Source organism: Heterodontus francisci, chromosome 17 (genome assembly GCF_036365525.1).
Source record: "Heterodontus francisci isolate sHetFra1 chromosome 17, sHetFra1.hap1, whole genome shotgun sequence".
NCBI classification, from domain to species: domain Eukaryota; kingdom Metazoa; phylum Chordata; class Chondrichthyes; order Heterodontiformes; family Heterodontidae; genus Heterodontus; species Heterodontus francisci.
In genome coordinates, this window is record NC_090387.1 from 76,615,064 (window position 1) to 76,687,152 (window position 72,089).

General features: G+C 43.1%; 1 protein-coding gene and 1 pseudogene across 2 annotated transcripts; one reads left to right on the plus strand and one right to left on the minus strand.

Moving 5' to 3' along the window:
• The first annotated feature begins 2,607 nt into the window (after positions 1-2,607).
• Positions 2,608-21,792, plus strand: LOC137379081 (CD276 antigen homolog). Of its 2 annotated transcripts, XM_068049724.1 has the most exons (5): positions 2,617-3,205; positions 3,517-3,819; positions 11,991-12,287; positions 15,407-15,517; positions 20,785-21,790. In XM_068049724.1, the coding sequence occupies exons 1-5, from the start codon at positions 3,151-3,153 to the stop codon at positions 20,982-20,984; spliced, it is 966 nt and encodes a 321-aa protein (XP_067905825.1). In that variant the 5' UTR covers positions 2,617-3,150; the 3' UTR covers positions 20,985-21,790. The 2 variants fall into 2 exon arrangements, with proteins under 2 accessions (XP_067905826.1, XP_067905825.1); XM_068049725.1 differs by lacking the exon at positions 15,407-15,517 and having other exon boundaries at positions 2,608-3,205; positions 20,785-21,792.
• Positions 21,793-39,631: 17,839 nt separating this feature from the next.
• On the minus strand, positions 39,632-39,774 carry LOC137379300 (U2 spliceosomal RNA; annotated as a pseudogene).
• Between the last annotated feature and the right edge of the window lie 32,315 nt (positions 39,775-72,089).

The window sequence follows — 72,089 nt, forward strand, 5'->3', positions numbered from 1 at the left end:
TAGCTTTATTCTGGCTGCAGCAGGTTTTGGAACTCACCCACATATCACAGCTTGCACACACTGCCAGCTATTGAATTATGACAGGCACATCATCCAAAAACACACTTTCATCTCTGTTACAAGACAAGGTGACCCACAACCGCAGGCAGCAGCACCTAATGAGCAGGGACGTCTCCTTGTCCTGATAGGAGTCCATGCTTGCCATCATTGGAACAGCCACACTTGAGCCTGTGGTTAACGGTGGCGCTAAAACCATCGAGGATGATGGTATATTCCAACCTAAAGCTGCTCTCATCCCACTTCCCCCTCATCCCACAATCTCTTCTGATTTAGAAGCTGCAGATGATTTAAGCATGTATCACTTGCTGCCCTCTGTGCCCCTTCCCTCACTACAACTCAACCCATGTACCTGGCAAGGGTTGCCAGATGGCACCTGCCACCTGGCCAGGCAGTGGTGCAGGAGTGTGAAGTGCACGGGGAATAAGAGACTGATGAAGAAACACTGTCACTCTACCTCACGCTTGCAGCCACCAGCTCAGATTCTGGCACTGCATACTTTAGAGGGTAGCATAGAGTGGGATCTGCATGTTGTTACGACCAAGGTGGAAGCAATGCATGGTCAATTCAGTCCCATCACTCCACAGGTCACAGCATATTATTAAAGTTTGCCCACCTAAGTGGAAAAACAGCCAAATTAAACACTCCAGTAACCCCCAGAATAAAACGAACCAAACCAGGTATCTTTAGACAACAACAAATTAACTTTTTATTCAAAAAACTAAATCTTAAACACGATTAAGATAAACCTATGTCTAAAGAGCTTAGAACTTATTTTACCTAACTTCCCCCATTCTCTCACATACAATCAAAAATCAATAGTTAACTAGTTTTAAAAGTGGTTTTTTAAAAGCTGTTTCTTAAGTATAAATAAATATGTAAGTCTTTGTGGGTTATGTTCCTGATGGGCGAGGTGTCCTACTGTAAAAATAATCAAATGCCTCTCGAAGTCTTCACATGGATTTGATGAAACAGTCTGTTCTTGATAGGCATTCAAAGCACTTTGGCTGCAGGAGGCATCAAACAGTTCTTTGAACAAGGTGGGTAGCTAAGGGTCCACTTGGATTTTAAAACCGAGTCTCAGTTTAAAATTTATTTCAGCAATACAAATGATCTCTTCAAACGACCCTGTAGCTCATTGTAGAATTTCTGCTGGAGAAATAGATGGATCTTTTCTTCAGTAGCACGTGTCTGGTGAGTCTCTCAAAACTTTTTTTTCTCTGGTTTTTCCATACAGCTAAATCGTTACATTACACCAGGTGACACCTCCTGCTGTAGCCTCGGAGCAGGTGCAGCTGGCATACTGTGCCTCAGAAATCCAAAACTTCTCTCCCTGTCTTAAAGGTACACTGTTTATAGCAGAATCTTAAAGGCACACTGTTCTAATCCAAGGAGAAAAATAAATACGGTTCCCTGACAATGTGGTTAGTCACTGGAAAAGGTCGTGCAGGTTCCAGCTGCCAGGAGGGCAAGCTTACACATGAGTTCTGCTGCCGAGGACTCAGATGAGGACATCGATGGGGCAGTGCCCAGAAAAAGGCTGATGGCTATGCACAATAAAATGTTTGGTGCAATGGGAAGCCTGCAGTGGCCATAAACTAACAAAAAAAATAAAAAGATAAACTGCAATTGGTAGAAATCTGAAATAAGTATGGACAGTGCAGGAACTAATGGACACTTCTGTGAACACCTGGAAAGGAAAAGTGAATTTAGTGTTTATTCTCTTACCCCTTAGGTTTCAGCTGTTCCCAATAAATGGATTTGCAGACTTCTTAACCTATGACTTGCCTTCCTATAACACGTGTCACTAACCCTGGTTAATTTTACTTTGTAATTTTCTTACTTAGCCCTTTATAGAGATTTCTCTTCTGGCTCATTTCCAGTGGAATTACTTGCCAATTTTCTGATTATTGACAGAAGTCCTGTGTATTTTGAGCAATTTCTGTCCTTGTACCAAACGGTAAGAACTGAGAGGTTATACTTAACAGGAAAAATTAAATGGACTGGGGTTCCTGAGAAGGCTGAAGGGTGACCTGATCGAGGTCTTTAAGATTATGCAAGGGTTTAAAGGGTGGACATAGAGAAGATGTTACTACTTGTAGGGAGACCAAAAGTAGAAGGCATATATTAGTCACTAATAAATCCAAATACGGAGTCCAAAGAAACTGAGCTACCCACAGAGTGGTTAGCGTGCAGAACTCACTGCCACTACGAGTAGTTGAGGCGAATAGCATAGATGTATTTTAGCGGAAGCTGGATAAGCAAATGAGGGAGAAAGTAATAGGTTAGATGAAGAGGCATGGAAGGAGCTTGTATGTAGCATAAATACATGAACGTATTGGGCCTAATGACCTATTTCTGTGCTTTATATTCTATGTAAACTCCCCAACGACCAAAGCTAAGGCACTGATACAGTTAACATGATGACGGTGAGGAATAAATCTGATTAATAGCTGTCCTTGAAAAGTTCCTGTTGCGGGGCGCACTTCTCCTTAAATGAGCAAATCAGATGCAGACCTCCTTTGGCTTGGGATGGTGGGGAGGAAGCTCGCGTGTCCTACGTTGGCTGAAGGCTAAGGGGTGGGGGTGGGTTTGAGGCCGCAGAGAAAGTCCGAGTTAGAGTATTAAGGAAGTGCAAAGGGTGAAGGGGCCTCTTGTGCGTTTTAGCTTTTGCAGAGCTGTGAATGCTACAGCCAACATCTGTGCATGTGTGAGGTGCGGAGACCGCAGAAAACAGGCCTGCAGAGAGGAAACTGATGGACAACTCACCCCCAGCACCCTCCTATCTCCCGGCACTCACCACCTTCCCTCCTCCTCTCGCATGGCGTGACCTTTGATTTCTGCTTCAGATAAAAAAATAATCGCTTGAGTAGATCTCGAGAAACAAAAACAGCGCGATTTATACTTCTAGCGTACATGATGTGCAGATCTTACCTACCCATCACCCAGTATTGAAACCGCAAGATTGCAAGTGTGATATCGAACAATTGCACATCACATTATCTCAAAAAAAGTTTACTCTCCTCTTCCCGCGCCCCGCCCAATCCAGCCCAGGGTCTGGTGCCCAGTCGGTCCTTAGTTCCAAGTGTCAGTATGTCTGGAAGAACCCAACTTCACTCCATACTTATTCTGGTCGTTTCTTGCACAGGTACGTGTCTTCAGTTTAACACCTCCTACATAGTGAAAGCAGTAAATGAAGCTCACAAAAATATTCACAACGTATGTATATTAAATTATATAACTTTATAGCTGAACTTCTTTCATATTGTTCTTTGGAGAGTAACAATTCTTTTGATCGCCATATGTTTAGGAGAGGGGATATTTCTAACTAAGGAATAAAATTTACTCAGCAGTATGCGACTGAAGGGAATGCTATTGTCCCGTTTTCTACTAATTATATCCGCTCACCCTCCTCCTCCCATGAATAAATGTTTGGTGTTTTCTTTATTTTGTTACTAGTTGCTGATGAAGTGCTTCAGTTCCTCGATATAAGGAATGCAATCGCAGGGCAGACCGTGACTTTTCACTGTTCGTTCCCCCTGTTCAAAGATAAAAATAAAATCGTAGTGCACTGGTGGAAAGACGGCGAACGGGAATTCTTAAACTCGAGACCAGATCCCAGGAGACGTTTCCGTGTTGAGAGCAAAGCGAGCGCTATGTTGAGCCTTCTGAACGTGCGTGTCGGAGACTCTGGAGTCTATTATTGCAGAGTGCAAGGGGAATTTACTGGAAATGGGACCGGCAAAATGCTTAATGTAAGCGGTGAGTGATCATTCTCAGCGACTTAGAAATCACAAGTTACATCTGTTTCTAATACTAATCGGGGCCAGTGAGATAGGACAGGGATGGAGTGAGAAAAAGGCTGGGACGGATGAAGCGAATTGTCGTTAATTTATTAGTTACGACTCTCCCATTATGGTACATTTAAAGAATAACCAGAGCACAGCAGATTATTGTGGCCGGGGAGCTAACAGAACTTAGGTGCAGCTGTACCAAACATCAGTCACTGGGCACGGGTGATCGGCGCTTTTGTTGCTCAATCAAGTCTGGTGAAGGTTGACGAAAAAGCCCAATGCTGAGCATTACACAATTGGTCTCACACCTTGACATTCATCTATTGTTCTGGGGGTTACCGCAGGCTCCTGCTTTAGCTGCTATTTCGAAATCATTTACTGCGTAAAATAATTTTTAAAAGTATGTCGTAATCTTCCCAGATAGTTACATTTCACATCGACATCTTCTAACAAGCGTTTCCCATTATCCATAACCTTCCGGCCAGTGAAATCGCTAACTTCCCCTCTCGTCTTGGACTTTTTATGTTAGAATGAAATCCGCTAGTTTGAACCTTTTTATTATTGCCCCTCTTAAAAACAGCTCGTCGGGGTTTTCCGAATGGAAATCGCGGGCTGGGCGGCACAGAAAGGGAAACCTCGGCCATAATAAAAGCAAAATACTGCAGATGCTGGAAATCTGAAATAAAAACAAGAAATGCTGGAACCACTCAGCAAATCTGACAGCATCTGTGGAAAGTGAAGCAGAGTTAACGTTCCGAAGAAGGGTCACTGACCCGAAACTTTCCACAGATGCTGCCAGACCTGCTGAGTGGTTCCAGCATTTCTTGTTTTTATCTCGGCCAAGTCTTTACCGGAATGGCCGCGGACCGAAATTTTTTCAACTCTCACTGGGCAACATCGAATCGTTTTCTGCAAGGAAAACTGCAAATTTTTCTGCAGATTGGTTGCTTAAAAAAATCGGTCCGCTTTGATTTAGTTACAATAACATACAGTGTAAGGCGTTCTGCGGGAGGAAAAAAATCTCGCACTGAGAGTGGAAAGTAGTAATAATTTCCAGGCTCATGTCCAGGATACATTGGGGACACTGTTAGCTGGACTAAACTGAAGAATGACAGGTATGAATAACATGGATACTCCTGTCCACGGGAGAGTGAAGAATGATTCATTTTCAAGGATGCCGGTGTAGGATTTGTTTCTCCCGGTCTGCGTAGACATGCCTGGAGATTTTTTCTGCTTGGGTACCTCGAGCGAAATGGTTGACAATGATGTTTTTACCACTTCGCTCCAGCTAGCAGATTCTCCCAAACTCAGGAGCAGATTCTCCCAAACTCCAGTCGGGGATCAGAAGCATTCTAAAGGGATAGGGGGTTATAACTGAATTATGACATTCCGCCGAGTCCAGTTATTGCATGATTCTTGCCATCAGACGGTGCTGTAAATGAAAGATGAAGACTGTTACCGCGACCTATAATTGACACTGTTTATACTGAATGTATCTGCAGCTCTTTCTGTAATTTGTTTAGAAAAAGTTCTGACCAAACGTAAAACAGGCGGCGGATCCAACATCGTCCATTTTACTCAATGGCACATTTCTAGCCTGACAGGAATGATAGTGAATCGACAGCCCATGTTACATCTCGCCAACCTTTTATTTCCATTGATATCACCCGTTTTACCCTGTTGCACAAAGTCAAAATTACTCCCAGTGGTCCTTAACTATTGTTGCAAACTAAAACAAACTGCAACTCATCGGCTGTCCAAACCCCTGTATTAACGGGTCATTTTGTTATATATATCGGAAGCTCGCGGGCCACGCATAAAGAATCACATTACCAAACACCGAAGTTCCAGGATTAAACATGAGAGAAATGCTTCCGTAAACGAAGTTACAAAAACTGTTTTAAGGTGTGCTGCTGCGGCTTTACTCCGGGAGTAACCTTCAAGAGGACGAGTCTCCCAATGGGGAAAGGTTTCAAGGGCTCGTCCATTGAATCTGGCTCCCCGAGTCTAACATTCCTCTGGTCTAAGTGAAACACATATTGGATTAGTCCAAAATCTAGAAAACAAAATCTCCGACCCCTGAAAAGTAATAGGAAGTAGTATTCAAATCGGAACATTTAGTATTCAAATGTTAAAACCTATAACCAGTCAACTTCGTGACAAATGCATTTTCCTCTCAAATTGTTTAACGGCCAATTCAAACCCAACTATTCACTTACATTAGTGTTTCAAACTTTGACGTGCTCCAGTGAAACAGCTCGAATGAGTAGATGTGCCAACTAATTGGGTAAGAAAATTCAAGGTCTAATTTTGGGACATTGGAACTTTAATTGTCGTTTGAATCAGAACCACATCAGGGACCAAGCCTGGGATTTAATTTGTGATACTGTGTCCTGTAATTTATGATCTTCACTAACAGCCATCATTTCTCACTTCCATTATTAGTTGGGATGTTGGTGTAGTTTGAATATAGTTTCACTGGTCTGATGTTAAACAGTACCCCCACCCCCACCCCGCTGGAAATGCAAAGAAGTTAACGATTTTTGTCCTGTCGTTTTCGTCAAAAGCCGTAACGTTCAGAATATCTGGAGATGCAGAAAATTGACAGACCCAACAGTCAACCCAACAGCCTGTCTTTAGCCCATAGCACCAAGCTATTGTTTAATTAAAGGACGTTTCATATTGCTGAAAGTAAACTATTTGCAACATAAATTTACACAGATATTGTAACGGCCACCTAGTCGGTGTTAACATAAGATAAGAGCATAAGAAATAAGAGTTGGAGTAGACCATTTGGCCCTTCGAGCCAGCTCTGTCACTTAAAAAGATTGTCGCTGATCTTCTACCCCAATTCCACTTTCCTGTATTAGCCCATTTTCCCTTCATTCTCTTTGTTGCTGAAAATACACAGCCCTCTAGGGTACAGAATTCCAAAGATTCACAACCCTTTGAGTGAAGAAAATTCTCCTCATCTAAATCCTAAATGGCCGACCCCTTATTCTGAGACTGTGACCCTGTGTTCCAGATTCCCCAGCCAGGGGAACCTTTTTCTGCCCTGTCAAGCCCCTTAAAAATGTATGTGTTTCAATGAGATTACCTCTCATTCTTCTAAATTGTAGAGAATATAGGATTTGCCTATTCAATCTCTCCCCATTGGACAATCCCCTCATCCCTTTGTGAGCCTTTGTTGCACTTCTCTAGGGCAAGTATCTCCTTCTTTGTGTAAGGAGACCAAAACTGCACAAAGTATTCCAAGTGTTACCTCACCAATGCCCTGTATAATTATAGTAAGACTTCTTACTCTTATACTCCAATCCCTTTGTAACAAAAGCTAACATGCCATTTGACTTCCTAATTACTTGATGTACCTGCATATTAACTTTCTGTGATTCGTGAACAAGAACACCTAGGTTCCTCTGAATGCAAACATTTCCCAGTTTCTCGACATTCAAAAAAGTTTTGCTTTTTTAAAATTTTTCTATCAAAATGGATATCTTTACACTTCACTACATTGTATTCCATCTGCCACATTCTTGTCCACTCATCCAACTTGTCTATACCTCTCTGTAGCTTCTTTGCATTCTCCTAACTGCTTACTTTCCCACCTAACTTTGTATCATCAGAAAGCTTGGATACGTTATACTCAGTCCCCTCATCTAAGGCACTAATATATATTGTAAATAGCTGAGGCCTAAGTACTGATCTTTGCAGAACCCCACCAGTTACACTTTGCCAACTTGAAATTGTCCTGTTTATTCCTGCACTCTGTTTTCTGTCCATTAACCAATCTTCAATGCATGCTACTACCCCCAAATTCTATGAGTCCTAAATTTGTGTAATAAACTCTTGTGTGGCACCTAGTCAAATGATTTTTGAAAATCCAAATACACATCACCTCTATCCATCTCCTTCGTTACTTCCTCAAAAAACCCTTACTGATTTGTTAAACAGAATTTCCCTTTCATAATTCTGTGTTGACTCTGCTTAATCATGTAATGATTTTCTAAGTGCCCTGTTACCACATCCCTGATAATAGATTCTAGCATTTTACCTATGACTGATGTTAGATTAACTGGCCCGTAGTTCCCTATTTTTTCCCTTTTTCCTTTCTTAAATAGCAGGATGCTACATTCCTGTCCCTGGAAACTGTTCTAGAATCTAAGGAATTCTGGAAGATCAAAATCAGTGCATCAACTATCTCTACAGCTACCTCTTTTAAAACCCTAGGATGCAGATTGTCAGGTCCGGGGATTTTTCACCTCTTAGTCCCATTAATTTCTCCAGTACAATTTCTCTACGAATACTGATTTCTTTTAAGTTCCTCATTTTTGCTAAACCCTTGGTTCCCCATTATTTCTCGAATGTTTTTTGTTTCATCTATCGTGAAGACAAATACAAAGTATCTTTTTAATGTCTCTGCGATTTCCTTATTTTCCATTATATCACTTGTCTCTGCCTCGAATGGGCCACATTTACTTTCACTAATCTCTATTTACATATCTATAGAGACATTTACAATCAGTTTTTATGTCTTTTGTTAGTGTGCGCTCATTCTCTTTTCTGTTTCCCTATCAAGTTCTTGGTCCTCCTTTGCTGAATTTTAATGTTGTTCCAATCTTCAGGCTTACTACTCGTTTTGGCAACATTACAAGACTCTTCCTTGATCTAATACTATTTTTAATTCCTCTTGTTATCCATGGTTGGACTACTTTTTGTATGGGGATTTTGGAATTTATATTTGTTGCAAATCATGTATTAATTCTTTAAATACTAACCATTGCATGTCTGCTGTCATATTTTTAATGTAGTTTTGCAATCTACCTTAGCCAACTTGCGCTCATACCTATGTACCTACATTAAGATTTAAGACCCTAGTTTCAGACTTGACTAAATCACTTTTAAACTCAATAGAAAATTCTGTCATATTATGACCACTATTTCCCAAAGTCCCATTTACTACAAGGTTATTAATTAACTCTTTCTCATTGCACAATACAAGATCCAAAGTAGCCTATTCCCTAGTTGGTTCCTTGACATACTGATTTAGAAAACTATTTCTATACATTCCATAAATTTGCTCTCCACACTATTACTGCAAATTTGGTTTGACCAGTCTATAGGAAGGTTAAATTTTGAGATGATTGCTGTATTATCTTTATTACATGTGTCTCTAAGTTCATGATTTATACTCTGCCCGACAATACAACTAATGTTAGGGCTCCTTTAAACAACTCCTACCAATGTTTTCTGCCCTTGCTGTTTCTTAGCTCCAGCCAAACCGATTCTACTTCTTGATTTTCTGAGCTAAGATCCTTTCTCTCTACTGTCTTTTTTCCCATCCTTTATTTAAGGGGCTACACCTCCTTTTCCACTTTATCAACCCCTTCTAAAAGTTAAGTATCTTGAATATTTAGTTCCTAACATTGGTCTCTTTGCAAGTACATCTCTGTAATGGCTATTAGATCAAATCTTTTAATTTCAATCTGTTTTTCTGCCCTTTATCCTAAATCTCTCACATTCAACCATATCTCTATATCCATATCTCTTTTTCCCTTTGGTTCTAGACTAATTTATTATAATTTCATAAATTTGCTTTCATTGTAGATGGTGATGTTCTTAACAGCCATGGTTCAGTGCCAGCATTCTTGCGTGAGAGTTCAAGCAGCACTCCAGGGACTTCAGCACACAATCTAGGCTAAATCTTCAGTACAATAGTGATGGAGTGTTAAACTAAGTGCATGACTGCCCACTTGGGTGGAAGTAAATGTTCTCATGGCACTATTTAAAGAGCAGTATTGTTGTCCCAGTGTCCTGGATGACATTTATCCTTCAACCAATACCATCGAAAAATTACCTCATTACTGCTTGTGGGACTTACTGTGGACAACTAGATTGTTGTGAATTTTGTTGGCAGCAAAGTGTTTTGTAACATTGTGAAAGATGCTAAGAAAATGAAAGTTCAGCTTTGACAGTGATGTGCATTTCATCTGAGAAGGGGAAACATTCAGATGAAAATATTTTAGCAGTTTAGCTCCTGACAAAATATTACATCACAGCCTTCTTTTTGTGATTCTGTATTTTTTTAAAAATGTGCTGATCAAGGTGCTGGAGAATGCAAATCTTCCCATTTAGGCACCCAGTGTTAGTATCAGGCACTTCTAGATCAGGTAAGGCCACTTATTCCCAGTCTTGTGAAGGTGCTTAAATAAAAATGAATTCAATTTTTTTTGTTTAGTTATAGAACCACAGAACTATAGAAAAATTATAACATAGAAGGAGGCCATTCAGCCCATCGTGTCTGTGCCGGCCAAATAAACTAGCCGCCCAATCTAATCCCACCTTCCAGCACCTGGTTGGTAGCCTTGCAAGTCACAGCTTTGCACATCCCCAAGTCACAAGTGATACAAAGCAGAAAGATAAAATTAAGATGAAAAGGTAAAAGCTCAGAAAAACAGTCTGTAGTTGCATTGTAAGTATTAAAATGGGGGAATGAAAATTACTCTAGTCTTTGTGTTGCACATGCCAATATAGTAATAAATATTTCCTCTGATTGGTAATTCTAGGAAAATTGGAAAGAGTACATTTGCAATTATACTAGAAACTCTGACCAAAGAAAATCTTTCCTCTCATGGATGAATCTAGAATTAGTTTCAGAATAAGGGATTGCCCATTTAAGACGGAGAGGAGGAGGAATTTCTTCTCAGAGGGTTGTGAATCTTTGGAATTTTGTACTCCAGAGAGCTGTGGAGGCTGAGTCATTGAATATATTCAAGACTGAGAGACAGATATTTGAACTATAGGGGAGTTGAGTGTTATGGGGAACAAGCTGAAAAGTGGAGTTGAGGCCAAGATCCGATCAGCCATGATCTTATTGAATGGTAGAACAGGCTTGAGGTGCTGTATGGCCTACTCTTGCTCCTATTTCTTATGTTCAGCCATGTTGTACTTTGGGATATTGTGTACATGCTTAATGCATTTATATGAAATAGACTCACACGAATGCACTTCCAGTGTTGCTGCACAGAGCAAACAGCATTCTTCTGCCTGCATGATCTCACAACTACTAAATCTATCAGTGGTTGAAGCAGATAGCATTGACACTTTTAAAGGAAGGGTTGATGCATAAATGAAGATGGGAATAGAAAGATATGGGGCAGGATGGGATGTGGTATTGTGAAGAATAAGCTAGCTTGGCTGAATGACCTGTTTCTGTACTGTAGATTCTAGTCCTGGGTCTTCTATTGCAGCAGCATGCACCAAATGTTGATATTGGCAATTATTATTCTTGTTGAAACAGTATTCTGAATAAAATGTCACAGTTAATTTAAAGTTTTTCTTGATCCCAATTAGAAATAACAATTATAGAATGGTTACAGCACAGGAGGAGGCTATTCAGTCCTTCGTGTCCATGCCGGCTCTCTGCAAGAGTGACTCAGCTTGTACCACAGCCCTGCCCTTACCCCGTAGCCCTGCAAAAAAATTTTGTTGAAAATTTCTACCAATTTAAACAAGCTAAATGCCACATTTTGTACACTAGTAGATTACAGCATTCACCATTATCATTCAGCTGTCCCTCTCTTATCTGTTCAACATCAATAGTGCTTAAACATCCAATGTGTTTGCCTGAACAATGAGTTTCAGGAAACATTACAACGAAGCCTAAATATATCCTGAATGGATATTCTCAGACGCTGCTGGGTGGCAATTTGAAGCATGGGCTAATTTTAATTTTCCCTTCCCAGCTCTGGGATGCTCAGCCAAATTGTAACTATTCAAGATAACACTGGCTAATCCCATATAGACCAGAAATTGAATCAATAAACAATACATTCACCCAATGTGTTCTTGGATAATCTACATTTTTGTATGCCATGTTACTACATGACAATGTATTATGAAGACACCAAGTTTCTGTTGCTTTATTGCTTACGTGAGAATGTTCTGGGCATCCAGGCTCTGAAAATTGATACAACTTAATTCACAATCACACCAGGAAGCAGTTTCTATGAACTGTGGAGCAGTTAAATATTCATAGATAAAGCATGACTACAATTTCGTTAAATGATGCCAAGAGGAATATATCAATATTTTGTATTCAATATAGAAATCAGGAAATTTATTTTTTTTGTTTTTCTATAGCTTCTCCACATCCTCTGAAGATTTTACCAAAGTTTTTTGCAAATGGCTCTCTAACATGTTTATGTAAAACATCTGGGTTCTACCCTGCTGATTACACCATTGCTTGGCAGAAAGATGGTCAAAAGATTGTGGCTGGAGTAACGACATTCAGAGAGAAGAATGCTGATGGACTATTTGAAGTTTCCAGTTATTTGCACGAGACACGGCCTGTTCAGATTGGGACTATTTATATCTGTGAGGTATCTCACTCTACCCTCAAGAATCCAACATGGGTTAATTATACTGTCAGTAGTACAGGTAAGCAAAAGACCTATTTAGCTGCAAAATTGTTGTATATCGTGGTTTCAGTGCATTTGGTAGGACAAGTTTTTGCATTGTAATAATGCCAAAAAAGGCGGAGAGTGCAATGCTGGTGATTTTGCAGAATGTGAGTTCAATGGAGGTGTTGAGACTGATGTACCAGCTGCAGCTGCTGAGCTCAGCAGTAGGATTTAACACTACTTCTAAAGCTTACTTTTACTCGATTTTTTTCCCCCTTCTTCTCTCTCTTCCTTTTCTGGGTGCACTGTGTCTTGCTGTTCTTCATATGTGATCAGGATGTGGAGACCACCACAAGCAGTCTACTTTTGTTCTCATCCTAAACACACCCATGTGCACGCTCACACAGTCATTCCAGTAAGTATCACTGGAAATCAATCAGGAATTTATTTTACCCTCCTTGTAGCACATCAACAACTGATCTCTCTGGCTAACCTAGCACAGGCCAGGATTTGAACTTGAAACCTTTTGACTGATTTTTGACTGAACAACTGTAGTGAAAAGAGAGAAGATAAAAAAAGGGCAAAAACAAAATAACACAAACAGAACTGACAATGCATTGTGATTTACAGTCAACAGTGGGTAGATGAACCACAGTCTATTTTATTCATTTACTGGATGTGGGCATCACTAGCAATACTTATATCCATCCTAAATTGCCCTTGAAAGGATGGTGATGAGCCGCATGCTTGAATACATCTGAATGGTTTGCTAGGCGATAATAAGACAGTTAAGAGTCAGCCACATTGCTGTGGGTCTTGAATCACATAAATATCAGACCAGGGAAGTATGGCAGATTTCCTTTCCTAAAGGAAATTAGTGAACCAGATAGGTTTTTATGATAATCAGGTAGTTGCTTGGTTACCACTACTGATGCTAGCTTTTTGTTCCAGATTAAATTAACTAATTGAATTTAAATTCCCCATCTGCCATAGTGGTATTTGAACTCATGTCTCCAGTTTATTAGTCCAGGCCTATGGCTTACTAGATCAGTAACATAACCGCTATCCTGTCATCACTTATTGCCTCAGCCTGCCTGCTTGAGTAATTGAATTACAGATCTCAGATGATGAGTGCTGAGAGCCACAAGACAGAAATAACATGGCAATCTGTAGATAGTAATTATGAAAGATTATATTTAGTGTGAGAGTAACTGGGAAACACAGTTGTCTCACTATTCCATCAATTGTTTTCAAGCCATAAGAAAGTTACTTGTTAGTTGGTCAGTGAATGTTGTTCCTTTATGAGCTTAAGTGTGTACGCAGAGCTCTGTGTTCCACACTCTACATTGACCCTGAGCAAGCGGTGAAAACACGCTGACAAGTGGTTTCACTATTTGATATGCAGCAATTGTTGCAGGACAAAGGGGTCTTAAAGCAGATAATATTCCCAAAGTTAGAATGAATTCCCATTGGCAGTCGCCTCATGTTTTGTGTACTTATATGTTTTTTGCCCTAATGTCACCCCTTCCCCCACCACCTCTTTTCAAGACAATGACATTTGCCTCACCCCCAGTACTTCATCCACATGTGAGTTTAGACAGTGTCTGTCACCAATTTTTAACCATGGGAGCTATGCAACTCAACATGTACTGTCAGGTGTTCATAAGAGATTCCTTTGCACTTTTCAGAGAAGAGCAGGGTAGGTCTCCCTGTGTCCTGGTCAACATTTATCCATCACCTAACATTATAAAGAGATGAACTGGTCATTTATTTCATTTGTGTTTGTGGGATCTTGCTGTGCACAAATTGCCTGCCATGTTTCCAATATTATTACAGTGACTACAATTTCTAAAAAGTAATTAATTGGCTGTAAAACACTTTGAGATGTCCCAAGGTTGTGACAGATGCTTGTATAAATGCAAGTTCTTTCATTAAACAGGACAGACAGAAAAAAAAGGATGCCAATAATCCAAATTAGCCATGTGATTTCAATTAAATGTTAATTCAACGTTTTATGACTGTAATATGTGAAAATCAAGATATTGTGTTGTTGGACTAAAACACACTGTAGTAAGAGTTCAAGGAACAAAAGCATTTTTAAAGATTTACCGTATTTAGCATTTCTCGTGTAATTGTTGTGTTCTTTACCAGCGTATTTACAATTTCTTTAGAAATTGCAACAACAGTTTCCACAAATACACTTATAAAGTTGTTGCTACGTTATAGCAAATGGAAAATTTCCCTCTCTCAATGTATCGATGCTTCAATTTACAATGTTTTATTACTGTTTTATCTTGGAAATATTTTTTAAATGTATGTGTTTGGGGGAGTTTAATTTCAAGCTCAACCAAGGTGAGTGGGTAAGATGCAGAGTAAAACATCCTTAACTCCATGCTTAGAAGAGCACCATCAACTATACGTACGCCAATTTTCCATTCCTATTAGCCAACCTTGTGGATTGTTTGACTGATATAACCTATAAACTACTTATTGCTAATCTGGACTGAATTTTGAACAGTTTTGACCCACGTCATCCAGGAACTGGATGAGATTCTCAAAGTCATTACACCTAAGGTAAAGCCTGGCTCGAGTATAAAATGAAAACCCGACTGGGCCTGACCCAACCACAGCCAGCTCGAACCCGACCGGGCCTGAGTCCTTCAATTTTTTTTCATGCCTGACCCAACCCAAAAATATCAAACATGTTATTAATACAGAAAAATAAAACACATCAAAACGTAGATTAAAAAGGTATCAATACAAAACAAAACCTGACCACAGCCAACCTGAACCTGACCCGAGCCGAGCCCGAATGCTGGACACTGAATATGGACCCGAACCCGACACACATAGTTGGGCTTGGTCAGGTTCGGGTTGGGTAGCCAGGTTTTAACCTAAGGGTCACGAGGTGTAATTTTATGCATTTGGTAGTTCTGGCACAAACTTTTATGGCCCAGGCACAGTAATTGAAATATTGGGTGTGAAGGGTGGCATACTGTTTTTGTGCAGGGAGCTTAAATTCATCATATATATCTAGAGCCATCAGAATGAGTTGGTGTCTTAGAAAGTGAAGTAAGAACCTGCTAACCTACTGTACCATCGTTTTCCTTCTGAAAGTGAATTACTTTATTTTTCTGATTTGTATGTGCCTTGCAGGCGATGGTTTCAGTGCCTCCTTTCCTTGGTGGATCTATCTCTGTGGAGCAATATCTCTACTACTTCTGATTATTTTGCTGGTACTTTGTTGTAAATTCTGTAAATGTAAAGGTAAGGGAGCCATCTCATTTCATTCATGGTTGGATTTCTAAACTTAATCATCATCAATTGTACCAACACAAAAATGACAAGCTGAAAGGATATTGTGAACTAATCATATTAATCAGAAATAATGACTTTAGGATCAAAAAATATGACTCCTTTTTTTAGATGTTTTGTGCAATTTATTTTTGAGCTCATCAAGGTGAAGGATGTTAGTGTTACAATTGGAACACTTCCATTCTAGTCACTAAGAACTTCCAGATTATGTATAGCACATTAAAAGACCGGGTAAAGTTTCTCCTATTCTCCCCAGAAATTTGGTACAATTCAGAAAATCCCCTACTGTGCCAGTGTGACATTTTCCCAGTTGTCACGTCCTGGTATGAGATTGTCAGTTAGTTATTATTTAGGCACAGTTTGTGCTGTGGTACCTCACAACTATGAGGAACTGAAATGAAAGTGCCCGAACCCATTATTTTTAAAATCCTTACAATCAACTGACAGAGAACACTTTCATCCCACCAGTCTAGGTTTAATTCGAACCCAGGTTCCAGAGGTCAAAGGCCACTGTCTAACCCCTGCATCACTCAGTCACATTTTGTGTCTAGTATAAATTATTTTCTTCTATATTCCATGCTGCATTCAACGATGAGATTAGTTACCCACTCCCAGGCATTTGCAAATACCAGTCAAGGCAGATCTTGAGAATGGCACAAATTGAATAACATTATTTTCCCAGCTCCTTAGGGTTAAACCACTTGCCCTCCTCTGTCTGCCTTCTGATTTGAAGGCATATCTGAGATTCAGAACTCTGTGTGGGGAACCTTGGATCCTGGCTCATGTTTCTTAATATAATGCGGCCAACTTTCATCTTCCTTATGGCCCTAAAAACTGGAGCAAAGGAGAGCTAACTTGGGTGAAAATCAACTCTGCACAAGTTTTTCTTCAGGTTTGGAGTGTGTGAAAGAAGTTCCATTTGAAACAGGTATGAGCTTAATTAGCATTTTAAAATGGGGGTGTGAAAGTGCCCTATTTAATTTTCTTCTTTGATGGTGGACTTGCTGAGCACTGAGTCCAACCCACATCCAAGAAAACCAAGCACACGTCATTCTGTGGGTGAACCTTTCAGACATATAAAGGGCATGAAATGTTGTTAGACCATTTCTGGGTCATTTGGGGAAATACCTTTTTTTTTCTCTGTTGGGCTCATGAAAGTGCAAGTACCATTCTGCTACTTCTCTTAATTTAGTTTTTATCCTGCACACTTTTTTTTGAATCAATGAGTTTTCCAATGGGAATCTTCCAGGCAAGCATGTTTGGCAGAAAATAAATACCTCTTGAGGGTTGTTGAGCAGGTCAGGCTGCCCAACAGGTGCCTAAATCCATCCCACCAACACCCATATCTGTAGGGAGAGGTGAATTTACTTTACTTTGGTAGATATAATGCTGATGGAGGATCCAGTTCCCAAAGAAAACTGTGCCACAGACGATGTCACATCTATATGCTGACAACTGTTACGCTGGATGATATGTCATACTTTATGTAGTACTACACGAAAGAATGACTGGCAGTATGATCAAGACTTAGCATTGGCTGCGCCTGCCAAATTGCCAGCAACATTGTTGCAGGCCATGGTTCACATGATTGGCAAAGACAATGGGAGCCAGTCTTCTTAAGGTCTGGACCTAAAGAGAGGTGGATGCAGAGCTGTGACATCATCCACAAAGGCAAGCATCTTAAAACTGCCACACACACTGATAATGACAATTAGTTTTGGCTTGAAACTTGGCTGAACCTCTTTGCAGGTCTGCTGCAATGCTGGCTTATGGAAATATGATACTATGGAGTGGTACATGAACATCTCATGCAGCACTAAGATAAATTACACAGCTTTCATACCATTGGTTGGGTGTTAGTTTTGCCACCATTTGCATGCAGACTCATGCATACCCCTAGGGTTCCAGTTCCCTTAATTTTGCAGAATATTTCTTAATCCCCTCTCCCTTCAGCCTTAGCAAAGATTGTTAAGGGCCTGAAATGGCTTTTGAGTTATCCAAAGGCTTTCTGAATTTTCTGAACTTTCTGACTCTGTCCTTAATTGTTCTCATCCATTTAAATCTGATTTACACACAAGTTTCCTCTCCCACCATTACTGTCCTTTCTAGACCTGTTTGACTCTGTATCTTTCCCTATAAAGAATTAGGCAAACAAGTTTACAACAGAGCATTCAGTGCAATAAAATCTCAGTTCCTTTCAACTTTTTTAAAGACACATTTTTATGTTGCTTGCAAATAAACCAACAACTCACCTTATCTTTTGTTCAATCTTTAGTCCTTCATCTACTGAATTATTTGTCTTTGTTAACTTTCATTATCTCAACTGAAACTCCTATATTTCCACCAGTAACTGTTGCCTACAAGAAGTTGACTTGAAATTTACATTCATCAATTCTTTATCTTTATCAAAACTTAAATTCTGTTATATTAAGAGAGGCTCTCCTATGACTAATCTCATAGTCATATCTCTTAGGACATCCTTCTCTCCCTTCTTGCCTCCAACTCCTCTCTCTCCTTTGCACCTTTTCTCACCTGTTTTACTTTCAAAGATGCTGCAATGGTTATTTATCTCTTGAATTTTCCTCTCTTGCCTAAGTTCCAAATAAGTCATCATACACATTGTACTTCCTTCTTGCAACCTCACTTTGTAAAATGAAGACTCATAGCACTGTCTCTACCTCATTCGTTCCCAAAACCTCAAACTGCAGAAGTCCTTGCCGCCAACCATCTTCACTTCCTGTACAAACACAGGCATTTGAAACCCAAGCTTGGCATTGACTAGTTACTACTTCCTGAATTGGATTGTTTCTCTTTTACTCTCTTCAACTTTAGTTGTATCCTGCACTGAATTTTGGTCTGTAATTTAGTTTTCTCAATTTATAAAGAAGTCTGTCTACTCTCAAAATGTCGTTATGAATTTTATTTTATGTTCTTTCAAATTGTGAAACAAAAATTGCTTTAAGTGAACATTTCTTTGAACAGAGTAAAAATGAAAACCAGATTCCATATGTTTGTCTGTCATTGCAACTGAATTATTTCAGCTGTAAATTCACTTTCAGTCAGCATCTGGTCGAATCACAAAATATCAGACGCTCCATGTGTCTTTGACCCATAGCTCAACTGTCTTAATTTAATTAGGAAGCTCTGATTTTGATTTTGCGAGTCATTTTTGCATTTAATTTTTCTCCTGAGTCTATTGCAACTTCCAAGATTTCTTTTTGGAGTTAAGGAAGTTGCTGGATGAAGAAAGTATGGTATGTTCGAAACTGTAATTCTCATCAAAGGATTAATATTCTATTATATTTCGGTAGTGTATTGTTAAAGTCTTAAACTAAGTGCTACCAATATAAGTTTAGGCGGGGGGTGGGGGGGGGGGGGGGGGGCGTGGGGGGGGCAGATTTTTGCACAATTTCTTCCACTTGCAGCTATAGCTTCCATGCAAATACAACGGAAACACTGTTTAAAAATGTGTTTACAACATTTTTACAGGGTTCCCACGACTCTTTTTCCGAAGTTACAGTGGACAAGTGGGAGGGCATGCTCCATGCTTTTCAAACTGGGTGGCCACTTTGGGCATTCTGTCGTCTTGATGACATTAGCTGGCAAATTCTCAATGAACTAGCACACATAGAGAGACTGCATGTAGGTTGTCATCAGAGGTCCCTGGTTTGACCTCCCTCATAGCACTCAAAAGAATCTGCACTGGGAATAGATGATGCAGCCACCTGCTCCATAGGTGGAAGATGAGGGACGACCCGAAGTGCAATTGTGGCCATGAGTCCTGGACCATGGAACACATCACATCAACCTGCCCATGAAGATCTGTTACAGGAGGCACCTCATTTCCCCACCTGGCATCTCAGAAGGCCATCAAATGGATACCCTAACTTGACAACCCATTATGAGCTTTTCCCATCTTATACAGTTGTAGTAGGAGAACCTTGGGAAATTTAACCCCATCATATCCTTGATTGGTATTTATAGGAAACTTAGTGCTTTAAAAATGCATTAGAAGCAAATAGTACAACCATTTCAATAAAAGGTTATTTAAGTATACATCATGTTACATATAGTGAAATAAAAATGTTACTCCCTTTTAGAGCCTAAAGTATTGATTTCTGGTTTGTAGTTTAAGGTATGCATTGGCTAGATTTTCTAGTTAACAATATGCTGTATCAGATTATTGCGGTATTACTGAATCTCTCCTGCAATGCTATTTCAAATTCATATTCTGCATCAATTATCCTTCATTGGAAAGGGTAATTCCTGTAACTTGTGGCTCTATGAGAAGTCAGAAGTTATATGCTGTACAATAATTACAAGAAAGAGACCTGAGCACAAAATATAGACTGACACTCCAGTGCCATAGCATACAAGGCTTCAGGCCAAGTGCTGGAAAATGGGCTTAGGATAGTTAGATGCTTGATGGCTGGCACAGACAAAATGGGCCAAAGGGCCTGTTTCTGTGCTGTATGACTGTATGACTCAAAGGAGTACTGCACTGTCAGAGGTGCCATCATTTGGGTGGGATGTTGAAGTGAGGCTTCATCGGCCCTTTCAGGTTTATATAAAAGACCCAATGGTGCTATTCTAAGAAGAGTAGAAGAGCTCTCCCTGGTGCCCCAGCTAATATTTATCCCTCTACCAACATCACTTTCACAGATTATCTGGTCATTTTCTCATTGCTGTTCATGGGACAATGCTGTGGGCAAATTGGCTGTTTCCTACATTACAGCGGTGACCACACTTCTAAAAGTACTCCATTTGTTGTGGACTACTTTGGGATGCTGTGAAAAGTATTATATGGATGCGACTACTTCTCCTTAGAAAATGGATTCATTCAAAAATTGACAAAACAAGTACAACTTTAAAGCTTTGCATTGCTGTCAGAAAATCATAGCAAGTCAGCATAATCTTTGCATGCATTTCTTCCAAATGACCATCCTTGATTTGTAAGGCAAGCCTAACTATTAAGCCACGTGAGGCAGCTCCTGATACTGCTGTAACTTAATTTTTCACAAGTGCACCTCATAACAGCAATGGCTGAAGTGGAAATTCTGCTGGATGTTCCCACTTTCTAGTCCACAGGTGCGGAGGTCAATTTTAGTGGCCCTACCAACATCTTGGTGAGATTTGAACATAGATCTTACATGGTTCAATAACACAGCAGGTGTTCCAGCAACTTCTGTCCCTTATATTTCATGCTGTTTCTCTTGCAGCTCGTAAAGACAACATTCAAATGAGGCATTGTGTACGCTGCTCCGAGCCAATAATGGAAAACCCCAAATGCAAAGAACAGGCAGAAAAATTAGACAACGCTGAGATGCCACAAAGGAATCAAAGAGTAGGAAAAGTTAACGACACTGCACCAAAGCTCAAGAAACACCGTAAGAGAGACAAGGACACTACATGTGCCTGATGGCGGAAAAACAAATCTGAAAAGCATTTTATAACAATCATAGATTCTCTTTAAAGAACAACTTCATAGTAAATGCACAGCACTCTCCATAAGTGAATCAACAAGAGAATCCCAGGGAGTCTGCAAGATGATAAGATTACTGCATTTAACTGTATTTGTTAACTCACATTATTTCTGTTCTGTGAACTAATATTTCTGAATTGATAATACTCATCTCTGCTTTTGTTAGTTAAGGCATGGGTCTTCAGAAGGGTGTTCATATTTTACTGGGGACCACTGTGAGGGCATTAATTTTTGAAGGAGTCCCATACATAAGAAAATGTGATAAACATAAATTTAACCCATTTCCAGTGGTCCAGCTACACCCACTATATGGAATTTTCATGCCCATTCATTTGCAGTTTATAGACTAAATTGCTGGATTGACAACCAGTATATAAAATTACAGTTTCCATTTCATACCCCTTGAATGGAATGCAAGACCATATTTGCACCCCCTAGGGGTAATTTGGAATTTATGCATTAGTGTAAAATGGGTGATAGAGAATCGACAGCCCAATTACATCTCTTCCAATTTTTATTTACTCCCACTATTTAGAATTCTACAGTCCATTTCCATCTAGTATAGAGAATTATATTGCCGCCTTCACCTGCAGTGTACAGAATTTAATTGCTTATTGCATAAAATTTCAATGCCCTAGTCACATACACAATGTAGAATTTTAATTAAAAGCAAAATACTGCGGATGCTGGAAATCTGAAACAAAAACAAGAAATGCTGGAATCACTCAGCAGCTCTAGCAGCATCTGTGGAAAGAGAAGCAGAGTTAACGTTTCGGGTCAGTGACCCTTCTTCGGAACTCCGAAGAAGTCCGTTCCGAAGAAGGGTCACTGACCCGAAACGTTAACTCTGCTTCTCTTTCCACAGATGCTGCCAGACCTGCTGAGTGATTCCAGCATTTCTTGTTTTTGTTGTAGAATTTTAATTTCCTTTTTACAATCAATGAATTCCATTTCCCGCTCACAGCATGTGTACAGAATTCCAGTACCCATTCAAATGTGTATAGAATTCTGTACCATTTATTTCTATTGTGCAGGACTTAAAAGCTCCAATTATACCACTTTCAGCTATACCCTTCTGTCTATACTTCAAAATTACACTTTTGAACACATTCTAAATCTACATTTTGCAAATTCTTACAACATTGCTTTAAATCAAGCTATAAAACTATACTAACATAAAAGTAATAACAGTTGTGAGGGATAACATTCTGATTAATATTTATAATTATAAGGGGCTTAGAGTAAATAGGGGTGACCTATTTACTTTAGCAGAGAGATCAAAAACTAGGGGACATGGATGTAAGGTAATTGGTAGAGGGATTAGAGGGGAGATGAGGAACCATGTTTTCACCCAGATGGTGGTAAGGACCTGGAACTCACTGCCTGCAAGGGTGGTAGAGGCAGAATCTCTCACCATATTTAAAAAAAAGTACTTGGTTGTTTACTTAAAGAGCCATGACCTACAGGCTACAGACCAAGTTCAGGAAGGTGGGATTAGGCTGGGTAGCTCTTCCTCGACTGGCATAGACATGATGGACTGAATGGCCTCCTTCTGTGTCGTAAATTTTCTATGATTCTATTCTATGATTTCCATTTTGAGTGAATGTATTAGTAGTAAGTCAGTTATTTATACTGTTATTCTGCACCAAATATCATTTGTTGTAATACACTGTATTCCAAATATTTACTTTTGTCTGATACTGTTAGGGTAATTGAGTTAAAATATAATAAAATATATAACTAGCTCCTTTGTTTTTAAAATATGTAAATGTGAAGTGCAGTCCAGATGTTGCACAAGTTTATTAGTTGCATTAGTTAGCCCCTCAGAGACTTTTACTACTTATTTTGGGATATTGACCAGACACAAAGTCGATGAATAATTTATTAACCTATAATTTGTGCAAAATGGAACGCTCTTTTCATTTTTGAAACATACTTGGTGAAAACCTACTTTAAACTCTACTTTTCATCCACTATTTTCATGTTCTGGTTCATGCTGCAGTAGGGTATGTGGGCGGGGGATACCAAGCATCTGTTATTTTGCCTTAGTGGTGGAATTTTAATCACTATTGTACCATGAGTGGCATCACAGCTGATGTACATAGACACGCACTTTCTAACGCAGGATCCGTATATAGCTTGGTGGAGGAAAAGATACCTTATCTTTTTTTTTTAACCTCTCTGGAACCTGGAAATACTGAGATAAATTGTAGGTGACATTAGCTAATAGAGCACAAACCAGTGATTGAACCTGGGAGTTTTCTGCATGCGTTCCCACCACACAGTATGATTTATAACTGTTAGTTACATTGTTACAAACCAAGACCATTGTTTCTCACTCAACTGCCTTCCTAATTTGTGACAGCTACTCATTTGTTACATGCTCAAGCATTAATTCCTATGCTACTGGTGTTAGTGTAAAAGTGCTTGTGCTTTGTCCATGTGTAGGTGCCCGTTTCTCACATGAAAATTGGGGGAAGCACCTTGGTCACCCCATTGGTGTTCAATGGTCACCTAATATGATTTTCAGGCAGGCGTGTAAATGGGCGCATAGGCGGCCTGAATGCTTTCAGTCGGGGGTTTCGTAAATATGCAAGATCGGGTCCTGAAGCAATCAGAGAATCAGAACTGGTCAGGCTTTGATGAAAGGTCACAGACCTGAAACGTTAACATCTCTCTCCACAGATGTTGCCAGACCTGCTGAGTTTTTCCAGCACTTTCTGTTCTCATCTCCACCTCTTCCCAGGCCCAATGCAGGAGCCGGCCAATTTCGTACTTTATTGTAACTGGAAAGCTATAGCGAGGCGACTGTTTGGTGTCTGCAACTCTCCACTGAGGCCCGAGTCTAAAGATTTTTGCCCCTGTTTTGAGTGGAAGCTGAAAATCACCCCCATTGTATTTTTGCTGACTTAATTGTCACCCAACGCACTTCATCCACCTGTCAGCTACTGCAGATTTTGGTCTTTTTCCATTTTCTAATGCTAACCCCATATCCAGTTTTTTTTCAATAGAGTTGGGTAATAACACACACCAAAAAAATGTTGATTAAAGTCTACTCAATCTCAGGTAACCTAGGCTACTCTTAAGATTTTTTGAGTGGCACAAATTATAAATTTAATAACGTGTACACTTGAAAACATGTCTTGTGTCAAAACTAAACTTCGTATTTGACAGTTGACTGAAGTTGGTTTCATGAGAGCCAGTAGGCCAAGGGCGCGTAGTACTATTCTGCTGGGGTGATGTCCACCACCAGTCACTTAATAACGTGGTGCAGTCTCTTGAGAAGAATGCCCATACTGGCGACCTCAAAGTATGAAGGAGCGCTATCCTGATGTCAGGGTACCTAATTTGGGCCATACAGGTTCAGGCAACGAACTTGTACTACACTGTGCGAACACCAAAAATGTTAAGTCACAATTGGCCCTGTACTGGCATTCCTTAAATGGCGAGGTACCTAAATTGCAGGTAAGGTAATTTCGAAAAATTTATACTATTGCAAAGTGTCTGGAGCACTTTGGAGTTATTTTGGAGGTGTTGTTGGGAGTTCCTGGATTGCCAGACAGTGTTGCTAAATCCTCACGTCATAACAGAGAAGTAGGTGACCAGTCCACACAAAGGTTGCACCAGGTATGAGGGCAGCAGTGGCAGTGCCTCTGGGTTTGCAGCACGACAGGGAGGTGGAGCAGAGGCTGTGTAGAGGACAAGCTCTGCGTGATGCCCTCTCCTAAGTTGGAGATAAACACTACCATACTTCTTGACAGTGACTGAAGGCAGTCTGGCAGGCCAGCCAATGCAGTCAGCGGTGCAGTGTGCAAGCCCATCAACATTCTTCTGTATGCTGCCCCATCAAAGTCCTTATCTGAGTCCTCTGCGGCAGAATCCGTCTGTGACCTCACCGTCTGGTAAGCTGGCAAATAAACCGTCCTTTCCCCCGGCCTGACTGTTGTCCATTCATGTCCAGATGACTCACCACGTGTTGATCTCAACTCTATACATGTCTCCAAATTATGTTCAGTGTTAGTATATTGAGCTGGCGGCTTCGAGTGTCAGATCAAGTAATGGGACTGCCTCATTAGTGCTGTGCTGTTGCTCTCTCTTAATCCTTGGTGGCATGGTTGGGTAGTTGGCAATACTTGGGTGTGTGAAAGCAGGAACTCAGAAGGGGTAGACTGATGTGAGGGAAAGGGGTGGGAAGCAATGGTCCTTGGTTATACCATCATGTAACCTAGGCTACTCAAGTTTTTTTGAGCAGCACAAATTGAAAAGGGCCATAAGACAGGATCCTATCATCATCAATGCTAGTGATTGTGTAACACTGTATTTGAGTGGTGTGCACGCCATAGCTGAATATCTGGTGATATGCGGAGGCAGTGTGAGGTGGGTGTGATGCTGGCAACATCAGTAGATGTGTGAAGGTGAAGTGGGGTATCTGGATGTTAAGCATGAGTTCCGAGTGCTGTTGGGTGAGTGATGAGGCTGCATTGAATTGAGCAGCATGAGAGATTGGTGATGATGTGGGTAGGAGATGTCATGTTATGATGCATTCACTGACCTTTACCACCTGCTAGGTCCTTGAGTCCAGATGCATTGAAATGACCTCCCTGGGCACCTGCTCTCACCCCCTTCTTAGGGTGATCATTGAGGGCCCCGGGGCCCCTTGCAGAGTCATGAGGCTGAATTATGGAGAGGGCAGAAGTCTTGCCGCCAAGCCCAAAAATGGGAGGTGACTCCACCTTGGTGGGCAGTGGGTTCTAGGGCTGCATATTACCAGTGGCACCAATTAAGTGGCTGCTGTTGGGCCACTGTCCCATTTAGGAAAGTGGTCTGCCCTGAAGAGCTGCTGGTCCAGACAGAGGGCTGGCTACTCAGCAGCGCCATTGCTAGTGGTGGCTTTTGCTGAATTTGCAACTGCGGGGAGAAGGCACTTCAATGGTTGGGCACCCTTGACAGGTAAGTGGGATCGGGTGACAATAGGGCCAGGCTGGCAGGCCCCAGAAATTGTTGGGGGGGGCATTGGTGAGAGCCGATGGTGCCATTACTGTGATGGGTGACCAATGCTGCCATGGACGTGTCAATGGGCCATAGCGTGCCTATAAAGGAGGGCGCCCTCCCCAGAATCCACTTGCGAAGCTGTCAGGTTTCACCCACCAGACTTCACATGTGGCAGTGGGCCCTCCCACCATGGGCAAAATGCCCACGGAGCCAGGAAATGGCCCTCAACTGGTCACTTAAGTGGCTCAGTTGGCCGCCTGGTGAGTGGCCGATCTGCCAACATTTCCACTGCTGGCAGAATGGCATGACTGGAAGGCGCCAGGCACCCCTCCTGATGCCCTCTTATACTATTTTGCCAACCTTTCCGCCTCCCACCTTGTCCCCAAGGGCCCAGAAATTCCGGTCATGTTGTCTCTCCTCATGCTCACCTTCACCACTGCATCCATTGCCCTGGAACACTCTTTCTGCTCCAATGTTCCATTTCCTATCTTTTAATTTCCATCAATATTACTCAGTGAAGCTTCCCTTTAAGAGGACAACCTGCCTTTAAGAACAGAGTGTACGTTGCACCACCTGCTCCCAGCGCAATGCTGTTCAGCCCCCTGGTGACTGCAGAGGCAATAAAGTGGAGAGGATACCAGCAGCCAGAAACTTGCTCAGTCCCATGCTACAATCATAGGAATGAGGTGCTGCCCACCTCCAATGGAAGCAGTGTGGTCAGGTAATGAATTATGACCCCCGCACCCAAAACTTGGAGCAGATGAATCTTTAGCCCCATACTGATGAATAATTGGACATAAGGAGATCAAGGTCTTAGTCCCAGTTGGATACATTTTACAAAGCAGATGCTAAATTAGAAATGGTTCTGTGATATTATTCTAGAACATTAACTGCTTTGTCAACAGGGATACTAAACTGTTTACAAAAAGTGTGCTAACAACATTATTCATATAGCAAACACACAAATATGATCTCTTTCATTAGCATATGAAAATTTAAGAGTCGTTGGAAGTCTTTCGTCGTCTCCATGGGGAAAGCTAATATGTGGGAATAAGCTTCCACAGGTCCCTACTACCAGTCATTACCTCATCTAAGTGGTCATTCTTCATGACTGATATTCACCATCCAGCAACTCCATTCTTTGTAGTATCCTGACCAATTCTGATCCTGTTCCCACCTAAACATTTCAGCAGAATGGAAAATACATTGCTGTATTTTATAGGTTGAAACATATTTGTGTTGCTAAAGATTGTGATTATTTCCTGGATCATTGTACTATATACTATTGTAAGACCTTCCTTTTAATCCTGTTGCTAACAAACAGTTGTTTTGAAATGGCTTTCAGTTATTGTGTTGGTATTTTATGTTTTTTTAACTCCTTTGGTGGGGGGGGGGGGAACTTTCAAGTTTAATATCAGAGTTTTGAATGCTGAAAGTTTAGAAAGTCTGATGGCCTGTGTAAGTCTGTAAGATTTATAGATACTCAGTACCTTAAAACATGTGGTAGCACACTTTACTGAATGCATGACCTTGTATGTTGAGAACCTTTTCTGCTGGATATGTATAGTCTGATATAGCTGTGGCTTTTCCTTTTAAACAAAAAGAATTACTTCCTGGATATGGTTGCTGGTTAAAGCATTTTGGACCTAAATATATTTTATTTTTTTTAAAAACATAAATCTGCAATTTGAATGCACAAATTATTATAATACATATAATCTGTAAGAAAGACTTGCATTTATATAGCCTCAGGACATCCCAAAGTGCTTTACAACCAATTAAGTACTTTTGAAGTAAAAACAAGAAATGCTGGAAATACTCAGCAGGTCTGGCAGCATCTATGGAGAGAGAAGCAGAGTTAACGTTTCAGGTCAGTGACCCTTCATCAGACTTTTGAAGTGTAGTCACTGTTGTCTGTAGGAAAAATAGCAGTCAATTTGTGCACAGCAAGCTCCAACAAACAGCAATGTAATAATAAATATTGGCCAGTGCTATTGGGGTCTATTACATCCACCTGAGAAAGTAGATGGGCCTTGGTTTATGGTGGCACAGTGGTTAGCACCGCAGCCTCACAGCTCCAGCGACCTGGGTTTGGTTCTGGCTACTGCCTGTGTGGAGTTTGAAAGTTCTCCCTGTGACCGTGTGGGTTTCCTCCCACATGCCAAAGACTTGCGGGTTGATAGGTAAATTGGCCATTGTAAAAATTGCCCCTAGTATAGGTAGGTGGTAGGAGAATTGAGGTAAAATTGGCTTAATGTAGGATTAGTATAAATGGTTGGTTGATGGTCCGTGCGGACTCGGTAGGCCAAAGGACCTGTTTCGGTGCTGTATCTCTCTATGACTCTATTGTTTAAATGTGATAGCATGAGCGATTGTGCAATTGAAATTGGTATCATAACAGATTGTGCAACTGAACGTTATAGGTCAGGAGATAAAGTTGCTGTTTCCTGCCACTCAAAACCATAGGCTAAACAATGTAAATTCAATAAAGCAGGTTTATAACCCAGAAGAGTGTGCAACAATATTTTGGTCATTATTTTAATGGAGAAACTTGTTAATTGGCCGCCACTGACAAAATGCCAGATAACTTGTATGTTATGTGAATAGGATTGTATTCTTCAAGATTAATAATCTAACTTGTACCATTGGAGTATACATTAGGAGCTGCATAGGATTCCCAATGTATACTCCTAATCTTCCTGGTGAGCTGAAAAATAGCACAACATCAGATCATACATTTCAGGCTGAGTTAGGAGTTGTTTGTTTTGAGATCCAAGTTTATACAGAAGCAAAATAAACTACCAGATAAATAGCAATGGAGTACTGAACTTTCACCCATACATAAGACAATTTTCTGGAGCTAAAATAAGATTTTTTTTTAAATTCTTGATTCTGCAAACTGAACTATAGACGTTCTGGGCTGAATTTTTCCACTGGGCATCAAGTCCCGCTGCCAAGGGCAAAATGGGCGTTGACCCCGTCCTGGCAGGTGCTGGGACCCAGGGACGGCATTTTGCTAGTGGTGGCCAATTAACAGGCTGCCGCCAAGGCCACTATCCAATTGAGGTTGACAATCCGGCCCCCAGAGCTGCCAGCCTAATTAGAAGGCTGGCAGCTCAGCAGGCTTGGCAGTGCCATTGCTCATGGTGGCCAATGCTGAGGCTGCAGCATGAGGGAGAGAGCACCTCAATGCTGAGGCGTCCTCAAAGAGCAGTTGAGTGTTTGTGAGGAACCTGGGGCCAGGCAGGTAGGCCCTGGCAATTAGGGTGGGGTATGGGGTCATGGTGCACCAGCAGCGCTTTCAGTGGGCCATGGGATAGCCAAAAAGGAGGACTCCCACCACCCCGGAAACACACTGGGAGGCTGCCCGGGTTTACCTACTTGTCTCCCCTTCTACTTGGTCCTCCGAAGCAGGCAAAGTGCTGGCGGAGGTGGAAACTGGCCCTTAAGTGGATCAATTGGCCGCCCAGTGGGCGGTCGTGCCGCTGAGGTTCCTGCCACCATGGCAATATGCCAATGCAGCAGGAAGATGTCAGGCTTCTGTCCTGATGCATCACCCTGCCATATTACCAGCCCTCCTGCCTTCCGGCCTGTTTCCAAAGGGCTGGGAAGATTCAGCCCTCTATGTGGAATGTGCCTTTGTCTTCACAGAGTTGGATCTCACTGCAATGATACGGAAGTGCAAGTGAATTGAATGAACTCGAGACTAGAACTGATCTCCCCAGCTATACCTCAGCTGCTTTGAAATACAGGCAGACTCTTTGAAAAATGACCCTGTTCCTGACAAAGAAAAGTACGATGTGTCACAGTCTGTAGACACTTGCCATCTTCTCAGCACAATCCCATTAATGGTCATTGCTGATGACGTTTCTTTCTCCTCTCTGTGGCAAACTCGACTACATTCTCTGAGATATTCGTTGACCAATTGTGATGCAATGGAGGCTGACTGTGGACACTAGACTGAATTTTACATGAAGAATAATGGTGAAGCTAACAGCAGTTACCGCTATGGAGTAAATTGGACAGCAACATCTGGAGTCTGTGGAAATCCAGAAGTAGCTGACCAAGTTTCCTTGCCCTTTCACAAGCTTTGCTTTGTCGATAGACTCACCATTGAAATTCATGCAAGGTTGGAAAGTTGCTGTGCTTACTCAATAGTTACCCCCAAAACACACCAGAAAACGTTAGAGCTGGTGCATTCAAGTGTAACGTATTTACCGTCAAACAACATTGATGGCACTGAAACTTTTATTTTTTAAGTGTGAATCTCACACTCCTTCAGAATGTAATTATAGTTAGAATTGTTAAAAAAATAAAACTTATATTTAATATTTTTACTTTTCCTTTTTGTCTCTTTAAACTCTCCTAATCCCATCTTTCTTTCCTTCACGTTATTTTGCTTTATGTACATGATTTTACAACAAATTAAATATTCTAATTTATGCTTCCTGATCTTAAACTCTGGTTGTTTCAGTGGGGATTCTTCAGTCTGATTAATTGAAGAGCCAGGCTGCTGCTTTCCCTGCTCACACATGTCACAGATCCCTTGTGAAAGATGCCATGCTGGATGAGATACCTGATGACAGCAAGTTGTAATTTAAAAGCCTGCATACAAGTCTATGTGTAGCTGTAAGTATAGTGAATGGTAAGCACTGTTCCTTCTCCACTGACTGCAAAATCCGGACCATAAATTTAAACAAGGTAAATTGTTCTCTTCAATTCTTGAATGTTTAGACAATAGGTGTGGATTAGTTACACTCAGGCCCTCACATCAAGGGGAAAAAGGCATTTTTTTCCCCCAGAAACATCAGGCAGAGGTGCATTTGAAATCAACCAATTGGTCAAGTAACAGGTTTACATGAACAGATTTGTAACATAAAAGTGCTTCATACAAGAATAGATCTCATCCCTTTTTCAGCACTATGGACAACTTCATTCATGAGACACACAAAATAACATACAAATATGTTACATTTTCAAAATAATTTGTAGGCAGTAAGCATCCCCTCCAATTTTCTCTCCTCTCCTTTAGGAGTTGACATATCCAGAAGCAAGTTTCTGCAGGCACCGAATATCTTCCACTGTCTTTGCTAGGTGGTCATTTTTAAGACTTAATATAGCTGGTGAATTTCAACAAAATGTCAAATTGTGGAGGGAACAGCCCTTCTCTTGAGTTCTTATGTAGTAGAATGAATGCTTTCCTGTTGTGATTAATATTTTGAAACATGTCTTACATTAAAACCAAAATGTGCATCTGTTCCTTGTGTAATTGCCTGTATTTGATAGTGTCACATCCAAGTCCAAGGCCACTGAGGCCATTTCTCGCACCTACTTTGTTTGAGATAAGTTAACTCTAAGCATTGAGCTTGGGATCTCTTTATTCCATGTGGTTCAGTTTCAATGGCCAGTTACTAACTGAAACATGGGTAGACTGAGTGAACAAAACCTAAGCTGGTCTCAGTACCAGTGACCATGAGTCATAGAGTCATTTCATAGAATCATAGAATTGTTACAGCACAGAAGAAGGCCATTCAACCCATTGTGTCTGCACTGGCTCTCCAAAGGCGCAATTTACGTACTGCCACTTTTCTACTACCTCCCCACATCCCTGCACATTCCTCCTTTTCAGATATTTAGAATATTTAGAAAATGTAGAAAACATTACAGTACAGAAGAAGGCTACTTTGCCCATTGTGTCTGTGCCAGCCAATAAACGAACCACCCATCCTAATTCCATTTTCCAGCACTTGATCCATATCCCTGGAGGTTATGGAGCTTCAGGTGCATATCCAGACACTTTTTAAATGAGTTGAGGGTTTCTGCCATTACTACCCTTACAGACAGTGAGTTCCAGACCCCTACTACCCTCTGAGTGAACAAAAACTTTCCCTCAGCTCGCCTCTAATCCTTCTACCAATCACTTTAAATCTATGCCCCCTGGTTACGGACCCCTCTGCTAAGGGAAATTGGTACTTTCCATCCACTCTAACCAGGCCCCTCATAGCCTTGTACACCCCAATCAAATCTCCCCCCAACCTCCTCTGTTCCAAGGAAAGCAACCACAGCATTTTCAGTCTTTCCTCCTTGTAAATTTGCTCTGTATCCTCTCTACTGCAATTACATTCTTTTTGTCATGAGGTGATCAGGACTGCACACAGTACTCAAGTTATGGCCTAACTCGCATTTTATACAGTTCCAGCATAACTTCCCTGCTCTTATATTCTATGTTTTGGCTAGTAAAGGAGAGGATTCCATATGCCCTCTTAGCCACCTTATCAACCTGTCCTGCTACTGCAGGGATCTGTGGACATGCACTCCAAGGTCCCTCACTTTCTCTACACCTCTCAATATCCTCCTATTTACTGTGGATTCTTTGCCTTGTTTGACCTCCCCAAATGCATCACCACACACTTCTCTGGATTGAATTCCATTTGCCACTTTTCTGTCCACCTGACCAGTCCATTGATATCTGCCTGCAGTCTACAACTTCCTTTCTCACTATCAACCACACAGCCAATTTTCATGCCGTCTGTAAAAAGCAGGGGACCTAGTGCTGAGCCCTGCAGAACTTCACTGGAAACAGCCTTCCAGTTGCAAAAACACCGGTCAACCATTGTCCTTTGTTTCCTGCCACTGAGCCAATTTTGTATCCCGCTTGCGACATTCCTCTTGATCCCTTAGGATTTTATTTTTTTTAATCAGTCTGCCATGTAGGACCTTGTCATTTATGGTACAGAAGGAGGCCATTTGGCCCATTGAGTTCGTGCCGGCTATCCATAGAGTTATCCAGTCAGTCCTACTTCCCCTGCTTGCCTCCCTTCGTGGAGGCGTTAATAACTGGCCAATGCTGGAAAATGGGGTTAGGATAGGTGCTTGATGGCCAGCAAGGACATGATGGACTATAGGGCCTGTTTCTGTGCTGTATAACTCTATGACTCTAATAAATTGTTTCACTTTAACTGCTGTTCCAGTGAAGAAAGGGTTAAATGTTAAGATATACTTCTTTTTTAGAAACCTATTTACCAAAAAAGGAGCTGCAGTTCCAATATATGTTGTCTGTACTATATTTCAGTGACCTTCTCACTGTTCATAACTATTGTTTCAAGATAATTATCTAAGGATACGAAAGGAAATGATTTTGTGCAGATGGTTCCAATATATGTTGTTTGTAGCATATTTCAGTCAGCTTCTCACTGTTCATAAATATTATTTGAAGATAATTATCTCGGTACAAAAGGAAATGATTTTGCGCAAATGGTCAACTATTTAGGTCACTGTGTTGCAACATAGTGGAAACAAATCACATGCTCAAACATCTTTGCGAGTGTTACCATGCTTCAATATATATATATAACAATTCAGCTGAGCCAACTTAAAGTAAGGATGTCCAATCTTTTGGAGCTAGTCCCCAAATTCTCCTGTCAAATGTGAATAAAGTAAGCCCTGATCATACAGAAAATTCAAATGCCTGTACACAAAGGTTGTTGGATCACACATAAAAATTGGGACCTCCGTGCACACAAAAAGTCAGACTCCCAACTCAAATGAGAAGCGATCCTGCAAAGAAACTCCCAACACAAAAAAATTCTATGTCTCAAATAAAAAAAGCCCCTATCCTGACCCTCCATTGAAACATTAAAATTGGGAAGATTCAGAAACATGCGGCTGGATTTTAAAGGCTCTCCAATGCTGGGAATGGTGGTGGTGGGAGGGAGGGGGGGGATGAAGATCGCAAAGGATGAGGCCCGCCACCAACCCCAAGGCCAGCAGGGCCCGTACCAATCTCGGTGGCAGCGGCAAGGCCTCGTGTCAGTCTCCCTGCTGCTTGGCGATGGGACTTGCATTAAAATATGCAAATAGATACTTATCTTTCATTAACATGCCGGCAGCAGCAATTCTGAGAGCAAGTTCCAATCTGCATTCTGGCAGCTGGCAATGCAGCGCCTTCGGATCCCCATTCGGGAAAAACAAGAGGCAACTGTGGGGAGAGGAGAGGAGGCACTTTTCTCAGTGTGTGTGGGGGTGGGGGGAGCTGGGTCAAACTCCTTGGATTGGTTGGGGGGTGGGGGGAGGTGGGTGATGGGTAGGGGTAAAGGACAAAGGTTCTGAACTTTAGGTGTGTGGGAGGATGGGGAGGTCATATTTTCATGGTAGGTATTGGGGGGGAAGGGCAGGAATAATGTATAATGCCATTGGGGGGGGATAGGTGTGTGTGAGAGGGCATGTAAAGACGTTTTTAGTCATTTATATTAACTGTAACATAACTGGCCCTTTAAAAACTTAACTTGTAATTTAGGGCACTAAGTCCTTATAAAATGGCACCAGTGCCTGTGCATTGGCGCTGGATGCCATTGCCAGGGACGACTCACCTGCCTCCTCCACGTCATCGGGAGGGGTGGGGGTGGCTGCCTTGGCAATGCAAATTTTTTTGTTTTTTATTTCCAAAATATACTTTATTCATAAAAATCTGTAAAACATACATTACCAGTTTCAAACAGCACCAAGTCAAAAATCACGAACAGTGCAAAGGTGATCAGTTTTCTTCTATACAATCCTGAGTTGCCTCACAACCGTTCCATTTCATTTGTCATGCCATATACATTTTTACATTTTACAGCACACAAACTTTTCCGATACAGTTCGAGGGGTTTCCCATGGATCCAACCCTCAGTTCAGCTTTGTGGGGGGACCTTACACTGTGGTCTTTCCCCATTGAGCCTTTGCTGCGGCTGCCCCAAGCTTTAGTGCGTCCCTCAGCACGTAGTCCTGGACCTTGGAATGTGCCAGTCTGCAACATTCGGTCGTGGACAACTCTTTACGCTGGAAGACCAGCAAGTTTCGGGCAGACCAAAGGGCATCTTTCACCAAATTGATAATCCTCCAGCAGCAGTTGATGTTTGTCTCGGTGTGTGTCCCTGGGAACAGCCCGTAGAGCACAGACTCCTGTGTTACAGAGCTGCTTGGGATGAACCTTGACAAAAACCACTGCATCTCTTTCCACACCTGCTTTGCAAAGACACATTCCAGGAGTAGGTCGGCAACCATCTCTTCCCTACCACAGTCACCGCGGGGGCATTGTGCGGAGGGGGCGAGACTTCGGGCGTGCAGGTAGGATCTGATGCGGAGGGCTCTTCTCACCACCAGCCAAGCTACATCTTGGTGCTTGTTTGAAAGTTCTGGTGATGAGGCATTCCGCCAGATGACTTTGGCGGTCTGCTCGGGGAACCATCCGACAGGATCCACCGTCTCCTTTTCCCGTAGGGCCTTGAGGACATTCCGTGAAGACCACTGCCTGATGGATCGGTGGTCAAAGGTGTTTTCCCGCAGAAACTGCTCCACGAAGGATAGGTGGTACGGCACGGTCCAACTGCATGGAGCGTTCCGCGGCAATGTGACCAGGCCCATTCTTCACAACACAGGGGAAAGATAGAACCTCAGCCAGCAGTGACAATTGGAATTTGCGTACTGGAGATCTATACACAGCTTGATGCAGCCGCACACGAAGGTGGTCATCAGGATGAAGGCCACGTTGGGTACATTTTTCCCGCCCTTATCCAGAGGTTTGAACATCGTGTCCCTCTGGACCCGGTCTATTTTGGATCCCCAGATGAAGCAGAAAATGGCTCGGGTGACCGTCACAGCACAGGAGTGGGGTATGGGTCAGACCTGCGCCACATACAGCAACAACGTGAGTGCCTTGCACCTGATGACCAGGTTCTTAACCACAATGGAGAGAGATCGCTGCCCCCACATGCTCAACTTTTGTTGTACCTTGGCTACTCGCTCCTCCCAGGTTTTGGTGCATGCCCCGGCCCTTCCGAACCATATCCCCAGCACCTTCAGGTAGTCTGACCTGATGGTGAAGGGGACGAAGGATCGGTCAACTCAGTTCCCAAAGAACATGGCCTCGCTCTTGCTGTGGTTAACTTTGGCTCCCGAGGCCAGTTCGAACTGGTCACAGATGCTCATTAGTCTGCGCACAGACAGTGGATCTGAGCAGAAGACGGCGACGTCATCCATGTACAGGGAGGTTTTAACCTGAGTGCCTCCACTGCTTGGGATTGTCACCCCTCTTATGCTCGCATCCTTCCTAATGGACTCAGCAAAGGGTTCAATACAGCAAACAAACAAGACCGGGGAGAGAGGACAGCCATGTCGGACTCTAGATTGGATCGGGAAACTTTCCGATTCCCACCCATTGATTGAGACTGCGCTACTGATGTTTGCGTAGAGCAGTTTGATCCAATTGCAGATTCCCTCCCCAAACCCCATTTTGGAAAGCACGTCCATCATGTAGGTGTGCGATATCCTGTCAAAAGCCTTCTCCTGGTCCAGGCTGATGAGGCAGGTGTCCACCCTCCTGTCCCGTACATAGGCGATCATATCCCTGAGTAGCGCGAGACTATCAGAGATCTTCCTGCCGGGTACAGTGTAGGTCTGATCAGGGTGAATCACCAACTCCAGAGCAGACTTGACTCGACTGGCTATGACTTTGAACAGAATCTTGTAGTCAACATTAAGCAGTGAAATGGGCCGCCAATTTCTGATTTCTGCCCTCTCCCCCTTCTGCTTGTAGATGAGGGTGATGATGCCTTTCCTCATGGATTCTGACATGCTGCCGGCCAGGAGCATACCTCGTATACTTCCAGCAGGTCCGGGTCGACCCAGTCCCACAGGGCCGAGTACTACTCGACCGGTAAGCCGTCGCTTCCGGGAGTTTTACTCGTCTCGAAGGACTCAACGGCCTTTGTCAGCTCCTCCAGAGTTAGTGGCTTGTCCAGTCTCTCCCTCGTGCTGTCCTCTAAGACCTCTGTGATAGATGACAGGAAGGACTGGGAGGCTTTGCTGTCTGTGGGCTTCGCATCATACAGCCCAGCATAAAAGGATTTGCTGATCCTTAGTATGTCGGACTGCGAAGACGTCACCGAGCCATCTTCTTCCTTCAGGCTGCTGATAACAGAGTTCTCTGTGTGTACCTTTTGGAAGAAGTAACGCGAGCATGTCTCATCCTGCTCGATGGAGTGGACTCTGGACTGGAAGATGATCTTGGAGGCCTCCGTGGCAAAGAGCGAGGCCTGCTGGCTCTTCACCTCTTGGAGGTCCTCCTTGACCTCAACCCCCATCGACTGCAGCCAGAGCAGATTTTGCATACTTTTCTGGAGTCGGGACATTTCCCTCTGTCTCTCTCTCACCCTCTGAACACCTTTGCGGATAAAGAACCTCTTGATGTTCTCCTTGATCGCTTCCCACCAGTGAACTGGAGACTCAGAGGGGTTTCACGGTCCTCCAATCTTTGTAATCCCTTTTGAGTTCCTCAATGTTCTCTGGGGTCAGTAGTGTAGCATTGAGCTTTCACGTCCCCCTGCCAACCCGCTGGTCGTCCTGTAAGTGACAGTCGGCCAGTAAGAGGCAGTGGTCAGAGAAGAACACCGGCTTGATGTCGGTGGATCTGACCATGACAGCACGGGACACAAACAGGAAGTCAATCCTGGAACGGGCAGACCCGTCCGATCTTGACCATGTGTATCTGCGCTGCGCTCCGTCTGCAGGCTTGCTGAAGATGTCGTGCAGTTTGGCATCTTTAACTATTTCTATTAGGAATCTGGACGTAGCGTCCAGTTTGCTGTCGTCTCTGCCGGATCGTCCAGCCGCATCGATGATGCAGTTGAAGTCACCGCCTAGGATGACCGGCCTGGACATCGCCAGCAGCAGTGGGAGCTGCTGGAAGACGGTCAGCCGCTCGCTGCGTTGTACCGGGGCGTACACGTTGATCAACCGGAGCGGAGCGTTGTTGTACATTACGTCTGGTACGAGGAGGCGACCGCCCACCACCTCCTTAACTTCGGAGATGGTGAAGTTACCTCCCCGCAGCAGAATACCCAGGCCGGAGGAATGGCAATCATTACCCCCCGACCAGATCGATGGCTTGTGGGACCACCATCGCGACCACTGCCTGTAGGTGCTGAGGTGTGGTATTCCACACTCCTGCAGAAACAGTAGGTCGGCTTTGACTTTGGCGAGGTAATCCAAGGTTGAAACACATCGCGTAGTGGATTTAATGCTACACACATTCATGGAAGCAATTCTTACACCCATTTTTTAAAAGTTAGTTGTTGCTTCCCATACCATTTGTCCTTGCTAGTCCCAGTCCTTCAGGATGTTCCTGCATACCCATAGTGCAGGCAAGCTGTTTCACTTTGGTTGGGCTCAGAAACCCCTCCTGGTTTTTCATACAGGGTTTGTTCCGCTGGGGTGACATCGGGGGGGTCTTGTAGGCAGCAAGGATTGGGTTGTCCTCTGCTGCTTCCCTCAGTTCCTCCTCGAAAACATCACTGCTCCCGGCTTCCCGGAGCTGAGATGTGCCAGCCGTGTCTTTGCTCTCGGTATCCCGGAGCTGGGATGCGTTGGCCACGTCATTACGTGTGGCGATTTGGGGTTGGGGCATGCCAGGCCCATCACAGCTTCCCGTGCCCGGGGGGGGCTTTATCTTCCAGCTCCTTGGAGTTCTGCCACCTCTTTTGAAGGAGCTGTCGTTCCAGCATTTCCCTGTCCAGTGAAGAGGAGCTGTTGTAGTCTGTCTCAGAAGGTAGCCTCCTCTTGCCACTGGTTTGGGTGGTGGCCTGTTCCACTTTTGGAGGTTTTTTCTTTGTGGTTTTCCTTTGTACCACTTGCCACTGACCTGTTTGTCCATCTGCTGCCTCCTCCTCCATTGATTCTGGCTGTGGAGGAGGGGTTTCCGGGCACAGGGTAGGTGCTGGGTCGCTGGTTTCAGCTGCCTCCCCTTTCTTCTCCTTCTCAGGTTGAAGTTCCTCACTGCGGAGAAGGTTGCTTGTCTCCTTTCGAACACCGGCTGCCTTCGCCGAACCTTCCCCCGCCTGAGCATAACTGAGGCAGCGTTTGGGGCAGGTTTTGTAGAGATGGCCTGCCGCACCGCACAAGTTGCAACACTTAGTCTGCTTACAGTCCTTGGTCTGATGGCCTTCCTCCTTGCAGTTCTTGCAAACAACCGTGCTGCAGTTGGCTGCCACGTGACCAGATTTGCCACAGGTGCGGCAAACTCTGGGCTGCCCAGCGTAGACCAAGAACCCTCGACTTCCCCCGATAGCGAAGCTGGAGAGAGGGTGGATGATGGCTCCACTGGCATCAACCTTCAAGGTCACCTTGACCTGCCGCTTGCTGGTCCAAATCCCAAAGGGGTCCTTGACATCAGTGCTACTGCCGGCCACCTCGACGTACCTGGCGGGAAAGGTGAGTACATCCACCACCAGAACATGGGGGTTATAAATGTGAATCGTCACCACCCGGTCCCGTTGTGACAGAAGCGTGAAGAGCGGCTCCGCTGTGAGGATCGACAGTGGCTCCCAGTCCCCTTTCTCCTTGAACGCCTTCAGGAACTTGATGCATCCCACCACATTCTTGAACGTCACGTCGAAGTATCCACTGCTGGGGAAATCCTGCAGGCAGAAGATGTCCGTAGCTTGAAATCCGCAGCAATCGATGAGGATTTTCCTGATGAAGAAGGTGCGATCGACCGGTGCATCTCCTTCCTTGTCCTTCACGACCACCCGAACGGTGTTCTGCACTCCCTGGCCTGAAGCTCGAAGATTGATTATAGCCATTTTACTCAAAGCCTATCCAGGATCAAAAGGCAATGATCATGGTCTCTTCTCTGCCAAGTAAGCACTGATAAGAACAGATACTACACTTGATCTTAGCCAAAAGGCCGAGAAGCGATCATGCAAATGAGCCACCGCATTTGGAATCACGGTGGCTCTGCAACGTTCCCGTGGAATTTGCTTCCATCATTCTTTCAGGTAGTGCAGTCCATATCTTAACAACCCTCTGTATCAAAAAATTATTCTAATTTCTCCTTCTCATTCCTTTGCCAGTTATTTTAAATCTGTTACCTCTGATTATGATCCCACTTACCAGAGAAAATTGTTCTTGCCTGCTGTTCTTGCTTGCCTCATACTTTTGAATACCTCTATGAGGTTTTCCCTTAATCTTCTCTGCATTAAGGAGAATAATTCCAGCTTCTCCAATCTATCCACATTACTGAAGTCACTCACCCATGGTGTCATCCTGGTAAACCTCCTCTGTACCCTGTCCAAAGCCTTGACATCCTTCTAAAGCTTGATGCCTAGAATTGTCTCTGTACTCCAGCTGAAGGTTAAGCAGTGATTTGTAAAATTTAGCATGCCTTTCTTATTTTTGTATTAAATGCCCTTATTTATACCAATTGTTCCTTACACTTTAACTGCCTTGTCAATTTGCCCTACCACATTAAAAGATTTGCAAATATTCACCCCTTGTGGATATGTGGCTCACATCCCCAGATAAACCAGTTAATTGTATAAGAATGTAAACTGAACCAAATATAGATGTCTTTCTGCTGCTGTCCACAGGACTGTCACTGGCCTCATCTCCTCCGGAGATCTTCCCTCTACAGCTTCCAACCTCATAGTCCTACAACCCCGGACAGTCCACTTCTACCTCCTTCCTAATATCCACAAACAGGACTGTCCTGGCAGACCCATCGTTTCAGCCTGTTCCTGCCGCACTGAACTTATTTTTTCCTATCTTGACTGTCTTTTCTCAGCTGGTCCAGTCTCTTCACACCTACATCCGTGACTCTTCTGATCCCTAAGTCATTTTGACAATTTTCAGTTTCCTGGCCCTAACCGCCTCCTCTTCACTATGGATGTCACATCTGTCTACACCTCCATCCCCCATCAGGATGGTTTGTGGGCTCTCCGCTTCTTCCTTGAACAGAGGCCCAGCCAGACCCATCTACCACCACTCTCCTCCACCTGGCTGATCCTGTTCTCACATTGAACAACTTCTCCTTCAACTTCTCACTTCCTTCGAGTAAAAGCTGTTGTTATGGGTACCCGCATGGATCCTAGTCATACCTGACTTTTTGTGGGATATGTCGAGCATTCCTTGTTCCAGTCCTACTCAGGCCCCCTCCCCCAATTCTTTTTCTGGTACATTGATGACTGTATCGGTGCCGTTTCCTGTTCCCACCCCGATCTGGAAAACTATCAAATTTGCTTCCATTTTCCACCCTTCTCTCACCATTACATGTTCCATCTCCAACACTTCCCTTCCCATCCTCGACTTCTCTGTCTCCATCTCTGGGGATAGGCTGTCCACTAATAGTCATTATAAACCCACCAACTCCCACAGCTACCTTGACTACACTTCCTCACACCCTGCCTCATGTAAGGACTCCATTACATTCTCTCAGTTTCTCTGTCTCTGACGCATCTGCTCTGATGATGCTACCTTCCACAACATTGCTTCTGATATGTCTTCCTTTTTCCACAAACGAGGACTCCCCCCCACCTCCCCACTGTGGTTGCCTTCAACCGTGTCCGGCCATTTCCTAAACTTCTGCCCTCATGCCTTCCCCTCCCTCCCAGAACTGCGACAGGGTTCCCCTGGCCCTGACTTTCTACACCACCAGACTCCAAATCCAGAGGATCATCTCCGCCATTTCCGCCACCTCCAGTGTGATGCCACCACAAAGCGCATCTTCCCCTCCCCTCCCCTGTCATCATTCTGTAGGGGTCATTCCCTCCGCGACACCCTGGTCCACTCATACATTACCCCGACACCTCGTCCCATTCCCACGGCACTTTCCCATGCAATCACAAAAGATATGATACCTGTCCTTTTACCTCCTCTCACCTCACTATCTAAGGCCCCAAACACTACTTTCAAGTGAAGCAGCAATTTACTTGTACTTCTTTCAATTTAGTATACTGTATTTGCTGCTCACAATGCAGTCTGCTGTTCACTGGGGAGACCAAACGCAGATTGGGTGACTGCTTTGCTAAACATCTTCGCTCAGTCCGAAAGCATGATCATGAGCTTCCAGTAGCTTGCCATTTCAACACTCCCCCCTACTCTCATGCTAACATTTCTGTCTTTGGCCTGCTCCAGTGTTCCAGTGAACATCACGCAAGCTCGTGGAGCAGCACCTGATCTTTCGATTAGGCACTCTCCAGCCTTGCGAACTGAACATCAAGTTCAATAACTTCAGAGCATGACTGGCTTTTTAAAATATTTCATTTTTTTAACCATGTGCCTGCTTTTCATGTAGTCAAAGCTTCTCATCATTCCACTATTAACAGTCTCTCTGGACTAATGCTTTGTCTTTCACCACAAGCATTAACACATGCTTTGCCTTTGTCCCATACAGCTTTGTTATTTAATCTCTCCTGCTCTATCAAAAACCTCCCCTTTTGTTCTCCCCCCAAACCCCCTCCCCTTCACTTGCTTAGAACCTAATTCTTATTGAACCGGTACCAGTTCTAATGTAAAGTCACAGACCTGCAACGTTAACTTTGCTTCTCTCTCCACAGATGCTACCTGACCTGCTGAGTATTTCCGGCACTTTTTGTTTTTGTTTCAGATTACCAGTATTTACAGTATTTTGCTTTTCTTATAGATGTCTTTCTGGTGTCTGTTTTAATAGTGTTGAACTGTTGAAGTAAAGATAGTCTGAGAGCAGGGAATAGGAGAAATGTTCATAGTCTCAAGGCACATATCAGGCATGCTGCATGTTTGGATGGAAAATTGTGAGCACAATATAGGTTAGTGGCAATAGAGGTTCCATGTTAAATTCAAAAAATTAACTCAAAAGTAGAGAGCCCCTCTCATAAAATTGGTTCTAATGTGTATTGATCTCCCCATACAGAATATCAATCCTAATGTGTCTCGTGCTCGTCCACTCACAGAGATGCATCTAATATATAGATCCCCATCATTCAGAAGTCAGTCCTAATGTGTACAGAGCACCCTCACTGAAAGAATTGGTTCTAGTATATACAGAGCTCCCCAGTCAGAAAATCAGAAACTGTGTATAGAGCTCTTCCACTCAGAATCTTTAATTCAATCTTAAAATATGGTCTGTGTGATCCTACTTGGTGTTGATTGTATCTCTTGACATCCAAGAAGCATTCTTACTTTTTACATTTATCTTGATGTAGAGGGCAGCCACAAGATGGAGAGATGTGTTGACTATAGCTGCGAGTCCTCCAACCTCTACCCTCTCATCCCTATGTGGAGAAAACTTAAAAAAACTCCTGACAACCTGCCTTGTGACTTACCTGTCCGACAGAGACAGAGATGGTTTATCTGCAGGGTAAGTGCCAGCAGCAGCTTTATAATCTGCTTCTCTTCACTCTGATGCTATGGCATCATATGTCTCCTGTCAGTAAAACTAGATCATGAATCCTTCACATCTTTGCTTCTACTGGAAAGCACCTTTGAACTCTGCTCTTTAGGAAACAATTATAAACTCTCTGCTCTTCCTTGTCTGCATATCACAGATAAAGAAGAGATAGAGGATTAATACATCCACAGCTGTTCTTCTGGCCCTGTATTACTCCCCCATTCCCTACAAAGCATCAGCCCTAGACATCAACCCAAAGGACATTGGAGAGTAATCCAGAGGGTGATGCTCAGAGCAGCAGGTGGGTGGAGAACAATGTAACTGGTCAAAGGATCTGGAGAAGTCACCTTGGATTAAGAGGCTTGGCACACATATCTCATGGTCTTGTTTTTTTAAAAGAAGGATCCTTGTAAAGCATAAAATATACTTTGAGGCACAATGTTCACAGATTGCGGACCAACTGGAGGAGTCCAGAATATCCAGCTCCAACAACAACAAATTATGTTTATGTAGCACCTTTAACGTAATAAAATGTCTCGAGGCGCTTCATAGAAGCATTATAAAACCAAATATGATGCCAAGCCACAAAAGGAAATTCTAAGTCAGATGACCAAAAGCTTGCTCAAAGAGGTAGGTTTTAAGGAGTACCTTAAAGGAGGAAAGTGAGGTGGAAAGGCGGAGAGATGGCAGGGAGGGTATTCCGGAGCACGGGGCCTAGGCAATTGAAGGTGCAGCCACCAATGGTGGAAGGAGTGATTAAAATTAGGGATCCACAAGAAGCTAGAATTAAATCAGCAAAGATATCTTGGACAGTTGTGGGACTGGAGGAGATTTTAGAGATAGGGAGTGGAGAGGCAATGGAGGGATTTGAAAACAAGTATGAGAATTTTAAAATCAAGATGTTGCTTGACCAGGAGCCAATGTCGGTCAGCGAGCACAGAGGTGATAGGAAAAGGGTACTTGGTGCGAGTTAAGACACGGGCAGCAGAGTTTTGGATGACCTCAAGTTTACAGAGGGTAGAATGTGGGAGACCAGCCAGGAGTGCATTGGAATAGTCAAGTCTAAAGATAATGAAGGCATGAATGAAGGTTTCAGCAGTTGAGGTTGATGTTAGGTGATGTTATGGAGGTGGAAATAGGCAGTCTTAGTGATAGCACGAATATGAGGTTGGAAGCACATCTCAGGGTTAAATGTGATATCAAGGTTGTGATATCAGACTGTTGCCAGGGAGAGGGATAGAGTCAGTAGCTAGGGAATTGAGTTTGGAGCAGGGACTGTAAACAATGGCTTCCGTCTTCCCAGTATTCAATTGGAGGGCCTTTCTGCTCATCCAGTACAGGATGTTGAATAAGTAGACTGATAATTTATCAACAGTTTAGGGGGTGAGAGAAATGATGGTGAGGTAGAGTTGAGTGTCATCAGCATACATGTGAAAAGTAACACTGTGCTTTCGGATGATGTTGCTGAGAGGCAGCATGTAGATTAGAAATTGGAGGGGGCCAAGGACAGATCCTTGGGGAACACCAGAGGTAATGGTGCAGGAGCAGGAAGAACATCCATTCCAAGTGATTCTCTGGCTACAATTAGATAGATAAGGATGGAATCAAGTGAGAGATGTCCCATCCAGTTGGACAATAGTGGAGAGGCTTTGGAGGAGGATGATATGGTGAACCATGTCAAAGGCTGCAGACAGTATGAGGAGGGAAAGTTTACCTTTGGAAATCTCTAGCATCAGATTGTTGGTTTCCTTACACTACAGTCACTCAGAGCATGTGGCAGACCCAGGATAAACTTCAACAGAGTCCCCTATCCTTTAAACAACATCTTAACCTCTATCATAGAAATTCAGACTTCTGGTGTAGAGGCCACAGGTACCACAGTGAAGAGGGCTGTCTCTTCTGGCTTTGAAAATTTTGGCAAAGGATATAGACAGAAATCTTTCAATGCCAAGCTGATGAGATTGGTACCATTAGGTTAAAATTTCCACCAATCAGTTATCATGCAGAGCTGGTTCTTGTACTAATGTATGGTAAGGTACTTTCAAATGATCCTGTTGCCTTTCAGGACCTTGTGTGATGAGACTAATGGACATCCCCAGCATGAGGTGTCATAATGATGCAATTTAATTTATGGGTAGACTTGCTGTTCGCTGCTGGGCCTGTGGAGTGACAGATGTAAGATAGCAATGTGGACACACAGCAATGTGCGGATACCACAGAGTGCATCCCTGAGTAATGTTCTTCCCCTGCCCACTCCAGATACACTGGAAAATTGGGAGGGCTGGGTGGAAGATCCCAACTTGGAATTTTATCCACAACTTAGGTAACACTAATTGGCAATAATTTCACTTCCCCTTTTTTGAACGGAGTGTAATATTTTCTGCCCTCCAATCTTTTGAAACAATTGTTGTTCATTCTTCTGCTATCATCTCCTCAATGTCCTTTCTTATTCTATGACACATAACCTGCCAACCTTTCTACTTTTATTCTTGGTGTTCCTGAAATGCCATGGGGGCTTCTTGGGATTTGCTGACATAACTTTAGAAGGAGATCAGAAGAGTCATAGAATGGTTACAGCACAGAGGAGGCTATTCGGCCCATTGTGTCCATGCCGAAGTCCACATTACTAATTAGCTTATTTCTGCTGGTGTTCTTCCAAATTTTCACTGAAATTAAAGTAGCAGACCAGAACAGCCCCAATGGAATTTTCAGGCTGTTAACTTTTCTTAAATAGAGTTTCCGTTTGAATTTAAAAAAAAATGTTCTTGGGATTTTAGCTTCTCTGGCAAAGTCAGCATTTGTTGCCCATCACTAATTGCACTTGAGAAGGTGGTGGTGAGCCATGCTCTTGAACTGCTGCAGTCCATGTGGTGTAGGTACACCCACAGTGCTGTTGGGAATGAAGTTCCAGGATTTTGACCCAGTGACAGTGAAGGAATGGCATTAATTGTCCCGGGCTCCATATCTGGGTGTTAAACAGGAGCAATGCTTATCCCAGGGATCATCTGGATTTCTTTTCCTGGACCACCTAAATATTCTGAGGACAGATCTGGTGCAGTCCCACTCTCTGGCATGCCATAGGGGCAGGAAAATCAAAGGCAGCTGCAGGTCATGGAGATCGGGACTTTCTGGATTCCAATTGTCCTTTTATTTTTGGGTGTAAAAAAAATTCACCTGCCGTTTTTCAACATTCCTTTGGATACCCATAAATCTTTCAGTTGGTAGGGATTTGTGCTGAGATCATAGGGCCACCTTTTCTGGATGCCCTGTAATGTATACAACAAATATAGAGATTAGGAAATGAGGCAGTTGGCCAAGAACACCCCATCATGTCTCTTTAGAACAAATCTGAAAGGGCTGTCTCTATTCCAAGTGCAGATGATGCTCCACCCCCAAGAAAATCCACAGAATGCCCGAGGTTGTGTTAAATAGGTAGACACCTGGTCATCAAGTTCCCACCCTTTTTCCTGACCCTTGCGCCTGGGGACATAAACTTTCTCCAGGTCAAAGGTAAAGATAATCATCCTTTTATCCCCATTGCTGGCTGCTCCAAATATTCCTCAGATATCCCTATTTTCACATTTCTCTGTAAAAGCTTGTTAAAAATACTTATTAAATATTTGCACCACTCTCTCACTGCCAAGTACAAAATGCATCATTAGTTGTTAAGTAACACATCCCATCTTTAACTATACTTTTACTTATTATAAAAGCACTTGCTATTTCCCTTTATGTTGACCATCAGTCTTTTGTAGTCCCTCATAGCCTTCCTAGGCAGAAATCCAGTAGACGTGGGAAGCTAAGAAAAGCAACAAAGAAAAGGAAAGAAAAAATAAGAGCTGAAGAGAGTTACAAAAAAGCTTGTAGGAAATATCAAAGGTAACTGTAAAAGATTTAAAAAATAATACTGTTGAGGAAGTGAATGTTAAGGAGGAATGCGGTCCCATTAAAGACGCATGCAAGTGAGACTATAATGGATAATAAGAAAATGTGAGACGTTGGGGCACAGTCTCAGGGTAAGGGGCCAATCATTCCGGACTGAGATGTGCAGGAATTACTACAACTCAAAGGGTTGTGAATCTTCGTAATTCTCTACCCCAGAGGGTTGTGGATGCTCCATCATTGATTACATTTAAGGCTGGGATAGATAGATTTTGGAATTGGAGGGAATCAAGGAATACAGGGAGTGGGCAGGAAAGTGGAATTGATGCTGAGGATCAGCCATGATCATATTGAATGGTGGAGCAGGCTTGATGTGCCATATGGTCTACTTCTGCTCTTATTTCTGTGTTCTTGTTAGATCAGCGGTGTCTATCCTTTTCATGTGGGGGGCCACATTACTATTTTTATCCTATGAAGGGGGCCAGTGAGAGAATTTCAGAAAGATAAAGGTATTAACATTTATCTTATTATTAATCAAAACAACAAACATGCATTTTTGTGAAGAAACTTTAAATGAGAAGACTAATTTATTGACTTACTTTCACATCAGTATGTTGAACACTGATTTAGTGACATACCTGGCATTGTTCATGCCTCCATAAGTACTCAATCTCTTCCTGCACACTTGATGTAGTGATGCGCAGTATTCCGGACAGATGTCCGTCTGTCAGGTGTGATCTTGATCTCTTTCTCTCCCTCCCCTCTCTGTGTCTATCTTTCTCCACTTTATCTCTCTGTCTCTTTCTCTCGCTCTCTCTCTGTCTCATTATGAAAGTGATTCTGTTTTGTGTTAAAATGTTTTTTTAAAAAAGAATTTATAGTTAAACTGAATAAATGTTGTACCAGGATTTTTTTCAAAGGAAGCCACCAAGGAGCACATGAAGAAACTGGTGGCAACAATGTTACTGGTTGTCACATGGCTCAAGTTAAAGATAGAACAGAAACCCTGGTAACAGGGACAGAGAAGTGACAAGGGTTCCCTTGATTGGACAAGCCCAGTAGCAGTAGAGCACCTGGGGTGGGTGGAAAACTGACAAGCTTTTTGGTTGTCAGTCAGTGTGTGTGTGTGTGTGTGTACGTGTGTTTTACCTTCTGGAGTGAGATAAAGTCAAGTCTGCTGCAGAAGGAGGGAATTCCAAGGAATAAAAGACCACAATCCAACTTAATTTTCCAGCAAAACATTGAAGACCCTGAAAAGTCCGCTATGTCAATTCATTTTGTTTCCTGTATTTGAAGAAATCCTGCTAAATTATATTTCAATGCCACCTGAAAAAAAACTGTTCTGGAATTCCCAGTGACCTGTCTACATGTACTCAGAAGTTAGACTGCGTGTCAGTTTTGGAACAACATATCTCATCTGCTGTTTTCTTCAAAAATGGGCAAGTAATCAACCCAATAATAAAAGCAAAATACTGCGGATGCTGGAAATCTGAAACAAAAACAAGAAATGCTGGATTCACTCAGCAGGTCTGGCAGCATCTGTGGAAAGAGAAGCAGAGTTAACGTTTCGGGTCAGTGACCCTTCTTCGGAACTGACAAATATTAGAAAAGTCACAGATTATAAACAAGTGAGGTGGGGGTTGGGCAAGAGATAACAAAGGAGAAGGTGCAGATTGGACCAGGCCACATAGCTGACCAAAAGGTCACAGAGCAAAGGCAAACAATATGTTAATGGTGTGTTGAAAGACAAAGCATTAGTACAGATTAGGTGTGAATATACTGAATATAGAACATCAGCAAGTGCAAACCTGAAGAAAAACAACCTGAAAAAAACAGTGGGTAAGCAAACTGAACAAACTAAGATGAAATGAAATAAATGCAAAAAATGTAAAAAGGAATGCAAAAAAAAAAAAAGGAAGAAAAAATAACTAAAAATGAAAGTAAAGTGGGGCGCTGTCATGCTCTGAAATGATTGAACTCAATGTTCAGTCCGGCAGGCTGTAGTGTGCCTAATCGGTAGATGAGATGCTGTTCCTCGAGCTTGCGTTGATGTTCACTGGAACACTGCAGCAATCCCAGGACAGAGATATGAGCATGAGAGCAGGGGGGAGTGTTGAAATGGCAAGCAACCGGAAGCTCAGGGTCCTGCTTGCGGACTGAGCGGAGATGTTCCGCAAAGCGGTCACCCAGTCTGCGCTTGGTCTCCCCAATGTAGAGGAGACCACACTGTGAGCAGCGAATACAGTATACTACATTGAAAGAAGTACAAGTAAATCGCTGCTTCACCTGAAAGGAGTGTTTGGGGCCTGGGATAGTGAGGAGAGAGGAGGTAAATGGGCAGGTATTACACCTCCTGCGATTGCAAGGGAAGGTGCCCTGGGACGGGGACGAGGTGGTGGGGGTAATGGAGGAGTGGACCAGGGTGTCGCGGAGGGAACGATCCCTTCGGAATGCTGACAGGGGAAGGGAGGGGAAGATGCGACTGGTAGTGGCATCACGCTGGAGGTGGCGAAAATGGCGGAGGATGATCCTTTGGATATGGAGGCTGGTGGGATGAAAAGTGAGGACAAGGGGAACCCTGTCACGGTTCTGGGAGGGAGGGGAAGGGGTGAGGGTAGAGGTGCGGGGAATAGGTCGGACACGGTTGAGGGCCCTGTCAACCACAGTGGGGGGAAATCCTCGGTTGAGGAAAAAGGAGGTCATATCAGAAGCACCGTCATGGAAGGTAGCATCATCAGAGCAGATGCGTCGGAGACGGAGAAACTGGGAGAATGGAATGGAGTCCTTACAGGAGGTAGGGTGTGAAGAAGTGTAGTCGAGGTAGCTGTGGGAGTCAGTGGGCTTATAATGGATATTGGTAGACAACCTATCCCCAGAGATGGAGACAGAGAAGTCGAGGAAGGGAAGGGAAGTGTCAGAGATGGACCATGTAAAGGTGAGAGAAGGGTGGAAATTGGAAGCAAAGTTGATAAAGTTTTCTAGTTCGGGGCGGGAGCAGGAAACGGCACCGATACAGTCATCAATGTACCGGAAAAAGAGTTGGGGGAGGGGGCCTGAGTAGGACTGGAACAAAGAATGCTCGACATATCCCACAAAAAGACAGGCATAACTAGGACCCATGCGGGTACCCATAGCGACACCTTTTACTTGAAGGAAGTGCGTGGAGTTGAAGGAAAAGTTGTTCAATGTGAGAACAAGTTCAGCCAGGCGGAGGAGGGTGGTGGTGGATGGGGACTGGTTGGGCCTCTGTTCCAGGAAGAAGCGGAGAGCCCTCAAACCATCCTGGTGGGGGATGGAGGTGTAGAGCGATTGGACGTCCATAGTGAAGAGGAGGCGGTTGGGACCAGGAAACTGGAAATTGTCAAAATGACGTAGGGCGTCAGAAGAGTCACGGATGTAGGTGGGAAGAGACTGCACCAGCGGAGAAAAGATAGAGTCTAGATAGGAAGAAATAAGTTCAGTTGGGCAGGAGCAGGCTGACACAATGGGTCTGCCGGGACAGTCCCGTTTGTGGATTTTGGGAAGGAGATAGAAGCGGGCTGTCCGGGGTTGCGGGACTATGAGGTTGGAAGCTGTAGAGGGAAGATCTCCAGAGGAGATGAGGTCAGTGACAGTCCTTTGGACGGTGGCTTGATGTTCGGTGGTGGGGTCATGGTCCAGAGGGAGGTAGGAAGAGGTGTCTGTGAGTTGGCGTTGAGCTTCTGCAAGGTAGAGGTCGGTACGCCATACAACAACAGCACCACCCTTGTCTGCAGGTTTGATGACCATGTCGGGGTTAGACCTGAGAGAACGGAGTGCCTCAAGTTCAGAGGGGGACAGGTTAGAGTGAGTGAGGAGGGCAGAGAAATTGAGACGACCAATGTCTCGCCGACAGTTTTCAATGAAGAGATCAAGAGCGGGTAAGAGGCCAGGGTGAGGGGTCCAGGTAGAGGGAGAATGCTGGAGGCGGGTGAATGGGTCTGCTGGTCGGGGGGAGGACTCCTGGTCAAAGAAGTGAGCCCGGAGGCGGAGGCGACGGAAGAAGAGCTCAACGTCATGCCGAGCACGAAATTCATTGAGGTGGGGGCGTAAGGGGATAAAACTGAGACCTTTGCTGAGTACAGAACGCTCAGCAGCAGAGAGGGGGAGGTCAGAGGGTATAGTGAATACACGGCAAGGGGTCAGATCAGAAGGGGTGGGGTCAGAGGGAAGTGAAGCGGAAGGAGGATCTGGAGGGGCATTAGTCCCCATCAGCTGCTGGAGCTTGCGTTCCTTAACACCTGAAAGGAAGAAAAAAAGTTTTTTGTTAATGCGTCGGATGAGACGTAAGATGAGATGAAACTGCGGAGTAGAACATATTTGAGATAAGGTGAGACGGTGCTGCTGGAGAGAGAGGTCCAGTGTGTGCATATGGCGGCGCATAGCACTGAGTGTAGATCTCAGGATGCGGCGAGAGTAGCAGTCCGAGGAACGTTGTATTTCTCGGAGATACCTGTGATCCTGGGTGGTTTCAAAGCATGATGGGTGAAACTGCAGTTGGAATCCACGTGGAATCAGTCGGAGCCGGAGACAGTCACTGAGGAAGGAGATGTGGCTGTGAAAACGAGTTTTGGTAGATACCTTATCAAACACCAGGAGGGAAATAGAAAGCAATGAAGGTGAACAAGGTAAAAGAGACAAACGAAAATCCCGTCGGAGAGAAGAGCAGAACTTCTTCAAGGTAGGCATTCCTGGAAGAGAAGTGGCAGTGAATTAAACACTAAAATAAAAGCAAAATACTGCGGATGCTGGAAATCTGAAACAAAAACAAGAAATGCTGGATTCACTCAGCAGGTCTGGCAGCATCTGTGGAAAGAGAAGCAGAGTTAACGTTTCGGGTCAGTGACCCTTCTTCGGAACTGACAAATATTAGAAAAGTCACAGATTATAAACAAGTGAGGTGGGGGTTGGGCAAGAGATAACAAAGGAGAAGGTGCAGATTGGACCAGGCCACATAGCTGACCAAAAGGTCACAGAGCAAAGGCAAACAATATGTTAATGGTGTGTTGAAAGACAAAGCATTAGTACAGATTAGGTGTGAATATACTGAATATAGAACATCAGCAAGTGCAAACCTGAAGAAAAACAACCTGAAAAAAACAGTGGGTAAGCAAACTGAACAAACTAAGATGAAATGAAATAAATGCAAAAAATGTAAAAAGGAATGCAAAAAAAAAAAAAGGAAGAAAAAATAACTAAAAATGAAAGTAAAGTGGGGCGCTGTCATGCTCTGAAATGATTGAACTCAATGTTCAGTCCGGCAGGCTGTAGTGTGCCTAATCGGTAGATGAGATGCTGTTCCTCGAGCTTGCGTTGATGTTCACTGGAACACTGCAGCAATCCCAGGACAGAGATGTGAGCATGAGAGCAGGGGGGAGTGTTGAAATGGCAAGCAACCGGAAGCTCAGGGTCCTGCTTGCGGACTGAGCGGAGATGTTCCGCAAAGCGGTCACCCAGTCTGCGCTTGGTCTCCCCAATGTAGAGGAGACCACACTGTGAGCAGCGAATACAGTATACTACATTGAAAGAAGTACAAGTAAATCGCTGCTTCACCTGAAAGGAGTGTTTGGGGCCTGGGATAGTGAGGAGAGAGGAGGTAAATGGGCAGGTATTACACCTCCTGTGCCTTTTGTCTGCAACAGAGATCTGATCCAAAATCCCTTTTTAATTTTTCAGTTAACTGGTATAGATACATGTGTGTGTGTGATTGTGAGATGCTAAGGTAAAAAAAAAGGACTTTAAAATTTAATATTGGGACTTTAAAAAAGTTTTAATCTGTGTTTATGTTTTACTTCATTACTAGTTAAGAGTTGTTCTATAAAAACGTAATTTTGTTGTTCATTAAAGAAACTTGGCTAGTGTGTTCTAGTCTGGGAAAAATAGAGCATATGATATCAATAATTGGGAAAATTTTAAATATGTTGTGACCTGTGGAGAAGGGGGACAGAATTAACAGTGCACTCCTCCTGCCTGGATCATAATACTCTCTCTCCTCCCCCCTCCCTCTCTCCTCTCTCTTTCTGTGTCGATCTCACTCCCCGCTCCAGGTTCGCTGCTCCCCGCTGCCCATCTGTGCACTCACCATAAATGTGGATAATAGAAGCAGGCTGTGAATGCCGCCTCTCCGCTGGATGCGACCATATTGTGTAGGAGCAGGGTCCTAACAGACCCATAGCTGGCTGCCCAGGTGCTTGATATTCCGGCAGTTAACATCTGCGGACCGTCTGGAAACCTCGGAGGGCTGGATGCTGGCTTGCAGGCTTTTTTTGGACAACCTTATGTTAAATAAATACTTTATACCTGTTTTCACACTAGGGGAAGATAACAAAATACCATTGGTTAAAGGGAACATGTTTACAAAAAACAGGATGCGGGCATTGTTGGCAAGACCAGCATTTATTACCTATTTCTAATTGCTCTTGAAAAGATGGTACTGAGCCTTCATGGATGTAACTTGAGTGGCTTGCTAGGTCATATCAGAGGGTAGTTAAGAGTCAACCACATTGCTGTGGGTCTGGAGTCACATATAGGCCAGACTAATAGGAACAGAAGATTTCCTTTCCTCAAGACAAGAGTAAACCAGGTGGGGTTTGCAACAATCCAGAAGATGCAAGGTCACCATTATTAAGTCTAGCTTCTTATTCCAAATTTGTTTAATTAATTGATTTTAAGTTTCCCAACTCCCCTGGTAGGTCTTGAACTCATGTTTCTATACTATTAGTCCAGGCCTTTGGATTATTAGTCCAATAAGATATTCACAATGCTACTGTTATAGAGTCATAGAGTTGTACAGCATAGAAACAGGCCCTTCGGCCCACTGCGTCCATGCCGACCATAACACCTATCTATACTAATCCAACCTGCCTGCATTAATTTCATATCCCTCTATGCCTTGCTCGTTCAAGTACCTGTCCGGATACCTCTTAAATGTTGCTACTGTTCCTGCCTCCACCACCTCCTCAGGCAGCTCATTCCAGATACCCACTATTCTTTGTGTGAAAAATTTACCCCTTTGATCCCCTTTAAACCTCCTCCCTCTCACCTTAAATCTATGCCCTCTAGTTTTAGTCACCCCTACCATGGGAAACAGACTCTGGCTATTTACCCTATCTATGCCTCTCATAATTTTATATACCTCTATCATGTCCCCTTTCAGCCTCCTTCGCTCCAGGGAAAACAGACCCAGCCTATCCAATCTCTCTTTATATCTCAAGCCCTCCAAACCAGGCAACCTCCTTGTGAATATTTTCTGCACCCTCTCTAGCTTAATCACATCTTTCCTGTAGTGCGCCGACCAGAACTGCACACAGTATTCCAAATGCGGCCTAACCAACGTTATGTACAACTGTAATATGACGTCCCGACTCTTCTACTCAATGCCTCGGCCGATGAAGGCAAACATGCTATACGCCTTCTTCACCACCTGTGTTGCCACTTTCAGGGAACTATGTACTTGCACCCCAAGGTGTCTCTGCTCAACAACACTCCCCAGGGCCCTGCCACTCACTGTATATGTCCTGCCCTGGTTTAACTTCCCAAAATGCATCCTTTTGCACTTGTCGGCGTTAAATTCCATTTGCCAATCCCTTGCCCACTTTCCCAGTTTATCTATATCCTGTTGTAACCTTAGACAACCTTATTCACTGTCCACTATACCACCAATTTTGGTGTCAACTGCAAACTTACTAATCATGCCCTCTAGATTCGCATCCAAGTCATTAATATATATGACAAACAACAGAGGGCTCAGCACCAGTCCCTGCGGCACACCACTGGTCACCGGTCTCCAATCTGAAAAACAACCCTCCACTACCACCCTCTGCCTCCTATCACCAAATCAATTTGATATCCAATTTGCGAGCTCACCCTGGATCCCATGTGTTCAAACCTTCTGGACCAGCCTACCATGCGGGACCTTGTCAAAGGCCTTGCTAAAGTCCATGTAGACAACGTCCATTGCCCTGCCCTCGTCAATCCTCTTGGTCACCTCCTCGAAAAACTCAATCAAAACTGTGAGACATGGTTTCCCACGCACAAAGCCATGCTGACTATCCCTAATTAGACCATGCCTTTCCAAATGCATATAAATCCTGTCTCTCAGAATCCCTTCCAATAACTTTCCTACCACTGATGTAAGGCTCACCGGCCTGTAGTTCCCTGGCTTATCCCTGCTGCCCTTCTTAAATAAAGGCACAACATTAGCTATCCTCCAGTCTTCCGGTACCTCGCCCGTGGCTAACAATGATACAAAAATCTCTGCCAGAACCCCAGCAATCTCCTCTCTTGCTTCCCATAGCATCCTAGGATACACCTGGTCAGGCCCTGGGGTTTTATCCACCTTAATGCACTTCAAAACCTCCAACACCTCCTCCTTTGTAATGTTGATATGCTCCAGGATATCGCCGTTCCCTCCCTTGAACTCACTAGCTTCCATGACCTTCTCCACGGTAAACACAGACGAGGAGTATTCATTTAAGACCTCGCCCATTTCCTGTGGCTCCACACATAGATTGCCACACAGATCCATAAAGGGACCTACTCGCTCTCTAGTTACCCTTTTACTCTTAATATACTTATAGAATCTTTTAGGATTCTCCTTTATCTTATCTTCCAGGGAAATCTCATGGCCCCATTTCGCCCTCCTAATTTCCTTCTTAAGTGTAGTCCTACATCCCCTATACTCCTTGAGGGACTCTCTTGACCCCAGCTGCCTATACCTGACATATGCCTCCTTCTTTATCCTGACCAAACCCTCAATATCCCTCGTCAACCAATGTTCCCTAAACTTGCCAGCCTTGCCCTTCCATCTAACAGGAATATGCCGGCCCTGAACTCTTCCTATCTCACTTTTAAAAGCCTCCCACTGGCCAGACGTCCCTTTACCTGTAAACAGCCTCTCCCATTCAACTTTTGAGAGTTTCTGTCTGATGCCATTGAAATTAGCCTTCCCCCAATTTAGGACTTTAACCTGAGGACCAGTCCTATCCTTTTCCATAACTATCTTGAAGCTAATAGAGTTATGCTCACTGGTCCCAAAGTGCTCCCCCACTGACACATCAAACACCTGCCCATCCTCATTTCCAAAGAGGAGATCGAGTGTAGCCCCTTCTCTAGTAGGGCCATCCACATACTGCTTCAGAAAACTATCCTGGACACACTTAACAAATTCTTCCCCATCTGATCCCTTAGCACTAAGGCAGTCCCAGTCAACATTAGAGAAGTTAAAATCACCTACTATTACAACCCTATAATTCCTACACCTATCTGTGATTTCCCTACATATATGCTCTAGCACTTCCTTATGTCTATTGGGGGGCCTATAGTATAATCGTTGTTGTGAGGTAGGCCACATTTAACAAACTGAATAGATTTTTTTGAATAAGAAGCTAAAGGAATATGCAGAGAAATGTAGTGGTAGTAGGGGGATTGACACTGTTTTGTGCAGCCGAGAGCATGAGTCCAGAATGCTGTATTGCCTGCCTGGTGCCAGAGTCCGGGACATCTGCTCAGGTCTGGACAGGGACTTGGAGTGGAAGGGGGACAATCCAGGTGTCGTGGTCCATGTAGGTACCAATGACATAGGTAGGACTAGGAAAGAGGTTCTGCTTAGACAGAATGAGGAATTAGGCAACAAATTGAAGAGCAGAATCTCAAGGATAATGATATCTTGATTATTACCTGAGCCACGTGCCAATTGGCAGAGGGCACACAAGATTAGTGGAATGAATTATTTTCACTGGAACGACGGAGGTGGAGGGGTGACATGATAGAGGTTTACAAAGTTATGAATGGCATGGACAGAGTGGATAGTCAGAAGCTTTTTCCCAGGGTGGAAGAGTCAGTTACTAGGCGACATAGGTTTAAGGTGAGAGGGGCAAAGTTTAGAGAGGATGTGCGAGGCAAGTTCTTTACACAGTGGGTGGTGAGTGCCTGGAATTTGCTGCCAGGGGAGGTGGTGGAAGCAGGTACAATAGTGACATTTAAGAGGCATCTTGACAAATACATTAATAGGATGGGAATAGAGGGATACGGTCCCCGGAAGTGCAGAAGGTTTTAGTTTAGGCAGGCATCAAGATCAGTGCAGGCTTGATGGGCCGAATGGCCTTTTCCTGTGCTGTACTGTTCTTTGTTCTTTGTTCTTTGAATACATGGCTCAAAGACTGGTGTGGGAGAAGTGGGTTTATGTTTGTGGGGCACTGGCACCAGTACTGGGGAAAGTTGGGACTGTACCATTGGGATGGTTTGCACCTGAACCATGTTGGGACCAGTCTTCTAGCAAACCGTATAACTAGGGAAGTAGAGAAGGCTTTAAACTAAACAAGAGGGGAGAGGGATCAAGCTTGGGTCGATGTAACAAATCAAGGAGAATAGTAATATGGGAAATGAAGGTCAGAGAATGGCAGGAAGGGACAGAAAATAAAAAATCTAAGAGCACACCAATAGTCAAGACCAGATGTTACAAAGACAGCAAAAAGACAAAACTAGAGGTTCTGTATCTGAATGCATATAGCATTCATAAAAAAAGTAAACAAACTGATAGCACACATTGAAGTAAAGAAATACAATCTGATAACCATTACAGAGACATGGCTGCAGGATTGAGTGCTCAAGAATGAGGGGTATATAACATTCAAGAAGAATAGGAAGCTAGGTAAAGGTGGAGGGATATCACTGTTAATCAAGGATGGCATTCGTGCAATAGGTAGAGATGACCTTTGTTCAGGATATCAAGATGTAGAACCGATTTGGGTGGAGATGAGGAACAGTAGGGAAAATAAGTCACTAGTGGGAGTGGTCTACAGGCCTCCCTAACAGTAACCACAATGTAGGACGATGTATCCAAGAAGAAATATTGAGTATTTGTGATAAAGGGACAGCAATAACCATGGGTGATTTTAACCTACATATAAACTGAAAAAATCAGATTGGCAATAGTAGCCTGGAAGAGGAGTTCACAGAATGCTTTCGAGATAGTTCTTAGAGCAGCACCTTCTGGAACCAACCAGACAGCAGGTTATATTAGACTTGGTATTTTGTAGCGTGACAGGACAATTTAATGACTTCAGAGTAAAGGCACCTTTAATTGGCAACGACTGCAATATGATTGAATTTCACATCCAGTTTTAAAAGAGAGAGGAGTGGGTCTAAGTATTTTAGGTATTCTAAGTATTTTAGTATTTTAAACATAAACAAGGGCAACTATGTGGGCATGAAAGCTGAGCTCGTTGAAGTGAACTGGGAGACTCGGCTATGAGGTAGATCAATAGAGAAGCAGTGCAGACATTTAAGGGGATATTTCAGAAAACTCAGAATAAGTATACTCTTACCATAAAGAAAAAAATCTAAGGGGAGCACCCACCATCTGTGGTTAACTAAGGAAGTTAAGGAAAGCATCAAACATAAGGAAAAAACATATAATTTTGCAAAGGTGAGTGCCAGATCAGATGATTGGTCAGAATATCAAGAATGGCAAAGAATAACTAAAGGATTATTCAGGAGAAAGAAATTAGAGTATGAGAGGAAGCTAAAGGGCGGCACAGTGGTGCAGTGGTTAGCACTGCAGCCTCACAGCTCCAGCGACCCGGGTTCAATCCTGGGTACTGCCTGTGTGGAGTTTGCAAGTTCTCCCTGTGTCTGCGTGGGTTTCCTCCGGGTGCTCCGGTTTCCTCCCACATGCCAAAGACTTGCAGGTTGATAGGTAAATTGGCCATTATAAATTGTCCCCAGTATAGGTAGGTGGTAGGGAAGTATAGGGATAGGTGGGGATGTGGTAGGAATATGGGATTAGTGTAGGATTAGTATAAATGGGTGGTTGATGGTCGGCACAGACTTGGTGGGCCGAAGGGCCTGTTTCAGTGCTGTATCTCTAATCTAATCTAATCTAATCTAGTTAGAAATGTAAAAATGGATAGCAAGAGTTTCTACAGGTATTTAAAAAGGAAAAGAGTGAGTGTTGGATTTCTAGAGGGTGAGAATGGGGAGGCAATAGTAGATAATAAGGAAATGGCAGATGAAATGAACAAATAAATTGCTTCTGTCTTCACTAAAGAGGATACAAAGAAAATACAGTAATAGCTGTAAATCTGGAGGTGGAAGGAAAAGAGGAACTTGGTGAAATTACAATCACCAGGGAAGTGGTACTGAGCAAACTGATGGAGCTGCAGGCTAACAAGTCCTCGGGTCCTGATAGACTTCATCCTAGGGTCTTTAAAGGGGTGGCTAATGAGACAGTAGATGCATTGGTATTAATTTTTCAAAATTCACGACATTCTGGAAAGGTTCCATCAGACTGGAAAGTAGAAAATATAACCCCTCTATTTAAGCAGGAAGGGAGGCAGAAAACAGGTAACTATAGGCCAGTTAGATTAACGTCTGTCATGAGGAAGGTGTCAGAATCGATCATTAAGGAGGCTATAGTTGGGCATTAGAAAAACTCAAGGTGATTGGGAATAGTCAACATGGTTTTGTGAAAGGGAAATCATGTTTAACCAATTGATTGGAGTTCTTTGAAGGAGTAACTTGTGATGTGGCTAAAGGGGAGCCCGTTGACTTACTGTACTTGGATTTTCAGAAGGCATTTGACCAGGTGCCACAGAAAAGGTTATTGAGCAAAGTAGGATCTCATGATGTAGGGGGTAACATATTTGCATGGATAGAAGATTGGCTGACTGGAAGAAAACAGAGAGTATGCATAAATGGGTCCTTTTCTGATTGGCAGGCTGTGACAAGTGGAGTCCCTCAACTTTTTAAAATTTCTATCAATCAGTTAGATGAGGGGAGCGATGGCATGGTAGCTAAATTTGCAGACCACACAAAGATAGTTCGGAAAATATGTTGTGAAGAGGACATAAGGAAGTTGCAGACCCATATAGATAGGTTGAGTGAATGGGCAAAAATCTGGCAGATGGAGTATAATGTGGGAAAATGTGAAGATGTTCACTTTGGCAGGAAGAATGAAAAAGCAGAGTATTTGCTAAATGGGGAATGACTGCAGAATTCCGAGGTGCAGAGGGATCTAGGTAGTCTAGTGCATGAGTCAATAAAGGTTAGTATGCAGGTACAGCAATTAATAAAGAAGGCTAATGGAATGCTATCCTTTATTATCAGAGGAACTGAAAATAAAAGTAAGGATGTTATGCTTCTGTTATTGGCGAGGCCACATCTCGAATACTGTGTGCAGTTTTGGTCTCCTTATTTAAGGAAGGATGTAAATGTGTTGGAGGCGGTTGAGAGGAGATTTACTAGATTGATACCTGGAATGAGCGGGTTGTCTTATGAGGAAAGGTTGGACAGACTGGGCTTGTTTTCACTGGAGTTTAAAAGAGTGAGGGGAGGCTTTATTGAAGTATATAACATACTGAACTGTCTTGACAGGGTGAATGTGGAGGGGATGTTTCCTCTTGTGGGTGAGACCAGAACTAGGGTGCACTGTTTGAAAATTAGGGGTTGCCCTTTTAGGACAGAGTCAAAAAGAAATTCTTTCTCTTAGAGGGTTGTGCGACTTTGGACTTCTTTGCCTCCGAAGGTGTTGGAGGCAGGGTTATTGAATATTTTTAAGGTGGAAGTAGATAGATTCTTTTTAGGCAAGGGAATCAAAGATTATCAGGGGTAAATGGGAGTGTGTAATGCGATACAGCAACAGATCAGCCATGATCTTATTAAATGGCGGAGCAGGCTCGATGGTTGAATGGCCTACTACTGCTCCTAATTCGTATGGTCGTATGGATGTAATTGAGGTGGACCTCCAGAAGATATTGAATAAGATTCCAGATAAGACATTTTTGACTTATATTTAAGTTCATGGAATTAAAGGCAAATCATTGATCTAGTAAGGAGATTGGTTAGGAGTATGGATAATGGGTATGTACTTGAATTGGATGGAAGTGACTAGAGGTGTCCCAGAAGGATATATAAGCCTGATCTATTTGCCACATTTAGCGATGACTAGGATAACGCAATAGTGAGTGATATATGCAAGTTTGCTGATGACACAAAGTGGTGTACCAAGTAGTGTAGACAGGAGTATAAATTTACCAAGAGACATTTTGTGAATAGGTAAAACTGTGACAGATAGATTTTCACAGTTTTTCCTTTTGGACCAAAAAGACAACTGATCCAAATATTTATTAAATGATGAATTGTTACAGTGGAGATCCAAAGAGATTTACGGGTCCATGTATACAAATCACTAAAAATAGTAGTTTGGTATAAAGAATAAATAAAAAGGATAATGGATATTAGCCTTTATATCTAATGAGCTAGAATATAAAGAGGAGGAAGCTTTACAACAAATATATGAAGCCTTAGTTGGACAACATCTGATGTACAGTTCTGGGCACTGTACCTTAAGAAGGATATATTAACCTTGGAAAGAGTGTAGCACAGATTCACTGGCATGATACCAGTACTCCAAGAGTTAAATTATAAACAGAGTTTGCATAAACCATGCTTGTTTTCCCATGAATATAGAAGGTTAATGGATGAAAATTGAGGTTTTTAGGATTTTGAAAGGAATTCATAGAAGTGAATAACCTTTTCCACAGGACAGGGAGATATAACCTTAAAATAAGACATAACCTGGCCATTCAGGAGAGAATTTACCCTCGTCACCCAAATGGTGGAATAAGAGCAGAACTATCTCCCATAAATCATAATAGATGCTAGCTCAATTAATATTAAATCCAAGATCGGTGGATTTTTAAACCAGTATTATTAAGGGATATGGAGCCAATGTGGGTAGATGGAGTTAGAATACAGTTAAGTTGTTGGAACAGGTTTGATGGGCTGAGTGGCCTACTGCTTTTCCTATGTATATTGATTTATTCTGCTATCATATCAACTCTATTGATAACAATGGCAATGAGTACAGCTCCATAACAAGCCAGTGATCTGCTGTGCCAGTTTTCCACCCAAGCAGTGAAAGTGTTATTTATCCCCATGTGAATGTATATCCATGTTGCACTGCTGTTCAGTCACCATGCATCTGAAATGTAATATATTTCAGTATTATGGGATATAATACAGCAGAAACTATTAGTTATTGTTTAATTATTTGAGGATTATTTGTCAGCAATATTATTCTTATGTGCAGGGAATTACTCTGGTGGGATGCGCCAAGTGATGTTGCACAGGCATATGTACTGGGACCTCAGATTTTCACCATTATACATCAATAACCTAGATGAAAGAATAGAGAGCTGTATATCCAAGTTTGCAAATGACACTAAATTAGGATTATAGTAAGTTATGTAGGGCGGAGCAGGAAATTGTGAAAAGACATAGCCAGATTAATGATTGCACAAAACTGTGGCAGTTGGAATTCAGTATGGGGCAGTGTGAGGACAACCACTTTAAATCCAAGACAAATTGGAGTATTTTCTTTATGGCGAGTGTCAGGCAATTCCCCCACTTGCCAAGACTGAGGCACACATGATTTCGCCACATGAACATTAAAACTTAAAATTACAAGCACCTGACTGGAAATACATTTGCATAGTAATTAGCAGTATTGGAACAAAGGAACCAGTCCCTGTCCCAATACACAGAATAAACCTGGTCAAACCAGTGGGTCATGTGACCACCTGCTATCCAACAAGGGGAATTTTAAATTGGAAAACAGAATTTGAACTCAGAAAGCCGTGTGCTCCCTGTTGGAAAATAAGTTTCTCTCCAGTCCTGCCTGCCTCCAGCTCTTTCACACAGAACTGAATCTTGTTAAAACACGTGAACCTCAAAGAGAGAGAAATCTCCTCCGTGAACAAGGTTTAAGAAGAACACTGGGTCCCGACAAACAGCAAGACTACTTGCAATAGGACTACAGTGAGCTCGAAGCACAGTAAACAAGAAACTCTTCTGATATTGCCTCAAACCCCTCTACTATATTTTCATTTTCTCTTTTCTGTCCTGATCTGCATGTGTATATGGATGTGCATGCTAGCGTGGGTGCATTGTACATCCACAGGCATCAACCGTATTAGAGTTTAAGTCTAAGTTTTAATAAAATTTCATCTTTCTTCTTTAAACCTCAGAAAACCTGTGTGAATTGGTTAATTTGGCTTATAATTGGAAAGCTGTGAACAAGGATTCACAAAGGGGTAGGTAAAAACACAGTGTGTTTAAAATTAAAGCCTATTACAATAAGACCAAGTAAAGACAGCGAAAGACACCTAGACACATTTATCACCTGGCCATAACAGAGAGAGACTAGGAACTATGATAGAGCAAAGGCATCTGGATCACCTCAGTCAAATCCCATCTGGAGTACTACATTAGGTTTAGGACCATTAAGGGATAAACAGGATAACACCATATGTAATGGTAGAGAGATGGCAGAAATAACAAATAATTATTTTGCTTTGTTGTTTGCCAGGGAGAAAGAACAGGTAGACATGACATTGAATGATTAGTTGAGCAATGAGATAAGCGCATTTAAAATAAAAAAAAGAGATGTATTGATTAATCTAATCAAACTCAAAAATGATAAAGCCCCTGGTTTGGATGGATTGCATCCACATATTTAAAAAAAATCTAGGGAAGAGATAGCAGAGGCATTGCTACACATATTTAATAATATGTTAGAAAAAGTGTTGTTCCAGACAACTGGTGGATAGCTGATGTAATTCCTGTATTTAGGAAGGGGGACAGAACATGCCCAGTGAAATATAGACCAGTAAGCTTAACATCAGTGGTAATGGAATCCGTACTAAAGGAGAGAATAGAAGAAAATCTAGAAATGAAAAATACAATGAATAGATAGCTGGGATTTCAAAAAGCAATATCTTGCTTGACCAATTTTTTTTTGAGGACGTAACAGATGGAGTAGACAATAATAATGCAGCAGATGTAATTTATCAGGGTTTTCAAAAGATCTTCGATAAGGTGCCCCATAAGAAAATAAACTAATGTCAGAGAATGGTTAGTCAGGGGATAAGTGGCAGAATGGATTACTAGCTGGCTACATGACAGAAAGCAGACAGTGGCAGTAAAGGGTAGTCATTCAGAGTTTCAGAAGGTGTGAAGTGGTGTTCCACAAGGGTCAGTGCTAGAACCACTGTTGCTCACAATTTACATTAACAATTTGGATTTTGGAATCAAAAGCACAATTTCTAAATTTGTGCATGACATTAAATTGGGGGGGGTGGGGGGTGGGGGGGGAATAGTCAATACTGATGAGGACTGCAACAAATTACAGGAGGACATTAATTAACTTGCAGAATGGACAAATAATTGGCAAATGAAGTTCAACACAGATAAATGTAGCAAAATAGGGAGGTCTCATTAGTTGGAAGGTGTAAGTCTAGGTGAGGTAGAGGCGCAAAGGGATCTCAGAGTACAAATGCATCAATCACTAAAAGTTACACCAAAGGTTAGTAAGGCTATAAAAAAGCAAATCAAGCACTAGATTTTATTTCTAGAAGAATAGAATTGAAAAGTAGCGAGGTTATGCTAAACCTGTATTGAACCTTAACAGTACTGCGTGACATATTATAGGAAGGATATAGAGGCACCAGAGAGGGTGCAGAGAAGATTTACAAAGATGATACCAGAAATATGTGGGTAAACATATCAGGAAAGGATTGACAGGCTGGATCTCTTTTGAAGGAAAGAAGGTTGAGGGGTGACCTAATAGAGGTCGTTAAAATTATGAAAGGCTTTTATAGAGTAGATACAGCGAGAATGATTTACTTCTCTTCCTGGGTTCCTGGTCTTCTTCCTACACCTTTTATATTTCATGTAAACTTCTTGCACAGTATCCAATTATATTGAACAAACAGCTGAATTTAAAGCTTTTATTTGGTCTGACCTCTCTTTTTATCAATAAAACCCCAACCTTTGATGTACACTCTAGTCGGTTTGAAAGTCTAAAAGTTGGGAATGCATGCCAGTAATATGGAACACCTTGTCACTTCAACAGCTCCCTTCTTTCTACCTTTGATACCCTCATCCCACTCACATCCTTCATTATCTCACAACTCCATACTGTTACCCCAGTATCACTCAGCCTTAAGTAAATGTATTGTTAACATCCTCTGTGACTGGTGTGCTTTTCTTCTTGACTTTTTTAGTCCTCTATTCTCCTCCATTGTTTCTTACCTGTGGTTTATCTTTGAGCAACTACCTTTGACCAATTCAACGTTTAATTGTTCCAACAGAGCCATCATATTTCTGGCAATGGCTTATCCTGCTAACTCGACACGTATATCACCAGAATGGTCCGAATTCCATCCTTGACTCGTCCTTTCCTCTTGTTACATGCTGACCTTTGGAAATATTAACCTCACACATGGGGTTAATTTCCATATGTATACCAATGACAATCAACTCTACCTCACCACCAATGCAATTAATTGCATATCCATCTCTGTGTGGTCAGACTGCCTATCTGATATCAAGTTGTGTATTAATCAGATCTTCCTCCAATTCAAAGTTAGAGAACCATTGGTATTTTATTTGGTTCATACTAAAAACTCTGTATCCTTATGACCAAATACCCACTCTCCCCACCACTCCTGCATGCTAAAAGATGCACAAACTTGGCTTACTGTTTGACAGTGAGTTGAGCTACAAGGCCTATGTCGTATTATCACCAAGAGAGTATCTGATACCTCTGTAAGGATTTTAAAAAATATTCATTCCTGTGAGGTGGGCATCGCTGGCCAGGCCAGCATTTATTTCCCATCCCTAATTGCCTTTGAGAAGGTAATGTTGATCTGCTTTTTTGAACCGCTGCAGTCCATGTGGGGTAGGTACACCCAAAGTACTGTTCGGAAGGGAGTTCCAGGATTTTGACCCAGCGACAATGAAGGAATAGTGATATAGTTCCAAGTCAGGATGGTGTGTAGATTGGAGGGAAACTTGGTGGTATTCCCATGCATCTGCTGCCCTTGTCCTTCTAGTTTAGTTTTAGTTTAGAGATACAGCACTGAAACAGGCCTTTTGGCCCACCGAGTCTGTGCCGACCATCAACCACCCATTTATACTAATCCTACACTAATTCCATATTCCTACCACATCCCCACCTGGCCCTACATTTCCCTACCACCTACCGATACTAGGGGCAATTTATAATGGCCAATTAACCAATCAACCTGCAAGTCCTTTGGCATGTGGGAGGAAACTGGAGCGCCCGGAGGAAACCCACACAGACACAGGGAGAACTTGCAAACTCCACACAGGCAGTACCCAGAATTGAACCTGGGTCGCTGGAGCTGTGAGGCTGCGGTGCTAACCACTGCGCCACTGTGCCGCCCACCTAGGTGGTAGAGCTTGCGAGTTTAGAAGGTGCTGTCTAAGGAGCCTTCGTGCATTGCTGGACTGCATCTTGTTGATGGCGCACACTGCTGCCACTGTGCATTGGTGGTGGAGAGAGTGAATGTTTGTGGATGGTGTGTCAATCAAACGGGCTGCTTTGTCCTGGATGGTGTCGAGCTTCTTGAGTGTTGTTGCAGATGCACCCATCCAGGCAAGTGGAAACTATTCCATCACACTCCTGACTTGTGCCTTGTAGGTGGTGGACAGGCTTTGGAGAGTCAGGAAATGAGTTACTCGCCACATGGCTCCTAGTTTCTGACCTGCTCTTGTAGGCACAGTGTTTATGTGGCTACTCCAGTTCAGTTTCTGGTCGATGGTAATCCCTAGGATGTTGATAGTGAGGGAGTCAGCGATTGTAATGCCATTGAATGTGAAAGGGAGATGGTTAGATTCTCTTTTGTTGGAGATGGTCAGTCTGGTACTTGTGTGGCGTGAATGTTGCTTGCCACTTATCAGCCCAAGCCTGGATATTGTCCAGGTCTTGCTGCATTTCTACACAGACTGCTTCAGTATCTGAGGAGTCACGAATGGTTCTGAACATTGTGCAATCATCAGTGAACATCCCCACTTCTGACCTTATGATTGAAGGAAGGTCTTTGATGAAGTAGCTGAAGATGGTTGGGCCTAGGACACTACCCTGAGGAACGCCTGCTATGATGTCCTGGAGCTGAGATGATTGACATCCAACAACCACAACCACCTTTCTTTGCGCTATTTGCGGATGACACGAAGGTCGGTGGAGTTGTGGATAGTGCCGAAGGATGTTGTCGGGTACAGAGGGACATAGATAGGCTGCAGAGCTGGGCTGAGAGATGGCAAATGGAGTTTAATGCGGAAAAGTGTGAGGTGATTCACTTTGGAAGGAGTAACAGGAATGCAGAGTACTGGGCTAATGGGAAGATTCTTGGTAGTGTAGATGAGCAGAGAGATCTTGGTGTCCAGGTACATAAATCCCTGAAAGTTGCCACCCATGTTAATAGAGCTGTTAAGAAGGCATATGGTGTGTTAGCTTTTATTAGTAGGGGGATCGAGTTTCGGAGCCACGAGGTCATGCTGCAGCTGTACAAAACTCTAGTGAGACCGCACCTGGAGTATTGCGTACAGTTCTGGTCACCGCATTATAGGAAGGATGTGGAAGCTATGGAAAGGGTGCAGAGGAGATTTACTTGGATGTTGCCTGGTATGGAGGGAAGGTCTTACGAGGAAAGGCTGAGGGACTTGAGGTTGTTTTCGTTGGAGAGAAGGAGGAGGAGAGGTGACTTAATAGAGACATATAAGATAATCAGAGGGTTAGATAGGGTGGATAGTGAGCGTCTTTTCCCTCGGATGGTGATGACAAACACGAGGGGACATAACTTCAAGTTGAGGGGTGATAGATATAGGACAGATGTGAGAGGTAGTTTCTTTACTCAGAGAGTAGTAAGGGCGTGGAACGCCCTGCCTGCAGCAGTAGTAGATTCGCCAACTTTAAGGGCATTTAAGTGGTCATTGGATAGACATATGGATGAAAATGGAATAGTGTAGGTCAGATGGTTTCACAGGTCGGCGCAACATCGAGGGCCGAAGGGCCTGTACTGCGCTGTAATGTTCTAATTCTAATTCTACAACTGTAACCAATCGAGAGTTTTCCCTTGATTCTCATTGAGTCCAGTTTTGCTAGGGCTCCTTGATGTCATGTTCTGTCAAATGCTGCCTTGATGTCAAGGGCAGTCACTGTCACCTCACCTCCTGAGTTCAGCTCTTTAGTCCATGGTTAAACCAAGGCCGTAATGAGGTCTGGAGTTGAGTGGCCCTGGTGGAACCCAAACCGAGTGTCAGTGAGCAAGTGCCGCTTGATAGCACTGCCGATGACACCTTCCATCACTTTACTGATGATTGAGAGTAGACTGATGGGGCAGTAATTGGTTGGGTTGGACTAGTCCTGCTTTTTGTGTACAGGACATACTCGAGCAATTCTATACATTACCAGCTAGATGTCAGTGTTGTAGCTGTACTGGAACAGCTTAGCTAGGGCTGCAGCAAGTTCTGGAGCACAGGTCTTCAGTACTATTACTCGAATGTTGTCAGGGTCCATAGCCTTTGCAGTATCCAGTGCCTTCAGTCATTTCTTGATATCACGTGCAGTGAATGGAATTGGCTGAAGACTGGCATCTGTGATGCTGAGGACTTCAGGCAGAGGCTGAGATGAATCATCAACTCGGCACTTCTGGCAGAAGATTGTTGCAAATACTTCAGCCTTATCTTTTACACTGATCTGCTGGGCTCTGCCATTATTGAGAATGGGGATATTTTAGAGGCACCTCCTCCAGTTAGTTGTTTAATTGTCCACCACCATTCATGATTGGATGTGGCAGGACTGCAGACCTTAGATGTGATCAATTGATTATGGCATCGTTTAGCTCTGTTGCATGCTGCTTGTTTTTTTTGGCATGCAAGTAGTTCTGTGTTGTAGCTTCACCAGGTTGACACTTCATTTTGAGGTATTCTTGGTGTTGCTCCTTGCATACCCTCCTACACTCTACGTTGAAACAGGGTTGGTCCCCCAGCTTAATGGTGATGGTAGAGTGGGGGATATGCCGGGCCATGAGGTTACATATTGTGGTTGAGTACAATTCTGTTGCTGCTGTTGGCCCACAGCATCTCATGGATGCCCAGTTTTGCATTACTAGATTTGTTCAAAATCTATCCCATTTGACACGGTGGTAGTGCCACACAACACGATGGAGGATATCCTCAATGTGAAGATGGGACTTTGTCTCCACAAGGACTGTGTAGTAGTCATTCCTGCCAATATTTATTTATTTATTTAGAGATACAGCACTGAAACAGGCCTTTTGGCCCACCGAGTCTGTGCCGACCATCAACCGCCCATTTTTACTAATCCTACACTAATCCCATATTCCTACCACATCCCCACCTTCCCTATCTTCCCCTACCACCTACCTATACTAGGGGCAATTTTATAATGGCCAATTTACCTATCAACCTGCAAGTCTTTGGCTGTGGGAGGAAACCGGGGCACCCGGTGAAAACCCACGCGGTCACAGGGAGAACTTGCAAACTCCGCACAGGCAGTACCCAGAATTGAACCTGGGTTGCTGGAGCTGTGAGGCTGTGGTGCTAACCACTGCACCACTGTGCAGCCCATTGTCATGGACTGTCATTTAATCCTTTACAACAGGATTAGACGTGACAATGAAAGTTCAGTTTTGGAGGTATTTTATTGAGAGAAAGTATAAACAACGTGTTTGCTAAATGCCAAGTTTAGGACAGGTTCAGGCAGCAATTTAGAGAACAACGTGAGCTATATATTTCCCATGTCAAATCAGGATGGCAGAGTGCACTTTCTCTTCTTGCAGTCTTCAATCTTCTGTTTTCTATTCTTGATCTTTCTCTTTCCATGGTGAGACCACTGAGAGGGTCTCCTCTTATCCTGCCATTCCTCCAGTTGCTTCACCTAGAATGAAATGAAAATAGTCCTCATACACAACCATATTGTTCTTGTCCAATCATATAGGTCGTCACATGAAGGACATTTGTTTGTGCAAAATGCACATGCACACTATGGGGACAATCCTACAACTTCAACTTTTTCCATAGTTTCATACCTTTACGCATTCTATTCTTATAAATGCGGCACATTGAGTGATAGAATAATTTATGGCACAGAAGGAGGCCATTTGGCCCATCGAGTCCATGCCAACTCTCCCCGGAGCTATCCTGTCAGTCCTGCTCCCCCGCTCGATGCCCATAGCCCTGCAAGTCTATTTCTGTCAAGTGGCCATCCAACTTCCTCTTGAAGTCATTGAATATCTCTGCTTCCACCACACTTGTGGGTAGAGAGTTTCTGGTTATTACCACCCACTGCATAAAAAAGTGCTTCCTTGTATTCCCCCTGTATATTTTGCCCAAAACGTGCAATCTGCATTCCCTCGACCTTACGCCATTAGTTAATGGGAGCAGTTTTTCTTTGACTGGCTTATCTAAGTCTGTCATAATCTTCTACACCTCTATTAAATGTCTCCTCAATCTCCTTTGTTCTAAGGAGAACAAACACAGCTTTTCTAACCTAACCTTGTAACTAAAATTCTCCATCCCTGGAACCATTCTGGCAAATCTCCTCTGCACCCTCTCAAGGACCCTCACATTCTTCCTGAAGTATGGTAAGCAGAACTGGAGGCATTACTCCAGTTGGGGCCTAACCAAAGCTTTATAAAGGTTCAGCACAACCTCCCTGCATTTGTACTCAATGCCTCTATTTATGAAGCCCAAAATCCCATATGCTTTACTAACTACACTCTCAATATTCACATTCAAAGATCTATGCACATGCACCCCGGGTCCCTCTGTTCCTGCACTCCTTAGAACTGTGCCATTAAGTATATATTGCTTCTCACTATTCCTTCTGCAAAAGTGCATCACCTGATACTTGTCAGTATTAAATTCCATCTCCCACTTGTCTGCCCATTCTGCTAGCCTATGTATGCCCTGTTGCAGGCAGTTCATATTATCCTAACATCTCCAATTTTGCAGTGACTTGTTTTTCAAACGTTTAGCTGAGCTTGTACAATTATGAACTTGACATATTTCCCATCATTCTCTCAAATTGACATTAGTTTCGCATTACATTCTGCTTTCATAGGCTAGGTAAGCTACACCGCTTTACTTATATTTCAAAGCAACTCATAGGAAATGTTAGTATCTTACACCTCCACCAATATTTTCCAGGACATCTTACTCAAGCCCCAGGAGATTACTCCAGGAGTTTCTCAGGGTAGTGTCCTAGGCCCAACTATCTTCAACTGCTTCATCAATGACTTTCCCTCCATCATAAAGTCAGGAATGGAGATGTTTGCTGATTCCAGTGTTCAGTTCCATTCACAACTCCTTAGATAATGAAGCAGTCCATACGTGCATGCAGTAAGACCTGGGGACAACATTTAGGCTCAGGGTGATAAGTGACAAGTAACATTTGTGCCACTCAAGTGCCTGGTAATGACCATATCCAGAAAGGGAAGGTCTAACCACCTTCCCTTGATATTCAACAGTATTACTATCACTGAATACCCCACCATTAACATCCTGAAGATCACCATTGACCAGAAACTTAACCGACCAGCCACTTAAATACTGTAGCTACAGAAGCAGGTCAGAGGCTGGGTATTCTGCAGGGAGTGACTCCCCCAAACTTTTCTACCATCTACAAGACACAAGACAGGAATATGATGGAATGCTATTCATTTGCCTGGATAAATTTAACTCCAACAACACATAAGAAGATTGCTATCATCAAGGACAGGGCAGTCCACTTGATTGGCACCTTATCCACCACCTTAGAAGTTTACTCCCTCCGCCAGTGCTGCAATGTGGCTGTATTGTATACCATATAGAAGGTGCACTGCAGTAACTGTTTACGGCTTCTTGGACAGCAGCTCCCAAACCCATGGCTTCTACCACTGAGAAGAAGAAGGACAGCAAGTGCATAGAAATGCCACCAATTGCAAGTTCCCCTCCAAGTCACACACCATATTGACTTGGAAACATATCGCTGTTGCTTCATCGTAACTGGGGTAAAATCCTGGAACTCCATCCCTAACAAAACTGTGGAAGTACCTTCATTATATAAGAGGTGGGAGGTGGCCTGCTAATTGGCTGCC

Coding starts and splice junctions, on each gene's coding strand:
- LOC137379081 (XM_068049724.1), top strand. CDS start 3,151: ATGTCTGGAAGAACCCAACTTCACTCCATACTTATTCTGGTCGTTTCT. Junction 3,206..3,516: donor TCTGGTCGTTTCTTGCACAG/GTACGTGTCTTC, acceptor TTTTGTTACTAG/TTGCTGATGAAGTGCTTCAG. Junction 12,288..15,406: donor TTATACTGTCAGTAGTACAG/GTAAGCAAAAGA, acceptor TGTGCCTTGCAG/GCGATGGTTTCAGTGCCTCC.